General features: G+C 42.4%; 2 protein-coding genes across 5 annotated transcripts in view; one reads left to right on the forward strand and one right to left on the reverse strand.

The window, feature by feature from the left end:
• TFAP2E (transcription factor AP-2 epsilon) overlaps positions 1-283 on the forward strand; it is a 16235-nt gene extending 15952 nt beyond the window's left edge. The window contains exon 8 of the mRNA XM_044913959.1: positions 1-283. Coding sequence (XP_044769894.1) covers positions 1-283 — 283 coding nt within the window.
• A 7011-nt stretch (positions 284-7294) lies between these two features.
• Positions 7295-41482, reverse strand: PSMB2 (proteasome 20S subunit beta 2). 4 transcript variants are annotated; one of them, XM_021683690.1, is made up of 6 exons: positions 41246-41482; positions 35744-35866; positions 32934-33004; positions 12141-12303; positions 10599-10648; positions 7295-8349 (listed from the first exon to the last, which is right to left on the reverse strand). In XM_021683690.1, the coding sequence occupies exons 1-6, from the start codon at positions 41334-41336 to the stop codon at positions 8242-8244; spliced, it is 606 nt and encodes a 201-aa protein (XP_021539365.1). In that variant the 5' UTR covers positions 41337-41482; the 3' UTR covers positions 7295-8241. The 4 variants fall into 4 exon arrangements, with proteins under 4 accessions (XP_021539365.1, XP_044769896.1, XP_044769895.1 ...); XM_044913961.1 differs by having other exon boundaries at positions 41321-41446; XM_044913960.1 differs by having other exon boundaries at positions 32934-32977; positions 41246-41446.
• Between the last annotated feature and the right edge of the window lie 30607 nt (positions 41483-72089).

The raw sequence follows: 72089 nt of genomic DNA on the forward strand, positions 1-72089 counted from the left end.
GCAGATCTGCAAGGAGTTTGCCGACTTGATGGCTCAGGACCGCTCACCGTTGGGCAATAGCCGCCCAGCACTCATCCTGGAGCCCGGAGTACAGAGCTGCCTGACACACTTCAGCCTCATCACCCATGGCTTTGGTGGGCCTGCTATCTGTGCTGCCCTTACTGCCTTCCAGAACTACTTGCTGGAGTCACTCAAGGGCCTGGACAAGATGTTTCTAAGTGGTGCGGGCAGTGGGCATGGTGACACCAAGGCTTCGGAGAAGGATGCCAAGCACCGGAAATAACTCTCCCCTGCCTCATCCCAGAGGGGTTCCCAAGGCCTGAAATGAGGGCTTAGTTCCCGGGAGTGAGCCCGAAAGGATTAAAAGGTGGAGCTTGAGTCAGGCCAGAAAGAGAACATTCATCCAGAGACTCCTGAGCGAGAGGTTGGAGACGGGGTGATAGCTTCTCTGTGGCTGTTTGTCGAGAAGGGCCCAGAAGTCTGCCGTGTGTGTGCAATTTTCTGACCAATACCCTTGATTGCTGAGATATGCTTGGACAGGAAATTGGCATAAAGAAACCTGGTCTTGGGGCTGAGCCCCGTGCATCAGAGTGCCTGGGCAGCGGTGGATTCTTCTAGAGGTCAAGGCCTTGCTGTTTTTACTCATGGCTGAGGGGAAAATTGTTAACAAACCAGAGGTGTTGAGGAGTTGGCATCCCTCGTCCCAGGATCTCCTACCCCCAGAAAAGGGGTGCTGGCAGGAGGCCCCAGTGGGTTCTTTGGAACCATCCCACTCTTGGGAAGAAGTGGGCAGGAGGAGCCCTCAAGGAGCAAAGATAAAGCACACGTTGAAGAACTTGAATCCAGGCTGCACATCACAGTCCTATTGCTGTCTGCCCTATTTATTTATGTATGTTGTAATTAAATTTGAAAGTTTAAAAATGTTGAGTGCAACTTATTTATCCTGAGTTGAGGACTCTTGTTTCACTGTTTTCTGCTTACGCATCAAGATGTCCAGCTGGACCAGGATGGAGAGGGTGTTTTTGCTCGCAAAGGGCTGGGGGTGGGCTGGGGGCGGGGGTGAAGAAAGATTGTGTCGGGGATCCTGAGGTTGTCATGGAGATTTTTTTTATTTGCTATTGTTTCTCTTGACCCTACAGTCGATGTACCTCTTCGACTCTCCAATTGCTTTCTCATTCTCTTAATAAAACCTTTTTACTGGGTATGAAACTTCCCTGTCCTTCTTCAGCCTAGGCCTAGATTTGCCTCTCAAGTGGGCAAGGGGCCTCTTAGGGGGAATCATAGGAGGGGGCTGTGGGCACCACAGTGTTTTTTGGGGGAGCTGCAGATAGTGGGTCTATCTGCTTCGTCAGTGTGGCTGTCATTTCTGTGTGTGAGAGAGAGAAGTGAATCCCAGGTGTATGCGTCCTCGTGACTGGGCGGGCCTGTGTCCGTCTGGCTGTAGGTCTATGTGATATTACCATGACCATTGGTGGTGGGTCTGTATGTGTCCATATGGGTGCTGGTGACTATGTGAGTGTGTGGCCAATGCTAATCCAGCTGTCTTCTTGAGGATTTCATTCTTCAGGCAGCTTTTCTTTCCTTATCCATCAGTGTCTCCCTCTCTACACAATCGTCTACTACATCACTCCCCAAAGCACTCCTATTCTAGGGTCTGTCACCTTACAAAACATAAACCTTCCCCCATTTATTTCCCTAGCAGTTGAAGTTTGTGAAAGATCAATACCCCTCTACCTCCACTTCCTCACCCCCAATTCACTCTTCGACCCACTTCGTCTGGCTTCCATCCCCAACCAGTCTATTGAAATCCACTCAGCAAGTCAGCAATGTCAAATCCAAAGGCCTTTTTTCTGAATTTAGCAGCAGCTGACATGACTGACCACTTTCTTTTCTGCAACACTCTTCTCTGTGGCTCCCAACATCCAGTTTTCTCTGACCTCCCTGGTTCCAACCCTGGGTCCTTCTCTACTTGACCTCTAAGTGTTGACCTTCCTTGGGGGTGCCTCCCTGATCTCCAGGCTTGTGTGTGCATTAGCCTGTCTGTCTAATATCTCCACTGGACTAACAGGCATCTCAAATGTACGTCCAAAATGGAGTACATGACTCAGGTTCTCATATCTCGACGTCCTCCACACTTTCCCTCTGAGTACATGGCACCACCCTCCACCCAGCTGCTCAAGCCAGAAACTGGGGAGTCATATTTGATTCTTTCCCTATACCCAATCCATCAGCAGACCCATCCTCTTCTCTCTCCTCTACCATGACCCTGGTCCTCAGGACTACCGCAGTAACCTTCCAAATGCTCTTCCTATTTTGACCCATACACCTTCATACTAAACTCTGCCATGACCTAAGCTTTGCCCACCTCCAACTTCATCTTACACTATTCTCTTCACCATTCCCTTTGCTCTCATCACACTAGCTTCCTGCTTGTTCCTGCAATTACTACTTAGTCTTATGCCTCTGGGCCACTGCACTCACTGAGCTCTTAGCCAGGAATGCTCTTCGGCCGGTTCTTTGCAGGTGTGTTGTCCAAGATGTTGAGTGTTTTGCAGAAGTGAACGGAACATAAGGTCTATGCATCATCTCCAGGCTAAAGGTCCAAAGATGTGATTTCTTTTCCCAAGAAGTTTCACTGCCTCATCCCACCCATATGGAAGAAGGAATGGAGGGAAGGCAGTTAGTATGTATGCTCTGCTTTAACCAAAGCCCTGGGCCTGGCAAGAGACACTCAACCACTAAAGTTGTTTGAGACCATGGGAAGTTGAGGGGATTAAATAACACATATAGCACTTAAACAATGCCCAACACATAGTAACAAGTTAATAAAAGGCTGTAAATATCTCTAAAGTGGACAAGGAGGAAACCAGTTTATTATGAACTGTTCAGGCTGGACAACTTTCCCTGTTAACCATGTAGTCCTAACCAAGTCCTATTTTAGAGATAAGAAAATTCTAGCTCCGAGTAACTTGACCAAGGTCACAGAGCGACTAAGAGGGACTCGTGCAAATCTCTCCATTCCCACTGCTCCACATGCCCTCTGCAGAGGTGCTCCCAGGTCTGAGTCCAGCGAGGAAAAGCAGGTCCTGCAGCCCTTTGGGCTCCAAGGCTCTGGTCCTCCAGTCTATGGTCAAGATGGTAACAGTGCAGAGGCAGGAGTACAGTGTGGAGAACGTTAAGTGGTGTAAGAAGCTTCTAATGAGGTCTCAACATTTGATTCTTCCCAGTAAGGTTTGTTATTCCACAGCAAAAAAAAAAAAAAAAAATTGTGTTTTAGCCTCTGACAAACTAGATCTAGCCCTAAGGAAAAGTAGATGATGATTAAAGAAAAAGTATATACAGATGGATTACATGGCTTCTTTATAGCAAAGCAAGTAGCTGTGAATTAAATGAAAAGTGTTGAGGTGCCTGGGTGGCTCAGTCGTTGAGTGTCTGCCTTCGGCTCAGGTCATGATCCCAGGGTCCTGGGATCGAGCCCCGCATCGGGCTCCCTGCTCAGCGGGAAGCCTGCTTTTCCCTCTCCCACTCCCCCTGCTTGTGTTCCCTCTCTTGCTGTCTCTCTCTCTCTCTCTGTCAAATAAATAAATCTTTAAAAAAAAAGAATTAAAAAAATAATAATAAAAATAAATAAATAAATAAATGGAGAGTGTTTAGACTGGGTAAGCACCAGTTTTTGGAGTTTATATTCATTTAAAGAGAAGGCTTTCCTGTTTTATTTTAAAGGCTCATGGGGCTCCAGGGGGAGTAAGAGTAGCCTTTGAACACCTTCCCACTTTCAAACGTCATGAAGTTAGGTGAGTGAGGCTGAGTGGCCGGCCTTTCTCCTGTCAAACACATATTCCTAACCCACACATCGGAGCTAAGGGAGCAGCAGAGAGTTAGAATCCCAAGAATGTCCCTCCTTCTGCTTGTGCACGGCTGCAGCTTTGGGCAAAGGGCCATGGAGAGGAGACAGTGAAAGGACACTGGGCTTCAGGCCTTAGCCAGGATTCAGGCAGAGCAGGCTCAGCCACTGTTCTGGAGCTGGGAAGCCCAGCACTTCTCAAGCTATTCCACCGCTCTCCTCCATCGCTCAGAGGTTCCTTGTCAGCTTCCCCAACCTTGTCACTAGTCGGGGCTGAGCTTCCCTACCCTGAGGCAAACCAGCTGTTCTCTTCTGCAACCTATCCCCTCTCACCCTAGGTCTGGGAAGGAATAGACTGTTTTCTGTGTTATCAATCACTAAAAGCAGATGGGAACCAATTGGAAGACCATTCTGAGCAGTTTGGGCAGGAGTGTTAAAGAATCAGCAAATTCCAGTGTTTTTCAAACTTCAGGAAATCAATTTAAGAGGGACACAGTTGGCATTAAAATCTGGGGGTGCCTGGGTGGCTCAGTCGATTGGGTGCCTGACTCTTGGTTTCAGTTCAGGTGGTGATCTCATGGGTGTGAGATCAAGCCCCTGCATCACTGGGCTCTGCACTCAGTGGGGAGTCTGCTTGAAAAGATTTTCACCCTCTGCCCCTCCCCCTGCTCTTTCTCATAGATAAATAAATCTTTAAAATAAATAAATAAAATCTGGTAGAACACAGATTGGAAAACATCGGAGTGTACCACATATGACTCCATCACACACATATACATTATCTATAAGAAAAGCTTCAGGAAGCAATGTTTACCCTTCTTCTAGTAGGTACATACTGGTGTGTAGTCATAAATCCATGCTGAGTCCACTGAAATTCATTTGGATCAAGGGCTTTATGAGGTATAAAAGAGGGAAAGGAAATTGGGGAGCTAGCAAGGGAGATTATGAAATGCCTAGCATGTCAAACTAAAGAACTGGATTTTTTTCTATAAGTAGTAGAAAACCATCAGAAAGTTTTAAGTGAAAAGAGGTACAGATGATCAAACTTGTAGAGTTCAGAGAAAGAACTAGAGAGGAAAGAGATGAAAAGTAGAGAAGGTAGGACGCTGTTAAAATAGTCCAGGAAAGAATGATGGGGGATAAATCAGAATACTGGGGATGGAGATTTTTACTAAAAGAGATTTAGGAAGTAAAACTGTTAGAACTTGGTGACAACATGAAGGTAGGAGAAAAAGAAGGCACCAAAAATGGTGCCTAGCTGAGTACTATGTTGTATCCTGGCCTATATTCCAAAACAGAAAAAGGACATTAGTGGGAAAACTGGTAAAATCTGAATAAAACCTGGAGTTTAGTTAATACTAATATACCAGCCAATGATGGTTTCTTAGTTTTGACAAATGCACAGTGGCTATGTAAGATGTTAACCTAAGGGGAAACCATGTGAGAGGTATAAGGAAACTGTATTATCTTTGCAACTTTTCTGTAAAACCAAATTTATTTTATTTTATTTTTTTAAAGATTTTATTTATTTGACAGAGAAAGACACAGCGAGAGAGGGAGCACAAGCAGGGGGAGCGGGAGAGGGAGAAGCAGGCTTTCCGCTGAGCAGAGAGCCCGATTCAGGGCTCGATCCCAGGACCCTGGGATCATGACCTGAGCCGAAGGCAGACGCTTAACGACTGAGCCACCCAGGTGCCCCTATTTTATTTTTTATTTATTCATGAGAGACAGAGAGAGAGAGAGAGGCAGAGGGAGAAGCAGGCTCCCCGTGGAGCAGGGAGCCCGATGTGGGACTCGATCCCAGGACCCTGAGATCATGACCTGAGCGAAGGCAGACGCTTAACCAACTGAGCCACCCAGGCACCCATTAAATTAAGTTTATTAAAAATAAATGATGTCAGGGCATCTGTCTGGCTCAGTTGGTAGAGCATCTGATGCTTGATCTCAGGGTTATGAGTTCAAGCCCTGCATTGTGTATAGAGATTATTGGGGAGCTATACCCTTTTTTAAAAAAAAAAAAAAAGATGCCTAGGTTTCTGGCTTGGGTACTTGGGAGCTAGGTGACTGTTATCTAAGATGGAATGCTGTAGAGGAGTTCTGGAGGGGGCAGATGGTAAAGCTCAGCTTTAGACATATTTGATGTCCCTATGGCTGGAGGGTAAGCTACTTAGGAATAAGTTGATCTGGAGCTCAGGAAAGAGATCTGGGTTGGAGAAAAGAGACTGGTAATCAGCGTGGGCTGCTGGGCTTACCTAGACTGCCCTGGGGACACTTAACATTCAGAGGCAGAAAACCATCTCATTCCTGGTGAGGCATGGATACAAAATACCAAGTTTACCAATAATTATATACTTACTGAGCACATACCGCATGCCAGGCCCTGTTCGAAATGCTTTACATTACCTCATGGAATCCTCGTAACTATCCCCCATGGGATAGATGCAATTTTGACCATTTCACAGATGGAAAAACCAGGAAGCAGGACAGCCTATATTTTAATAGTGGTACTCAACTGGGGCAAGCATCAGAATCACCTGTGGAGCTTTAAAAATAGATACCCTAGAAAGAGACTCAGGAATCCAGCCAAAAGCCCAAACCATGCATATTCATAGTGGTACTAGAGGTTGAGCCAGCTGTGGTGATATGAATCATCTCTTCCCCCCATTTATCTAATGATTAATTTCCTTCTTATGGTGTAAAGCATCTACCATTGGTGTATCAAAAAGTGTATGACATTCTAATCTGATGTTAACACAATACTATTAGTACAAATGTTCTGATCTGTAGATAGCATCTTAGAGAGATGTTATTTTACTTCAGATAAACAAAAAACCAATCTGTATCTGGTATTAAGAGTAGCATAGAACTGGATGAAGTAGGCCTTATCTTAGTTTAAGACCAAATGGGGTTTGAAGTTTGGTTGCTGGACTAGCAGCAGCAGCATCAACTGGAAATGTTAGAAATGCAAGATCTCAGGCCACACCCCAAACACGTAGAAGTTATAGGGGTAGGACCCAGCAAGCTATGTGTCAATAAGCCCTCCAGGCTCAAGTTTGAGGACCACTCTCTAAAGAAACTTCCACCCAGTGGTTCTCTATCATGGTTGAAGATAAGAATTACTTGGGAGGCTTTAAAAATATTCCTATGTCTAGGCCCCAAACCTACTTAGTTAGAATCTGGGAGTGAGGGGCGCCTGGGTGGCTCAGCCAGTTAAGCATCTACCTTCGGCTTAGGTCATGATCCTGGGGTCCTGGGATTAAGCCCTGTGTCGGGCTCCCTGCTCAGCTGGGCGTCTGCTTCTCCCTCTTCCTCTGCCCCCCTGCCCCCCCCCCCGCTTGTGTTCTCTCTCAAATAAATGAATAAAATCTTTAAAAAAAAAAATAATAATAATCTGGGAGTACAGCCTGATCATGTACCCAAAAAAAGAAAACTCCAGTTAGGAACCATGTGAGAGGTATAAGGAAACTGTATTATTAGGAACCACTGTTTCAGTGGCACTAACCAAAAAACATCTACATTATTCATTCCCAAAAAGCTAGATTAGGAAGTAAAACAGGTATCTGGTTAACTGCCTATAGTACATCAATTTAACAGAATATTACACAACTGTCAACAAGAATAAGGTAGCTATATATGTGTGTGTATACACACACACACACACACACACACTGATATAGAATAATCTCCAGTATAGTGTTAAATGAAAAAAACAATATGCAGAACATTTAAAAATATTTTTAAGAGGGGATATGTGTGTGTGCGTGCATGCATGTGCACGCTTCATACAAGAACAACTTAGATCTTAAAGGATAGATAAGAAATTAGTAGCTGAAGTTCCCCTGGCTTCCCAGGGGTGATCAAATTACAGGGAAAGGAGAAGTATTTTTTACTGTGTAACTACTTTGTAATTTCTTTTACTTTGTAAATTTTTTTACTATGTAATATTTTATTTTGTATCACTTGCATTTTTTACTGTTCGTATCACCTATTCAAATTAATTAATTTTTAAAATGTTAAGTTTAGGGGCAAAAAGAACCACTGCTTTAGGGGAATGAGACATTAGCAAGCCAGATATATGAAAAGCCAGACAGGAAGGAAGCCGGGCAGTGAAACAATGTGGGGCTGTCAGCTGCTAAAGAGCAATTAGAGCATTAATGAAGGGAAAGGGGCAGAAGGAAAAACAGTCTTGGCAAAAAGTCCAAAGCAGATAATCCTCTCTCGACATTTCCGTCCTGAGGTGATATTAGGTAAACTGAGACTCAAACCAGAGAGCTCAATTTATCCAGATTCAGCTTTATTCTGAATTAACCATCTGTCAAGAATGCGTCAAAAGCGTAGAAAAAGATGAAGGAGCCCGTCAAAAAAGTTCCCTGGCAAGTGGGAGGGTCGGCATAAGGTTAGGAGCCCTGTTTAGGGAAGGAAATGTTGTCCAGGTCATGGATGCCATTTTTGTCAATGATTCGAACACTGAAGGTTGGCAGATTCAGGATGAAGCGTTTCTGGAGCTGCAGAGAGACATGAAGACAATCAGTCAAAAAATATTTTTTGAGCACTAACTATGGGCCAGGCTCTCTTTGAGGCACTGGGCATATAAGCAGATAAAAATCCCTGTTTTTTTGGAGCTTATATTCTCCTGAGGGCAGTCAGTACTCAGACTGCAGCTGGAGGCCGGAGGGCAGTGAGCAAGAACTGGGAGATGCAGCTTGCAGCTTGTCTCTGGTCAGTCAGCTGATGAAAGAATAAGACCAGTCTAGGCTCTATTCCCCACAGCCTGCTACTAATCAGTCTGGCAAACACAGACTTCTTTTTTAAAATGTCTCAAAGTAGAAGCCAACAAAGGAGTGATTGCCCTAGGAATAAGCTTTGGACCAAAGCAATGTACTCCTACTTCCCAAGAATTTGCTCCAGTCACCCCACGCCCCCTGACATTATATAAGGCCCAGGTGTGTGTAGCTAGTGGAATGGTGGGAAGGATGTTGGCAGAACTGCTCTTGGAACAACCCCTACTTCTGACTCCTGCAATCCAAGCCGACCTGTGATTAAAATAACATCTCTGCACTCTCTTAAGATTCTCTGCTTGAGAGGCTGTTCCAAAAGTGCTGTGGTCTGCGTGCATGGAAGCAGACAGCCCCCGCTAACCTGGCTAGAGATTACTGAGGAACACAGTTGGAGGAAATCTATGTTTCTGTGGCCACCCTTCCTGGACACCTCACTTAGTCTTCAGATGGAAGGCATAAAGCTCTCTACTTGCTCCCTCAGGGGCATATCCCAGAGATGTCTACCTGCCCAGGCCTAAGCCCGCCCTCCCATATTTCCCATCTCCTTTATAGCTGAGGACTGGGCATCAACAACCCATTCCATTTCCTGAGTCTCCTCTAGCTGATGACTCCTATGTCCAGAAACAAGCTCCCCAAAATCAAGAAAAGGTGACAATAAGGGAATGTGGGTTTGTAAAATGATCATCCTTAGGATCCATGGTGAGTAAAGTCTCAAAGCACTGGATATGCCAGTGGCTCCTCCCTAGCGGCCCCTTGTAACACTTAAGACTGCTGGACTAATATGGCCTCTTAGCTGAACGGTTAAGGAAAGCACATGAGTTTATTCTCAGCTTCTGCTTTGGAAAGAGGATTCGCAAACAAGAGAAAGAAGGGGGCACTGTGGACTGAAAATGACAGGACTGTATAAGAAGGCAAACTGACATTACGCCCAATGCTCCCACCCGCTCCCACCCTCCTACTCTCTCACTAGACCACAAATTCAAGTTCATCCCTAGGCCACAAAAACAGCAAAAGAATTACAAAGCCTAAGGGAGCTGCTTTCTCTTCCTCCTCATCCTCCATACGGGCCCCAAAGACTGTTACAGGAGTAGTACTGGAATGGGTGGGGTCCGTGCTCCTGGCCTCGTAAACTAAAGGCTACTCTCCTCTTCTGCATAAAGCTTCCTGGTTGCTTTCTATGGCCTCCTGAATTCTCAGGGAAGGCTTTCTCTGCAGGACTAATGCACTACGAGGGAGCAGACAGTATGGCAACTCCAGGCGGCACAGGAACAGAGCAGGTATCAAGTCTAGGGCAGGAGTAGTTCTGAAAGTACGGCCCAGTTACCAACTGCAGCAGAATCACCTGGCACTGCTAATTACATACTCAGGCTCTACACCAGGACAAATGAATCAGAATCTGGTGGAGGTGGGAGTGGGGTAGTCAAGAATCTGCTTAAAAACAAAAGCAAGGGGCGCCTGAGTGGCTCAGTTGTTAAGTGTCTGCCTTCAGCTCAGGTCATGATCCCGGGATCCTGGGATCGAGCCCCACATCGGGCTCCCTTCTCCGCGGGAGGCCTGCTTCTCCCTCTCCCACTCCCCCTGCTTGTGTTCCCTCTCTCACTGTCTCTCTCTGTCAAATAAATAAATAAAATCTTAAAAAAAAAAAAAAAAAGCAAAAAAAAATAAGCAAAAAAAAAAAAAAGCCCCACAGTTCCCTAGATTATACACACCAAAACCTGAGAACCACTAGTCTGGATGAACCCCCTCCCCGCCAAAATAACTAAATTGTAAAATTGACATTGATGAGGAGGAAACCCATGAGAAAAAAAATAAGCTTGTTACCCACCAAACTCTGTCCCTGGTAGCAACTTCACATCTGGTTAGTGGGTATTTATTACACCTTCTGGCAAAGATCAGAAAAAATGCAACCGAGGAATGGAACAATATTGGCAAACAGAGATAAACATTCCTTTCAGGATCCTGTGGGAGCTACTCACCTCCTCTAGACATTTCCTAAGAAGCTCCACTGCCCTCTCACGAGAGATAGCTGAAAGAGAACACAGAGGCCACGCACTCAACATTTTGCCATTAAGTCCAACTCTCTGCCACAAGTTTTACCTTTCAAACTTCTTTAGGTCAGTATGCCACACAAACGGAAATGGCAAAAAAAAGCCTAGCCTTCTAGTTTGCAACAAACTTATTCCATATGCAGTGGAAGGTGCCCCAGACCCAGTGCTCTGGCAGCCGCAAGCCACTGCAAATTGATTTGCTACAGAGAAGGGTAAGCATGACGGAATTCTCCCTCCCATGGCCAGGGCCTGCCTCTAGAGAAGTCCAGCGGCTTGCCTCTTTTTTTATAGCCCATCCCCCTCACCCCTACACACACCCCAGCCCCCCCCCTTTTAGACCAGGGCTTAAATCAGTTCCATCTGCCCTAGCCAGCTGCAAGTCAGGGAAAGGGAGGACAGGGCCTGAGTTTTAGCCTCACTTTCCCAGCTGGGTCTCCGTTTAACAATGGAAAGAGAATTCATGGGATAGGGCTGAGACTCTCATAAAATCGGAGCCAAAGGAACTGTCCACAAGCATGGCAAACTGGGATGACATATTAGGCAGTTAGGCTTCAGGGATGGTTAGTGGTGATTTTGGTGGGCAAGTCAGCTGTACTACTGACAGATGCCAAATCAAGAAACAGTCACTAGGAGGCCAGGCTAATTCTTTTCAGGATGTGGCCTAGAACGCTGGTATGGCTACGGTTGAGTGAGAGGGCAGCACCAAAAAGAGTGGAGAAGCCAGATTTTTTCCTGTACTGACAGGGAAGAATGGAATTTAAGGTGAGAAGTGGTTATGTGTGTTGCATCTACAGCCTGCAAAAGTGACAAATCCCAAGTGCCTATCGCTCACAGTGGCGAAAATCAAGGCTGAGATTGGAGTCAGAAGATAGAACTTAGCACAAAAGCATTACTGTGCTGGAAGCTCTGCCAAGCTAACGTCTGACAAGAAGAGAGCCAGCTTCTTCTTACAGGAGGGACAGCCATCAGGTGATAAGAACCAAGGGAGGGGCCCAGGCTTGGGGCCTTCAAAAGCTTTAACATTTAAGCAAAGAAATCCTCAGTTGTCATGCTGGGGACCTGTTCATCCTCACAAGCTCAAAACAAACACACAGACCACTTGGTTTACTTGTTCATTCCTTATAGCTGAGATGCTAATAAGCATCCAGGCAGGGAAAAATGAGTTAAAAAACTGAAAAATTAGTTTTACTCACTACTCCAATACCCTTTAAAACAAAACAAAACAAAAGCAAACCCAGCTCTGGACATATGCAGTACCTCCTTTTGTCTGGCAAAAAAGGGACTTTTATTAGCCTTACAATAACCCTACTGACCTGCAGGGGAGAGCAGCTTCCACAAGGTACCTGGATGTGCTTCCTAGGATCCATCCTCCATTCAAGCCCTGACCACCAAGGGGTAGGTGTACAAAACCAGGAAGCAGCTTAGGATGGGACTCTGCTACTACTCCCTACCTAGTGTGCTAGAACTTACTTGGTGTATAGTATCGGTCCAGGATACTGAGAGTCAGGAAGGCACCATAGCCATGGGCTGCAAAAGGGGCTTTGGCCAAGGCTGCCAGGTAGTCCATGTAGTAGAGCGCTGGACCCTCATGCTCATCATAACCAGCCAGGAGGAGGTTGACATGATACGGGGTCTGCAAAAGAAAGACACGGTCAAAGCAGTAACACCAACATCTCCTTCCATGACAAATGGGAACATTCCAATTCTTGATGAGTAAGAAAACAGCAGCAGCTAAGTAAATCATGATGAAAGTAAAACTGAAAGAAATCTAAAGGTCCGAGAGTATGGTAAGAGGTAAAGGGAGACTGGCTTCTTTTCTCTGAACAGAAGAGCATTGGGAGCACTTTAAGGTATTAAAAAAAACCCTGCTTTCTTCTTAAAGCCTATGGACAAGAACTTGTTACAAAAGCATTTCAAAGGCAAAGAGAGCATTGGTGTTCCTGTCTTTCCTAACTGCTGAAACCAACAAACACAGTTCTGAGAGTGTCAGGCCATAGACTAAAGAAAGCAGCAGCCCCAACCACATCTTCCAGAATGAACAGGTTCAGTCTGGGCACCTGGACCAAAATCTCAAGTGGTAGACCGTATGCCCCAGTATTAAAGAAAAACTCTTGGGGTGCAGAAGGATAGTAGGTCTCAAAAATTGAAGTCAAATCACTAAGCTTTTAATTTTTTTTAATTTTTAAGTAGGCTCCACGCCCAACATGGGGCTCAAACTCACAACCCCTAGATCAAGAGCTGCATGCTCTACCCAACTGAGCCAGCCAGGCACCCCTCAAATCATTAAACTTTTAGTGCAGACAGTAATAATGGAAGTCCATAAATACGCTAGAACTGTGGAAACATAGTAATACTAGAAGAACTGTAGTTTTAAGTGAAATGCTAATAACATTTTTCTCATATAACAAGGCTCTGCTAAGATAACTAAAAAGTAATTTATATCAATGAGACAAATACAAATTAACAGGTATCCCTTCTTTGTATCACCAGCAAATCTAAACATGTACATTTCTACAAAGAACCTTGACTACGTCCGCCTTGGTCTTCATCTCCAAACAGATACTTATTTTTTTTTTTCGACACCAGCTGGGCTGTTCACCATGTTAAACTGAGCCTGTCTAGGCCCCTAGGCATCCGGAGGGAGACTCCCATTTTACATGGCTTCCTTTTTCACTGCAAAATGTGTTTTTCATCTTACATTTGCCTCAGTGGGTAGTGAGCAGGCCTTGCTCAAGGTTATGTGCCCATATATTCAATTAAATGCATATTAAATGAAACTGAATATATTTACACGCCCTTTTATAGAGCATAGAGTAATGACAGCTAGTGGTCTTAAAAGTGATATCTCACATTTTTGAACAATGATTAACATGGGCACTTGGAAGCTTGAAGAAACTCATGTGAGAAGAACACATGAAAATATTATATACTTACTTGGAACTCCAAGCCAGTTGTCCTAGTAACATTTCAGTTCCTAAAGATACAGAGTAGCCCTAAACTGCAAACAAGTTTCTGCCTTGGGGATAAGATGGTGGATGGTCTGAGAGGAGGAAGAACTGACTAGCAGTAGTCAAGTCTTCTGAGAAAATAATTACCTGCCTGACACATTTCCTGGTGGGCAGTGTGCTACACTCTGCCAGGCTCCAGAACTCTTTGCCACGTTCTGCAACTACGTTCTTAGTAATTCTGACCTTAGGCAAGACACTTAACCCCTATAAGCTTCTGTTTCCTTATGTGTAAAACTGGGTTAATTAATCCTTCGCTTTCTATTTTCCAGGGAGTACGGTGAGAAAAAATAATAGAGGTGAGCATCCCAAACTCTGAAAGAAAAGATGCTACCTAAATTTCCTAGTGTATTAGCCATACCCCAGTCTCCTTTCAATAGCTTACTACTTTAAACAACAAAGACAAAACTGTTTAAATTAGCTAAAGATAAGAATATTTATCTAATAGAATTTTTTTCTAAGTGTGAAAACTGAACAGGTTCAGTCTGGGCACCTGGACCAAAATCTCAAGTGGCAGACCACCTGTAAAATCAGGCAGACATAGAATACCTTTGTGTTGTTATGGTTAAAAGTGGAATAGCAAAGAGGAAACAGAGAGAAGAATGAGGGGCAGAGGGAGACAGAGATGGCAGAGATGGGGATTTTACCTGGTTTTCCTTCCCAAGAGATTTCATAATGAAGTCTCTTACCTATCACAAAAAAAGTTCATCTTTTTGCTAAGAGGTTAACTGTACTATTCTTTGTTCATGGGCCAAAATACCCACTGTATCATCAACCAGAACAATTTTATCAAGTTGTAATGCTAAGTTAAGGATCCATTCAGCTACCCCGAGAAGTCGAGGCAACCCAGAACCCAGATATGTTCTGTCCAGTGAGGATCTTGCCTATATTATGACATTACACTATACTGTGTTTAAAACACATGATTTTAAAAGATCTTACATGAAACTGTATCAATGGAATTTCAAAAACAAACTGTATTGCTTAACTGGTCTATATAATATCATTTATTTATGCTGAAGCATCTGATACACGCACTCATCAAAGTTGGTATTCAGAAGCCACAACACGTGGTAGAGAAGATAACTCACAAATTATTGTGTGACTTCGAATTACCAACTTCTGCAAGTGTGAGATGCTCAAGCATAAATAAATGGTGTTATCTAGACTAATTAAATCAATACATCTGTGTAACAACTTGCAGTTTCTGAAATTCTTCTGACAATGCTCCATCAAAGATCTCTGGCTCACACTAGTTTTTTAAAATTTCAAATAAAGTCTTCTATACTGTCACTCCTGCTCCTCTCAGAATCATGGTGTTCAAAGTGATAAAGCCATAGTTATGGGTTTCTTGACTGTTACAGTCCCTCATATTCTTGATTCCTTATAACTTTCCTGGAATGAGACAAATTCCAAGCCCTTCAATTTTGTGCTATTCTGACCGCATATACATGTGTGACTGCTGGTGGTGTGTTTAGGGAAATATTTATGTGTAAACTACAACCCACCTATTCAAATATTTATGCCAATTATAAGTACCATGAAGGCAGGATTATGTATGGTTTGTTCAATGATATACAAGCATATAGTACATGCTCAATAAATATTTGCTGATGAGTGATAATCATATCAGAAAGCATTACACATTTTAATTTATATGTGGCTAATGCCTAGTATCACAAGATGAGGAAAACCACTAAACAAATGTCAGAAAGTGATAGGTCATACTTCCAAGAATTCACTCAAGTCTAAACAGACTGCCAGGGTTGCCTGGGTGGCTCAGTCATTAAGTGTCTCCCTTCGGCTCAGGTCATGATCCCAGGGAGCCCCGAGTTGGGCTCCTTGCTCAGCGGGGAGCCTGCTTCTCCCTCTCCCACTCCCCCTGCTTGTGTTCCCTCTCTCACTGTCTCTCTCTGTCAAAATATATAAATAAAATCTTAAATAAATAAATAAGTAAATAAATAAACAAACAAACAGACTGCCAGCATCTCTCTGAATGCCCACACATTGTTGCTTTTTGCTAGGCTCCTAGGCCTTCTCGTTCTACCTCCCTTCAGACATGGGTTGCTAACTAAAGAAAAATTGAGGATACAGGTCAGGCATTTGGAATAGAACGAAGGGGGAATAATAGCATAAATAAGTATCTTAGGAAAAAATAGCTGGGTTACACTATATAGTTAGACTTGAGTTCGAAATCTGGCTGTCTTACCAATGCGTAGCCTTAGAAAAGCTAGTCACTTAACTTCTCTGAATTTTAGTGTTCTCATTAAAAACAGGCTAAGACCTACACAAAAGAGCTAGAGTGAAGATTGAAAGAGATAATGCATATAAACAATGAGCATAGTGCCTAAGACATAGTAAAGACTCGATAAATGCTAAATTTATCACTAGAGAAACACAATCACCTATGAAGTTCACAGCGCCCAAGAAATACACTGGGCAGGTACTCAGGAGAAGCCCACCTACTCCTAGCACTGAAATATAATTCCTCATATATGGCTTCATAAAGGACCTGGAAGGATGTTAATAACAAGTGCCTAGCACACTGCCTGACACATGGGGAAAATGCAGTAAATGACAGTTTCCTCCTCTCCCCTTCCGACTCTTTTCAGGGGCCCCAAGGTGATTGTATTCACTGTCAAAGACATTCACAAGCATCTTAACTTAGAGCATATCCATTTCATAGCCAACCTACCCTAACCTATCTTGAGACTGATCACAGGCCTGGAGACCTAGAGATTTTCTGGAAGGCTGAAAAAATAAAAACAAAACCTACATGCAGACTTGCAGAGTAAGTACCATTTACTTATTTATTAAGTACTTTCATGCTGTTTCTGCCGCTAGAGATATGTCCACCTGAGTGCCAGGCCTCACTTTCTAGCTACTTTTTCATCAGTTCCATTCTATCCCATGATCAGCAGTCCCTGTGAGAATCTGCCAATTATTCCGGCGAAATAGGAACACTAATCAATCATGACAGATTTGCTAGGAAACATCTATCCTTCACAAAGTAATCCTTGTTTTGTGCATGATAGAATCTAGTCTTTGGTTGTCACCATCATTCTAATTATTTAGATAGCAAGTCTAGGTAATGAAACAAAGTTATGAGGTCCCCAAGGCAAGGAACTGTATCTTGTATGTCAAGGCATCCTTCACAACAAAGGCTAGGACTCAATATTATATACAATTTTGAACTAACCTAAACATCCAGATGACCAATAAATGAATCCAAACATTTAGATGAGACACTCTCTGCCCAACAGCCTTAAGGATCACCATTAATGGTTTGCAGTGCTAACACCAAAATGCTTAGTTTTAAAGTTGTATATCTAATTGATAGACAAAGAAAAAATTTAAATGAACCATCCTGGTAACTCAAAATGAATTTTAGCTTCTAAAACAAGGTACCACCAAAATTTTGCCTCTTTTTACAAGTGGGGGGTGGGCAATGCTAGACAAACGACAAATGTGCTACCTTTTCCTCCCATAAAAAAAAAATACACGATGGGGCGCCTGGGTGGTTCAGTCAGCTAAGTGTCCGACTTTTGATTTCAGCTCAGGTCATGATCCCAGGGTCCTGGGATCTAGCCCGGCATCGGGCTCCCTGCTTAGCTCTAAGTCTACTTGTTGTTTTCCCTCCATCCCTGCCCCTGCTTGTGCTCTCTCTCTCAAATAAATAAATAAAATCTAAAAAAAAAAAATACACGAGAGGCACCTGGATGGCTCAGTCAGTTAAGTGTCTGACTCGATTTCAGCTCAGGTCATGATCTCAGGGTTGTGAGATCGAGCCTAGCGACAGGCTCCACACTGGACGAGGAGCCTGCTTGAGATTTACTCTCTCCCCCCCATACACGACGTAAGGTTATTTTAAAGTGAAGGGCTTTAAGTCATTTTGAGATTTCTTCATCTATACAACAGGGACAATAACAGTAAATGTAAAGTGTCCAATGCAAATGCCTCTTAGGCAGTAATAATACAGATTAGTTATTATCACCATAATCACCACCATGACTGGCACTTTTAGGATCTGACTGCATTATTAACAGAACTGACTAGAGGGGCACCTGGGTGGCTCAGTTGGTTAAGCGACTTGCCTTTGGCTCAGGTCATGATCCCAGAGTCCTGGGATCGAGCCCCGTGTTGGGCTCCCTGCTCAGCAGGGAGCCTGCTTCTCCCTCTCCCACTCCCCCTGCTTGTGTTCCCTCTCTCGCTGTGTCTCTGTCAAATAAATAAAATCTTAAAAAAAAAAAGTTTAGAAATTGGGGCGCCTGGGTCCAGGATCCAGTCCCGCATGAGGCTCCCTGCTTAGCAGGGAGTCTGCTTCGCCCTCTGACCCTCCTCCCTCTCATGTGCGCTCTCTCTCTCTCATATAAATAAAATCTTAAACAAAAACACTTCTGACTAGATGATAATATCAAGATGTCCCACTAAGAACTAATCAAATCACCCCCTTTTTTGGTTGCAAAAGGGGATAAAATTTAAGCCAAGGAAATTATCCAGTAAGCACATCTCTTGTGTACTTCTCCCTGGGATTGAAATGGACTTCCTAATACCTGTGCCCTGTAGAACTGAGCTCGGTTCCACTTTGTGTATTTGGGCATTGGATGGTATACACATACAAACTTTCCTCAAGTTAGGTGGAACATTTCCCCTCTTCCAACTCCTGTACATACAACTCCTTGTATATTCCCTCTCTCATGAAAAAGAAACACTGTAGTGATTAAGAAGAGTGTGAAATTCCATAAATTTTACAGCTAAAGAGAACAGTTGTGATAAATACACTGAAACAACAAAATCAGCAACGACAGTCTGGGCGGTGACAAGCAGCGGTGTGACATCTGGCGGAAGCCAAAGTCACAGCAAGGGGGAGAGAGGTGGGCGTGAGGAAGCATCCCGCCGAGCGTGGACACAGAAAAAGAGAGGAATTGACAGTATTCCTTTGGAGCCAGGCCAGCCTTTGCCACCTCTAATTGAATAGGACGATGTCGCTAGGAGTGAGGTGCTTTGGAGGTGCGGTTTCTTTTACACTGTGCTGTACCTTGGAACACTAAGCAGTGTGTGAAGCATACTTCCATTCCTGGAGTAATCTGGAAGGAGATGCAGAACCACCAACAGGACAGAGGAGTTTGTCTAGTGATGACAGTGTTTTAGTAAACAGACTTCTAAATACACTGAACAGAGACTGGGCTTTGGAGGGACAGTGCGTGCTATTTCTTTCACCCCAGTTGACTGTCAAAGCTTCCTAAAATCTCATCTTTGGCACTGAGAGTATTTCACAAAAATGCACTTTACAGAATAAGAAGAAAGCTCAACTAGTTTGTCCAACATCCGTTTTACAAATGTGGGGACTCAAGTTCAAAGAAGGGACAGTGATGTGCCCTAAGCCACGCAGCTAATTAGTGTCAGGACCAGAATTTTAGGCTTCTGATTCCAAGTCTTGTGTGCTTTTCTAGGAAACCATGCTGCCTCCACAAAATGGAAATTAGTGTGAAAATATGATTCAGTATGTAAATGTCAGTTTCACACTCAAATATTTCAGGATATACTATTTTGCATACCAATACCTATTGTTTTCTGTTTCATGTATCACATCTTACATGACCAATAATATTTTAAGTTTTAAAAGGGCAGGTATAATGTCAGACCACATGACTCCCCCAAAGGGTATAAAACATGTAGTAAGTACTCAATAAATACCTGTGATGATAAGCAGATACCAATACCATAACTGCTTTGTCAATGCCCAATTTTACAAATTCATTAATAAACAAAATGGATCAGTTATCATTTCCTTATACTGATGCTCTGGACTCTGAATCAGGAGCTTGTTTCCAATAATCAACAGAATTCACTAGCTACCTGCTCTGCATGGGTTTGATGGCATAATTTTAAAATTTCAATGTCGGGGCACTTGGGTAGCTCAGTCAATTGAGTGTCTGACTCTTGATTTTGGCTCCAGTCATGATCTTAGGGTTCCTGCGTCAGGCTCCGTGCTCAGTGGGGAGTCTGCTTGAGATTTTCCCTCTCTCCCTCTGCCCCTCCCTGCCCCCTGCCGGCAAGCTTGTGCTCTCTCTAATAAATAAATAAATTTAAAATTTCAATGTCAATTTTGCCATTTTAATTAAAGGACTTTGTCCCTATACTAGAATTGCAATGTTTACTACATCAAACACTTTATTTAAAAAAATCTCAGAGATTTCAGGAACTTCCACCTGTCTTCACAACCTATATACCTTTTCTAGCTCTAAAAGATTGTGGCTCTATGGATGTAAGAACAGCTATCCTTAGCACCTAAACAATATAGGTCATGCGTATTCTGACTTTAATCCTCTCCAACACAGTCCTTTTTAAGGAAACCCAACAATCTCTTTTTCTTTTTTTTTTTTTTTTTTTTTTTTTTTTTAAAGATTTTATTTATTTATTCATGAGAGACAGAGAGAGAGAGAGAGGCAGAGGGAGAAGCAGGCTCCCAAGGAGCAGGGAGCCCGATGCGGGACTCGATCCCAGGACCCTGGGATCATGACCTGAGCCGAAGGCAGACACTTAACCATCTGAGCCACCCAGGCGCCCAACAATCTCTTTTTCTAATAACAATGGTAATTATGCCTTAAGTATAAATGTACACAATTTATAAAGGGCTTCAACCAAATCCTGCAAGAGCTGAGACCAGAAATAAAATGGGCAGATACCCCAAACAACTTCACTTTTGCATTTAAAATGTGACTATATTTTATTTTATTATTTTTGAAAGATTTTATTTTTTTTAAAGATTTTATTTATTTGACAGAGAGTCAGAGAGAGCACAAGTAGGCAGAGAGGCAGGCAAAGAGAGAGGGAGAAGCAGGCTCTCCGCTGAGCAGGGAGCCTGATGCGGGACTTGATCCCAGGACCCTGGGATCATGACCTGAGCTGAAGGCAGCCGCTTAACCAACTGAGCCACCCAGGCACCCCAAGATTTTACTTTTTAAAGTAATCTCTACACCCAATATGAGGCTCGAACTCACAACACCAAGATCAAGAGTTGCATGCTCTACTGACTAAGCCAGCAGGTGCCCCTTTATTTTACATTCAATAGATGTTACTTAGCATTTACTATGGGTGCTGGTGAATATGGGAACATGTATACCTAGTGAATTAGGTGATTTCAGCAGGAAGCAGAGGAACTGGGATGATACTGTCACTGGCTTCCTAAAGAATATGAACTTCACCATGTAAACCAAAGAGGAGCCGGTGAAAACCACTCCTATTCCCCTGCTGAGCCAAGCCTTTCTCATGTCATAGGACACTGCAGAAGCAGTAGGGATGGCAGGGGAGAAATGGAATATGAGATATATTTAGAAGGTAGAATTAATAGGAATTAATAACTAGTAGAATAGAAGATGAGAGAGAAAGAGGAGTAAGGCTCTCAATAAGGGGAAAGATGGTAGAGCAAACATAAAAAAACTCAATTTGGATCCCATGAGTTTAAGCTGAGCTGTCAGAGGCAGCTGGAAAGAGAAAAGAGTGTACAACCCAAGTTAGGAGCCTGAATGAAGAGCCAGCCAGTTAGGAGGTTTTATTTCCACAAACACTCATTCCTGTGTTCACATGCGGAAGAAAGATAGTGAACAATTACAACAGGACGCTGGCAGAGCTATTCCTTGCCATGAGACCACAAAGAAGTTGAGGGTGACGTATGTGTGTATGTGTTTGGGGTGGGGGGGTAGGGGGGCGGAAGTAGTAGAGAGAAACTTTCCCTGGAAAATGCTGAACTGAGTCTTTTTTTTTTTTTTTTTTAAGATTTTATTTATTTATTTGACAGACAGAGATAGTGAAAGAGGGAACACAAGCAGGGGGAATGGGAAAGGGAGAAGCAGGCTTCCCGCCGAGCAGGGAGCCCGATGCGGGGCTCGATCCTAGGACCCCGGGATCATGACCCGAGCCGAAGGCAGACGCTTAACGACTGAGCCACCCAGGTGCCCCTGAAATGAGTCTTAACTGGCAATTAAAAGTTAGCCATTCGGACACAGGAAAGTACATTCAGGCATGAATGACTGGTAAAGTGGCAGAGTCAGCAAAAGCAGAGACAAGAAAGAACATACAGCAGGCTGGGGAGTGCGAGTGACTGGGCATGAAGTGGAGAAAGCCAGTGTGACAAGAGTTAGGCAGCTCAATAGTGGAAGGCGACAGATGAAGCAAAGGCTGATCTTGAAGACCGTGCACTGCTAATTTTAAGAGAGACGTTCTGGGGAACTGAGAAGAAACTGGACTTTCTTTTATGATCACAAGCTGGGACCAGCTCTGTTATCCACAGTTTCCACTTACAGGGGGGAAAAAAAGGAGGTATAAAGTTGGAAGTTGGAGTTTCCTCCTAATCCTCTGACTGAAAAAAACTAGGAGTTTAAACTGGTCAGAATACTATACTGAGCCTCACAACAAGGAAACTGACTGCCTGATTTGCCTTTTCTCCTGTTTCAGATACATTTATCTTTGTAGCACTAAAAAACAAAGCAGCCCATATTTATAGATTCTCACAATGACTTGAGAAATACAGAAGCAAGTAAACCACTGATTTTTAGAGGCCCAAGACAAAATAAAGGCATTACCTTGAAAATGAGACTGTCTAACCAAGATTTTCCTTTTTCTTTTCTCCGCCATAGGTCCTTCTCTGAAAGTCTATTTGGTGTACCTGTTTGATGCCGGCAGATGTGAAATCATCTAAGGACTGTCCTCACTTTCCTTTATAATGATTTGCTCATGTCAAATGTTTTGCTCAACACACTGGCAACAATTCTTACAATGGCTGAGTTCTTGAACTTAAGTTCAGCAATGTTACTGCAATTACAGCCAACATTTTAAACTTTAAAAGCAAACACCTTTTAAATTACTATTTGAATAAACTATGATTTTTAAATGCTGTAAGTCAGAAGATAGAGATGTATTTTTGTGAAAAAAGCAATGAAGACCTGAGATCAAATGCGGCTTTATCACTTTACATTTGTTACTTGAGATGAGTCATTTGGCCCTGGAGCTGCAAGTGCCCCATCTGAATATGGGGATGGTACTGCCTGCCTGACAGCTGTGAGGAATCGAGAGTGCTAGTCTGTGTTAAAGTTTCTGAAAGAAGGCCTCGTAAGTAGTAGGTGCCCAATAAGTGTCAAATTGAATCTGAATTTTAGGAGCAAAAAAATTAAATATTGTTCATATATCAATTTTTAGCAAAACTAGATTTTAAAGTTCTCCTTCAATAATTCCAAAATTTCTGTAAATTTTACTTCTCTAAAGCCATCACTAACCCCAAGTTTGAACAGTTCTCCTATTAAAGTTGTAATCTTATCGTAATTAGAAGTTTAGAAATTTAATGAGTTGAAATGCAACATGGCACAGATGCCTTATTATACCAACTAGTTAACACGGTATTTGTTTTCTACATTAATTTTACTTGCTAATCAAAAATACTGCTTTCTCCCAAATAACATCAAAATAAAATTGCTGATTATGCAATGGTAAAACCAACAACACCATGTCTGCAACAAGGCCACTTGAATTTTTTCATGAGCTGGCAGTTTCCAGGGAAAATTTAAGATTCCATATACCTTTAAGTCAGTTCTCAAAAATTTAAGTGCAGAAGCCATGCTTTATACACTACAAGGCAAATATTAGGTTGTACATGCTAAGCATGCCCATGAATATCTATGGATATTGAACATCAGAGCTGATTCACCTTCCTGAGTTAATAAATAAGTCTGCTGGGAAAGACTATTTAGGACTATATATATGATTGTGTATGTTTCTGGATGTCCACAGCAACCAGATATAGAATACTAAGGAAATTCTGGGGAAAAGAGTGCTTAGGAGCCCTTCTATTAGAACATAGTGCTCCCCATTAGCAGCCTAAGTTCAACAGAAGTTACTTTTGCCTCTTCAATTGACATGGAAGCTCCTCATTGGTCTCCGTGCTTCCCTTTTCTTTCCCCAAACAGTTCATCAAAGAGGAGCCAATGGTCTAACCAAATACCACCTGATCATACTAACCCCCTCCTAGTCAACAAGCTTTCAGAGCTCCACTGCTTTAGCATAAAGCTTTTTCATCAAAGTCTTCATAACATGGACTACCTCTCTAATTTCAATCTCTTCCATTCCCCTAAAAATCTCAGCCATATTTAACAAACTATTTAGAGTGTGGATTTTGCATATGTAGAACACACAGTAAAAACCATATAGAGATATGTATTTATATTTGTTTTTCAATCAGTAGAGCCCTAATTTATATACAGTACCCAAATGGTTAAAACAGCTAAAAAATTAGGAGTAGGAGGCTCAGAGAACTATTTGTCCCCACTCCAAACATCATTAGAAAACCCCTGTGCCTGACTTAACAGACTCTCACATATCTCTTTGGTCTGTGCTTCTGGTTTTCCTTTTTGCTTCACCTTTGCCTTAATGACAGCTGGTTCTTTTTAGGCTCAGGTTAGGTTCTATTCCCAGAGCACCTATCTCTCTGTATGGCCATTGTGGCACTTGTCACTCTGCAGTGCAATTTCTCCATCTAAAGGCACTCACTGAGCTCTGCACCTGTTTCCCCAGCCCTAAGGACAATGTCGGCTGTAGATTTACTGAATGAATGACTATCAGCCCCTGTGGAACTTCTCAGCTATAAAACAAGGCACACATTAGGAGGCATCAGAAAGGCAATGCAGAGTTTTGGCAGGTTACTTGAGTTTATAAAGATTCAGAGATCATTATTTCCTCTCCCTGCCTTTTTTCTTTCCAAACTAATCCTATTTGCTCTATGGTCTACACTCAGAAGCAATGGCAAATCTGAACTTATTTTCTTCAACTTTTCCAAAAAATGTTTTATGCTTTCTTGCCCTGTTACCCTTCTTTTTATTTGCTTAAACCTTTTTTGAAGTAACACATACATATAAAGTTGCATAAAATATACACACACAGCTTAATGAATAAAATGAGTATACATGTAACTACCTCCTACGTTAAGAAATAGAACAGCGAACTCCTTCCCCCTTCAAAAACTCCCACTGTCTGGGGCACCTGGGTAGCTCAGTCAGTTAAGTGTCTGCCTTTGGTTCAGGTCGTGATTTCAGGGTCCTGGGATCAAGCCCCACATGGGGCTCCCTGCTCAGTGGGGAGTCTGCTTCCCCCTCTGCCCCTATCCCCACTCATGCCTGCTCTCTCTCTCAAATAAACAAAATCTTAAAAAAAAAAAACCCCAAACTTCCCACTGTCCTTCGCTTTAAGTAACTGTTTTTGGGGAGAGTATAGGAAAACCCCACAGAATTTTTGGGATCAGCCCCTGAATTCATATGCCTGCATGATCCCGGGCCAGGGCAAAACAAGACATCAAGTTGAATCACATATTGTATACCTGAAACTAATATAACACTGTATGTTAACTATACTGGAATTAAAATTAAAAAAATAAAAATAAAGGCATTAGGGACTGTGGGTGGTTGGGGAGACACGGGAAGAGGCATCAAGATGTCAGAGTATATGTGTATTTGTATCTGTGAGTATGTGGGAGGGAATGCCCACACAGGCCAGGTTTAAAGCAATCCTAAAAGGTAGAGTAAACCTGTACTTCTAAAGGTAAACATTTTCAAAATAAAAGCATGTTTTTACTAAGCAGACACAGTACTCTGCTGCTCCTAGCTTAAACCAAGCCTTAATAGGAAATCGCATGATTTTCAGTACACAAGTTTCAAAACAGTATGAATTTAGACCAGTTACCTTCAACCCCATTGTGGGTAGGAAAGATGCTTTAAGTGAAAAGTTGGCATTATGGGGTTGCACAATCCCAGCTACCCAATAAACTCATTCCATCCAACCAGAACAGGGGTTCTCTCTGCTCACAGCAGGCATCCAACAGGGTAGCACATATATGCTCTCTGAGTGAGAAAGCAACACCTTCTCACATACAACCCCCTGGAGAGAGATGGGGAGGGGAGGGAGGAGGACTTTACACCTGCAAACTCCTAACTCGATCAGCACCAGGGCTGGGAAAAACAGCACATATTTAAAAAAAAAAAAAAAAAAAAAATTTCCTTTATCTGGATTCCTGATAAAGCCAGTAACTTTCAAAGAAGGATCTTCTTAAGCCATTTTTTCTTAGAAGATGAGTAAGTATAATGATTCAACAACCAAGTCTTTGTCTTCCTAATGGACTTGTCAAGCCCTAACGACTGTATAAGCAAACTGCTTTAAAGGGCAGCTGTCAGAATTCTTACTCCTCTTGGGAGGAAAACACTATACGCACAAAGTGTTGTCATATTAATTAAGGCACCTCAACTTGAAGGCGTATCTGTCACTGGGCCGTTGGATAATCAAAATGACCACTAAAAATAGAACAGTGCTATCTCCAATGGGGCAGCCATGAGCCACCCCCAATCCTAAGAGACTCCTGTGAGATGTGACCTGGGATGCACACGTGTACCACTGAATATCCATCGACATGTAGCCATATGTTTTCAGTTTTTACTGAACGTCCTATTCAGGCTAGGAAACAAAACAATTAACAGACATTAACTCTTGGCCCATCTAGTTAGCTGACTAGCTAACTGAGGTCTGGTGCGAAAGAACTGCTCTCCAGGTCTAAAAGAACTGCTGCTTGCACCGAAACTCCGTGAGTTTCATGATGAACATCCTGATTTTTTTTTTTCCCCAATTCCCCATCTCCAGAAGTAAGGCAGCTCTGTCTGTCAAGATGCCCAGGCTGTGCGGCAGCGGCGTCAAAGGCCGCCGTTTGCTCCAAGGCACCGCCGTCTGTGGCAGCAAAACATTCTGTCTCCGGAAAATAAACACATCTGCCTCTGCCAGTGTCCTCCCACTGTGCCGCCCATCTGGAGCAGGTGAGCTGGAAGGCAAGCCTGGGCACGGGTGAGATGGAGGTGAGCAGGGGGGACAAGGCCTCAAGGGAGATGGCACATGGAGGAAAAAGGGAGTGCTGTGTCATGTCACATCCTGCTAACCACATTCGCCAAAAAGCATGTGAAATTACCCTTTGTTAGTGATATCTTAATCACATGTAACAAATGGTTGGTCGTGTTTAGAGGACAAGACCTGCAAAGTCAAGGTTTCACCAGGGCCATCTGCTCACCACATCACATGACCTCACTGGTAACAACGAACAGATGATGTCTTTGTGCCAGCTACCAAAGGCAAGAGGACGATAACTCTAGCGGTCAGATTAGAGGTTCAAAGCAACCAGGATTCTTCTAGGACAAGACCACACTATCCATGCCTACTGTAAGCCAGATGAAACACACTCAACGTCAGGTCAGAGTGTTGGGGTCAGTCATGGTCACTTCCAAAAATTACTAATACCTGAAATTCTTTCCAACACGTTCTATACCTTTCCCTGAAAAAAATAAATTCAAGTCTGGTTATGGTCTTGATATCAGATCTTTAAATTATACTATTTGGGGGCTAGAAGAAACATAAAAATTATCCAATCAAATTCTCTCTTCCTCCCAGGGTTTTTTCAACTACCTCACAAGAGAGCTGGTGCTAAACCTCCTGAAGCAGGGCTCTTTGAATTACACCACAGGTTTCCAAACTTTGGTGGGAAGGGGACCATGAAGCTCCATTTTTCAAATAAAATCTTAAACGGAATCCCAATATATAAAATAGATAAAAGTTGTGCTGATCTATATGAAGCAGAGCTAAAGTTTCACCACACTGGTCTTCCCTGGTGACTTTCCTAAAGGCAGCTTCATGGAAGAGAGTTTGAAAACCACCACACCAGGCTGGCTGATATTTTTCCAACTCATTATTTCCATTTTTTAGGTGCTAAGCAATAACAAGTATAGCCCTATAAAAAAATAAATTACCAAAGGCTCACCAAGTACTTGGCAGAAAAGGTTCTCTGAGAATACTTTGGCCAGTGAGTAGCAGTAGTAAAGCCCTGAAGATTACATACCATGGAGGGCAGCATTCTACTGCTTTGCCATTGCCACATTCCCCAAGGATATCAGATTTGGCTGGTTCATACCTCAGTCTCCACATATGCAAAATAGAGATCTGGGTGGATAGTAACAGTTAATTTTAGGGTATTTACATACTATACCAAATATGCCACTTAATTCATTTCAAGCAAGAAATAGCCCGATTATTATCACTTTCTCTTCTATAGCCCATTAATCAAATCATAAGGATAATTTAAATAAGCATCATGCAAACTATGCCTATAAGCCATTACAAAATTTTCAAAATAATCCTATTAAAAATCCAAATAGCATGTTCTTAATGATGAAGTCATTATCAAATACTATTTTCAGGGAGGTATCATTCACTTATTCAAAATATATTTTATTAAACCAATGGTTAATTCTCAGTTCTTGTAATTTGCCACATTTGATCACTCCTTCCTTCATAACAGATGAAGAAAGTGAGGCTCAGCAAACATAAGTGACTTAGTGAAGATCACAGAAACTAGTACATATGAGAGAACAGATTAGAACTCTGATATATGTGACCCCAAAACCCATGCTTGAAGAAGCCTCATAAATAATCAAAAGTGGGGAGTCAAACCCATAGCAAAAAGCCTAATAAGCCCTTTTCCTGCTCCTTGGGGTATAGTGAGGGGGAGATCAACTTAAATGTACACATGCATTTAAATAAAACTAGAATGAAGCCTCTTGATTTTTCCCCCATTCTGTGTGTTTTTTTCCATCTCTTCCTGCTGATTTCATCTTTAATTTCATAGTACATGGTGAAGTAACTGACTGGGTGGCTAAGTCAGTTAAGCATCTGACTTTGGCTCAGGTCATGATCCTGGGGTCCTGGGATTGAGCCCTGCAATGCTCCCTGCTCAGTGGGGAGTCTGCACTCCCTTTCCCTCTGCTGCTCCCTCCACTTGTGCTCTCTCTCTCAAATAAATAAATAAAATCTTTAAAGAAAATGTTAATAAAATTCCCTTCCAATATATAAATGAACAATAACATTTTCAGTGGTATCTGAGTACCAACTGGATGATATTTATTCAGCAAATATATATATATTTTTTAAGATTTTATTTATATATTTGAGATAGAGAGCAAAAGCAGTGGAAGTTGCAGAGAGAGAGGGAGAAGCAGGCTCCCCGCTGAGCAAGGAGCAGGATGCAGGGCTCAATCCCAGGACCCTGAGATCAGGACCTGAGACAAAGGCAGACGCTTAACTGAATCAGCCATCCAGGCGCCCCTATTCAGCAAATATTTACTCAACGCCTACAATGGGCACATATTTATACCTTATCTATATAATCCTACCTAGAGATCTTTTTTTTCTTTAAGATTTTATGACTTGAGAGAGAGAACGCATGTGCATGTGTGCACTGGAGCTGAGGGAGGGGCAAAGGGAGAGGAGAGAGAGAACCCCAAGTAGACTCCATGCTGAGCATGGAGCTGGAAGTGGGGCTGGACCTCACGACCCCAACATCACAACCTGAGCCAAAATCAAGAGTCAGACACTCAACCACTAAGCCACCCAGGTGCCCCCTGATATGGAGATCTTGACACTTTAAGGGAACTAGAAATTTTATACTTCCCCAAATGCACAAACATACTTGTACATTAGTCCAGTAACTAATTAAGGAGACAATATGAAAGAGCATGGTATTTGAATTTAGAATCTTACCTCAGACTTTTACAGGCTATACCCGTGTCTTTGGTATACTTGGACACATAACAGAAATACTTAACCTCTTTATTATTAACCAGTCTAAGTAGGCTTGTAAGTAAAATGGGGATAACATTCATCTTATGGTGTCATGTAACTATCTAGAATAGCACCGTTCAAGAGAACCTCCTACGATGATGAAAATGTTCTATATCTGCAATGTCCAATATGGTAGCCATTCGCCACATGTGCCTACTGAGCACTTGAAAAGTGGCTAATGTGACTGAGGAACCAAATTTTTTTATAGAAATAAAAGTTTATTTTTCATTCAAACTCCAAGAGACTCTCACCTAGGAACCAAATTTTAAATTCTATTTAATTTTAATTATTTAAAATTTTAAACGCCATTTATGACTAGTGGCTACCACACTGGACTGCAGTGATCTAGAACAAAGCCTTGCACATAACAAATGATCAATGTAGCTTTACTCCCATCTTCCTTATCCATAGCAATACTTTTTTATATCCTCTATACCAGCAAGTAAGTTCAACTAAAATAGCACAATAAAGAATCTCCCATAAAAAAACTAACTTATAGGGGCGCCTGGGTGGCTCAGTCGGTTGAGCACCTGCCTTCAGCTCAGGTCATGATCCCGGGCTCCTTGCTCGGTGGGGAGCCTGCTTCTATCTCTACCCCACTTGTGCTCTCTCTCCCTCAAATAAATAAATAAAATCTTTAAAAAAACAAAACAAACTAACTTATAGCTATTAAGTTGCTTCTTCAATCAAGCAGCAATGGCAGCACAGAAACAAGTGATTTATTAGTCATATGTGCCACACACTGTGCTAACAGCTTTGCATGATTGCTTCATTTAATTTATAATAACTTTGTAAAGTAAGTGCCATTATCTCATAAGTAGACAAATTAAGCTTAGAATCTGTCCAAAGACAAAGAGCCAGTAAGTCAGTGAGCAAAGATTTAAACTCAAGCAGTCTAGGGGGCGCCTGGGCGTCTCAGTTGGTTAAGCATCCTCCTCTTGGTTAAGCATCCAACTCTGACTCTGACTCTTGACTTCGGCTCAAGTCATGATCTCGGGGGGGTCATGAGATTGAGCCCCGCATCCACTCCATGCTCACCACGGAATGTGCTTGTCCCTCTCCCTCTCCCCACCGGCCATCCCCTTGCTCTTTCTCTCTCTCTCTCAAATAAATAAATAAAATTCTTTAAAAAACAAAACCTCAGGCAGTCTAATTCCAGAGAGGGTGCTTAACCACAATGCTAAATGTGCTTGCATCTTAAAAGAACCAGTTTACAAAAAATTCATTATATACTCTGCAATAAATAAATGTCCTCCCAACCAAATACCACCCCCAAACACAAACACACACACACACACACACCAAATTAGGAATCAGACAATTTGAGCCATAGACACAAAGTTATACATGGTAACTGGCTGACCTGAAATAAGTCTCATGTGCCAACTGGTGTGACTGTATAAATGTACCAAATCTAGTGACTTCACACTTATTAGAAAGACTGAAAAAATATCATCACCTTTCTCCCCAGAATAAAATGACTAATACATAAACTCATATTTTAGGGCTAACAATCTAAGTTGATAGAAGTGTGGGGGAGCAGAGGTTGGGCTCAGAACCATAGGCAGACGTAGTCAATATTTACTAAAGCCCTATGTCACTGTCTACAAGGGATATTTATTAAAGACATCAAACATTTCTGCTAGGAGATTAACCAGATCCACTACATTTACATGAGCACACTGCCACTCTTATCTCAATTCTAAAAGCAGCTTAATTCATTTAATGTCTGCTGTATTTATGACAAAGTCTTTATTGTGCCCAAAGCTGGAATTTTTTTTTTTTTAAGATTTTATTTATTTATTTGACAGAGAGAGACATAGCGAGAGAGGGAACACAAGCAGGGGGAGTGAGAGAGGGAGAAGCAGGCTTCCCGCCGAGCAGGGAGCCCGATGCGGGGCTCGATCCCAGGACCCTGGGATCATGGAGGCAGACGCTCAACGACTGAGCCACCCAGGCACCCCCCCAAAGCTGGAATTCTTATTCCAGTTCTGCCTGACAAGTCAAAGGAATATTTTACACAGCAAGCCACAGCATACTCTTTACCAAATACCACAGGAATTTCTGAGTGGCAGGAAAGGCCATATCTGACCCATTTTCCTCTCTCACAGAGCCGTGAACAAGAAAAGGCCACTGACCTTTTACCCAGATCAGAACAAGGTAGGGAAATCTTTCTCCTCCTTCCCACCAAAATATCTCTAGCTTCTCTTCAAACCTCATGATCCTTACATCGCACAAGGCCCTGGGCTAAAGGTAGCACTGAAAAAGAGAGGTTCTATTTATTGAGACATTCTGAAGTAGCTTTAAAAAAAAACACAACACCTGTACTTGTTTAGATTTCTATCATAATTCAGCTTAAGCAACTGCAGACGAAACTAAAACCATAATAAAAATATGAATAGCACTGATGTTCTAGAAACACTACTGAGAAACCAAGGAGCTGATGTAAAAGGTAGAACAGTCAATAATTATGGCACCATTAGTGTAGCTTTGTCTGAGCTGCTCTGTGACCTGGAGCTAGTCCCTTTGCCACTTTATGCCATTCATTCTGTATCAGTGATAGAGAACTAACTACTATATATCTCAGTGGAAGAGTAGATTAAATTATTAATAAGCAAAATGCTTTGGGCAAAAGTCGTATGAATGTTAAATATTATGATTTACAAGCATTCATTCTCCTAGCACTCCTGTGGGGTGAGGAAGTTATCTCGATTTCATAGATGACTAAACAGGCACAGGGGGTAAGGTCACATGATAAGCCTCCATTTACTTAGTCCCTGTGGGAAGGGAATAATACACAACTTTAGCAATCATATGAACTTTCTTGGCACATCCTACACAATCTTTAATACATTCAATCCTTAACTTAATGTTGCCATCTTTTAACATGCTGTCAATGGAACAAAAACAGCTCTAAGATAGCAACAAGGCCTAAGTAAGCGAAGATGAATAAATCTCTGTGCTTTAGCAAGAATAATCATAGAAAGACACATAATCTTAAGATGAAATTTGCAGGCGCCTGGGTGGCTCAGTTGGTTAAGCGTCTGCCTATGGTTCAGGTCATGATCCGGGGGTCGTGGGATCAAGTCCTACATCGAGCTCCCTGATCAGAGGGGAGTCTGGTTCTCCCTCTACCTACCTGCGTGTGATCTCTCTCTCACACTCCTCTCTCAAATAAATAAATAAAATCTTAAAGAAAAAAAAAAAGATGAAATTTTCAAAGTTTCGCCTCCACTACCACGTAAGAACCTTCAGCCATAGGAATTAAGGAACATGGTTTGCGATGAAAACACTTTGAAAAATTTTTAAAGGCTTTCATAGGCCTTCCTATTGGTGTGCCCCATCCAAATTCTCTGGGAGTGTATAGTTGCCCTTCAGGCTTTAATCAGCAACTCTGCAGAAAAAGAAAACAAGTCCAAAGAGACGGAAGAATGAACAAGTACCAAGGAGAAGGGCTTAGGAAGTCCAAAAAAGGGCACAAATGCTACCCATGGATAGTAAGAATATAGAAGCAGCACGGAAGATATTTCTACTCTCACGTAAGGCTGCCTGCTATATTGCTTACCCGACTCCGAAGACAATCAGCCAGGTTTCGGCGTGTGAAATTAGCTGCTGCTGTGGGAGACAATTCATAACCTGGAACAAGAGATAAACAGTCATACTTAAAGTGAAGCAAAAGGAGTAACAGTACCCAAAATCATTCCACTACTCCTGTTTTTACATCCTTCCACTCTCTGTACGCCCAGAGTACATAAAGTACACAGAATGAGGAGTACAGTTGTATTCCTTGTCCCTTTCCCCATGCAACAGTTGTGAAATAGCGGGTCAGCACCGACAGTAATTCCTGGCCACAACACAGAACCAAGCCTTGCTTAAGCTGTTCATTCATCAGCAACCTGTGGGTTCCTCTATAGAAAGAAGGGGTACAAATACATAGGTACTGGGGAAAAAAGAAAGAGGTCTCGAGATACTGATTTTTAAAGCTTATTTAAAAAGAATATTGGGAAAAGAGAGGCTAGAAGTTAGGATGGCCTCAGGGTCATACTCTACAAGGTTTTCTTTTAAAAAATAAATAACTTTATTAAATATGATTTTCAAAAGTACAAGCAACAGAAAAAAAATGTTTCCATCACTATCTACATTTTAAAAACAGGTATCTCAAGAAAGGTTGTAATGCCAACAAAACTACAGCCCAGAGGAATGCCATCAGGTGTGTGTTTAATAATGCACTCACTCTGGAAACCCCCTCCCCCACCCCCAGTAAAATGGGACTAGAGCCAAAAGCCACGAATGACCTGCAACTGAGCAGACCCATGCAGAAAATACAACTTTGGAAAGAGAGAGAGCAGGTGGTTAAGTTATTATCAAACACCAGTGTTACAGCAGGTAAGATTTAGATTAAAATTCTAACAAGTATTTATTGAACAGCAGCTATGTTTCAGAGTCTGTGCCAGGTGCTTTCACAATTTATTGAACTTCATCCTCACAACCAATCTATTAAATTATAATGCAAGCAACTGTGAACAAGCAGGAATACTTTTCAATTCTTCACCTAATCCCCTAAACACCACTAAGGATTTGACAGTTATCTTAAAGGCAGAAAGGTCTAATGCCTATTTACATATAGATTTTTCCCCCTTTCCCTTATTTTAGCTCAGTTCTTGACCTTTAATATGCATAAGAATTACTGTGTAGGGTTACATACACAAAACTACACTTGACACGTAACTTAAAAGATTTTAAAGGCCATTTTTATCATACACGATTTTTGTTCTGTGCACGGACTTTAAACCCTAACACCCACACAACAAGCAACCCTCTCAACTCTTGTTTACTCTCCCTCCCTCTCCCAGGACAGGACAGTGAAGTATTGCTGTAGTTACTGTACTTGAGAAACATTATTAGCATCCCTCACCTGCCATGTAGGCACGAAGTAGAGAACCACTAAAAAATAATTCTTGAGATATTCTCAACTTGCTTAAACCTGAGTGCCACGCGCTTTAGGTTCTTTTTTCATCTTTGAATTCTCTGTGGTACTAGCCAGAGTGCTTAAGGTAGAGGAGGCCCTCAAAAGTATTCATGGAACTGGGGCGCCTGGGTGGCTCAGTCATTAAGCGTCTGCCTTCAGCCCAGGTCATGATCCCAGGGAGCCCCGAGTTGGGCTCCTTGCTCAGCAGGGAGCCTGTTTCTCCCTCTCCCACTCCCCCTGCTTGTGTTCCCTCTCTCACTGTATCTCCCTCTATCAAACAAATAAATAAAAATCTTTAAAAAAAAAAAAAGTATTCATGGAACTGAATGCATGATGCTAAATTTGCTGCCTAAAATCTATATAAATGGGTCATATCTAGCCATTTTATACAATTATATTCAATTTAAGTTCTTTCACAGTTCCACATTATATCAGTGCTGTGTATAAGTGTATTGAACTGTGGAAGTAAATAACTGAAGTAAGGTCCTTTCTGCTAGGGTGTCACTATAAACTTTCCTGGGTCATAAAGCTAGTGGTTAGTATTATCTGATAGTGAGGCTTCCTCTAATGAGGAAATCCTAGTGAGGAATCCTCTAATGAGGATTAGAGTGCATTAGCCCCAGAGGGAACTCACAAAAATCCTAATTATCTTCCTAGACAACAATCTACCAGTAAGGCAAGGCAGAACTCTTCTATGACAGTAAATCTCCCACAGTTACACAGAGCATTAAGCTTATAAACATTTTACATACTATTCATTAATATTATTATTATCCCATTTTAGAAGTGAGGAAAATAGGGCGCCTGGGTGGCTCAGTTGGTTAAGCAACTGCCTTCGGCTCAGGTCATGATCCCGGAGTCCTGGGATTGAGTCCCGCATCGGGCTCCCGGCTCAGCGGGGAGCCTGCTTCTCCCTCTGACCCTCTCCCCTCTCATGCTGTTTCTCTGTCTCTCTCTCTTTCTCTCAAATAAATAAATAAATAAAATCTTAAAAAAAAAAAAAAAAAGAACTGAGGAAAATAAAGACCAAAGAGGCTAAGTGACTTGTCACATTAAAAAAATAGTAAAACCAAGTTTAACTGAGGTCTTTTAACCCTGAGGTTCAGATATACTTTAGCTCAAATAACATCCTCTGAAATACCTAACACTTAAAAAGTCTGATACTACCATGTTCATCTCCAAGGTAGCCCTCAAGTATCAGTGTTACAATGGTTCTCTTTTCAGCTCTGGGATTTCCGCAGAAGATCTTTAGGATCAGGAGGGTCTAGATAAAGTTTTAAAAGTAGGAAGATTCAAATAAAAATATGACCACACTGGTCTGCTCATGTGTAGAATTGCCAGTAGATTCTTTTTAAGTTCAAATTTAAAGACAAATCAACCACAATTACATTCCAAGTATTACCCACCATTTCTCATCTTATAAAGTTGCACATTTTTCTGAATATATTCTGCAAACTGTACAGTGTCTCCAGCCTCTCCAACACATAGGAGTAAGATTTTTTCACTCATCTTAAACATCTTGTCATGATCTGCTCAAAGAAAAAAAGTGTTAAAAATTACATCAGAAATTTACTGCTATTATATAGATAGCCACAAACAGGTTTATCAATCACTATATTGAATACTTTTACTAATCACTGTTTTTAGAAGACTTTAATGGGCAACTATATTAATTATTCTCTTTCACTCTCCATGTTAAACCCATTGATGTATTTTATTAAGGTCAATCTCAGTTGGAGAATATAGTTGAGTGCTGACAATTGAAAACACAGTTAAATACATTTGAAGGCACTAGAAATGCAAAAACTGAATCTTCAAAGAAACTGAAGGAATCAAGCCAATGGCCATTATCTTTAGGTTCATGATTTCAAAGCCCTGAAATATCTCTACAAATACAAATGTTAGTTATTTTATTTATACACACACAAAAGCATATATGAAGGACCAATGCTACAATGAAAATTAAGGAGTCATCTCGAGAAAGAACAAAAAAAAATCAATTGAGACTATAAATCACCTCAAAAAGTAATCAACACCATCTCCAAAGCAAAGAGAAAATTAAAATGACTGCCAGAGCAAAAATTCTAACGAATATTTTAACACTATTTAAAAATACCTCAAAAATCCCAATAGTCTAATCTTATCTAGTTGAACCAGACTCATTCAGATTACATAGATAAATAAATATTCAGATAGCAATTAGTGCCTAAGGAAGAAAACTCCATATTCAGTCTGTAGCTTCAGAAAAAGCCTAAATCTCCCTATCTCACTCTCACTTTCACTTTTCATTTTTCAAATACTGCTGAATAATCTTCCCTGGGAGACATGTTTCCTGTCTGAAAGCTTCTGAAATGCCAAAATCCCTTAATAGGATTTAAAGAACAAAATGCTACAGTTAAATATTCTACAAATGTTTGAGAGTTGTAGAACCACAATACAGCTTCTTAGACTTGGGGAAAAAAACACACAAATTGTACCTGCAGATATTATCAAACTGCCTTGAAACTCCTGAACAAACACACTTTTATTTGTTATAGGCTACAGATTTAAAGACTGTTAGTTTGCAAACTTGGTCATAAAAGAAAAAATTCTGGGCGTCTGCGTGGCTCAGTTAAGCGGCTGCCTCTGGCTCAGGTCATGATCCCAGGGTCCTGGGACTGAGTCCTGCATCAGGCTCCCTGCTCAGCAGGGAGTCTGCTTCTCCCTCTGCCCCCTGCCCCGCCACTATTTGCTCTGTCAGAAAATCTTTTTTTTTTTTTTAAGATTTTATTTATTTATTTGACAGAGAGAGAGCACGAGCAGGGGGGAAGGGCAGAGGGAGAGGGAGAATCAGAACCACCCCCCCCCCCCAGAGCAGGGAGCCTGACACGGGGCTCGATCCCAGGACTCTGGGATCATGACCTGAGCCGAAGGCAGACGCTTAACTGACTGAGTCACCCAGACGCCCCCCAAATAAATAAAATCTTAAAAAAAAGGAAAAAGGAAAAAATTCACTTATGCATATGTTATTATCTATGCACAGAAAAAAAGACCAGAAGAGTATCAGATGCCACTGGGCAATTTTTATTTCTTTCTTTTTGCTTATTAGCATTTCCTAAAATGCCTATTCTAAACTTTTATCATTTTTATAAGAACACATTACTTAATAAGTTTGTATTATTTCCATAATGAGGAAAAAAAGCTGGGATTTTTGGTTTTTAAAATATTTTATTTATCTATTTGCGGGGAGAAGCACAGAGGGAGAGTGAGAGGGAGAAGCAGACTCCCTGCTGAGCGGAGGGCCCAACTCGGGGCTCGATCCCAGGACCCTGAGATCACAACCTGAGCTGAAGGCAGATGCTTAACCGACTGAGCCACCCAGGTGCCCCCCCAAAAAGCTGTTTTTATTTTGGAAAGAAAAAAGCTTGTTTACAAAGAATGTCACATTTAGAAGAAATGCCAAAATTCTAGGCAGTAAACTGTTCAATTTTGAAATGAACTTAATACAGGGCCAAGTGTTTTTTAAACATTTATTGTGTGTCCAATGAGTAGTAAAGGGAGATGTTATAGATGCTAACGGCTCTCTGACGGAACAGCCTGCATAACACTAGGGAATTTCTTTCTTTCTTTTCTTTTTTTGTTTTTTTTAAGATTTTATTTATTTATTTGACAGAGAGAGAGACAGCGAGAGAGGGAACACAAGCAGGGGAGTGGGAGAGGGAGAAGCAGGCTTCCCGCTGAGCCGGGAGCCCAACTCGGGGCTTGATCCCAGGACCGTGGGATCATGACCTGAGCCGAAGGCAGACGCTTAAGGACTGAGCCACCCAGGCGCCCCAGCACTAGGGAATTTCTTATCCTTGACAAAGAACTTAGAAGATCCACATAGATGAAGCAAACGGACAAAATGAACATCAGTACAATACTATGAAAGGCCAACTGTAATAGAACCCAAAAGACCTTGGTTATTTTTATTTTTTTAAAGTAGGCTCTGCAACCAAGGTGAGGCTTGAACTCACAACCCCGAGATCAAGAGTTGCATGCTCCACTGACTGAAGCCAGCCAGGTGCCCCAATAGACCTTTGTTATAATCTGGGCTCAGCACTCTGAACTTGGGCCCTAATTTTCAAGTGTGTAAAATGGTTATACTATCACTTACCCCTATCTAACTCATACATAGGAAAAACTATATATGAACAATATCATTATACTCAGTATTAGTCAATGTAGTTCAGATTACACATGTTATATGAATTCAGGAAAAAAAGCATTCTGTGTGGGTTTAAGTGCTTTGAGTAATTTTTTTTTAAAGACTTTATTTTTATTCAGTTGAGAGAGAGCAAGAGAGAAAGAGCACAAACTGGGGGAGGGGCAGAGGGAGGAAGAAGCAGACTCCCTGCTGTGCAAGGAGCCTGACATGGGACTCGATCCCAGGACCCTAGGATCATGACCTGAGCTGAAGGCAGACGCTTAACCGACTGAGCCACCCAGGCGCCCTGCTCTGAGTAATTTAAAAGCAATTCTATACAGACCAGGAGACAAGAGACATGAAATGCTGCATACAATCAAACCAAAGACTTGGGGCACTTTCATAAGCAAACTTCTCTATATCAAAATATCTTACAAAGTGACAAACCAAAAAAACTGATTGGAATTATCATTCTTACTTTATACTTGGAGAAATAAATTCCAAAAGGTTACTCATTTTCAACATTCTTGCTTATCCTACTAAGTTCCTTCATGAAATGAAAGGTAGGTAAAAGTCCTCATAGAATTCCAAAGCTCCTATCATAAAACATTTTATACCAGAAAAGACTATACAGAAAATTAAAGTTGAGTGCAATTATTTCCAACCATTTTTCAAGAACTAACTCAAATTCATCTTCTTTCCATACCACAGTGATCTTTCTTTTCTCTGAATACCCTTAGGCTTTACTCCTGAAATCATTAATTTAAAAACTAATACTGACAGTGATACTTTTTTTATCATACAAAATTATCTCGTAGTACTTATTTCCTTGTTTTCTCAATGTCTTACACCCCTGTGTGGATTATACAGAGTACCTGTAAAGGTATTAACTTGGTTATTGTTCTACCCAGACTTCATGCTAAAATCACCTGTATATCAAAGGTCTTAGTATTCAAAATAATGGACAGATTTACCCTCAAAACAAACTGACTCCTTTGGAAAGCATGATTTACAAATAAAACTTCTAGGGGCACCTGGGTGGCTCAGTCAGTTAAGTGGCTGCCTTCGGCTCAGGTCATGATCCCAGGGTCCTGGGATTAAGCCCCACACTGGGCTCCCCGCTCAGCGGGGAGCCTGCTTCTCCCTCTCCCTCTGCTCCCCCCTACTCCTGCTCTCTCACTCGCTCTATCTCAAATAAATAAATAAAATCTTTAAAAAAAAAAGAACTCAAGCAAAGTCCCTCAGAGTTCTTTCCAACTCCCTAAGTGATGTCAGCCTGACAATCAGATGCCTAACGCTTATAAAAGCAGTGATGGACACATATTTCAGAAAATTATTAAATTTTTAAAAAATTAATAATTTTTCTTTCCTTAAACCAAAGATGAACTATAACCTGCCTTCAAAGCTTTCCCTAATCTCTACAACCAGAAAGGATCTCTTCTTCCTCTGAATTACCCAAAAATAATCTCTTCTTCCTCTGCATTACCTGAGAAGCTTTTTTTTATATGTGGCATAATTTTCTAACTTGTACTATAATTATTTGTACCCACATCTGAGTCTACATTAAACTGTAACTTCTCTTAAGATACAAGCCACATCTTCTTCTTGCATCCCTTCAGAACCTAGCACTGTAATGGGCAACACAGGTGCTCAAAACCTATCTGTCCAATAAACGTGAAGCCATCTGAGCCAAAGCATAATACTTTTTCAACAGTAGCATGTTTATGATCAATCATGAAAACACAGTCTTAGATTCCACAGATCAACAAGCAAAATCTTTAAAAAAATAATATTAAGTACGGACTATGGGGAGACAGTATAGTATAGCAGTTATGGGCAAAAGATCGGAGTCAAACTGCATGGGTTTGAACCTGGGTTCTGTCTCTTGTAGTCTTAGGCAAGTTTCCTAACTCTAGGCCCCAGAACTAACATCTGTAAAATGGCAATATGATAGTGCCTATCTTCAAAGGTTAAATGAAATAATGTAAATCGCTTAAAACAGCACCTGTTACATAAGTCCTTAGTATTATTACTACTGCCTATTTGTCACTGCACTAAGCATTTGCACCAAACTTTTTCACTCCATCCTCCCAATAAGCTTGTGAGGTTGGTATTAGTAACCTGACTTAACAGATGAGCAAATCTGGCCACTGTGAAATAACTTGTGCAGTCACAAAGCAAGTAAGTCCTAAGGCTCCAATTAGCAAACTCCACTAACTACTTAAATACAAGGAAAACTTGGCAACCAGTGTCCCGGAAAACTGGAAAAGGAGGATCAGAGCTGAGAAAGGGGAAGGTACAGGCAGCGGAAGGGAAAGGCCCAGTTTCTAGTCCCACAGTCTCAGTGTCCCCAGGACCCCATCCTACACCGCCAGCAAACTTACCTCATTAGTAGCGACAACAACAGGAAAACTTAAAGATTCGGGGATCTAGGGAGCTTGGTGCCCGGCAGGCGCTTAAACACTTAAAAACTGAATTTCCACAGGCAACTCGCGCCTAGGAAGCATTTAGCGAAGGCCAGAGTAGAGCCCTGACCTCGGAGCCCTAGGAGGAGCGCATGCCAAGGCCCTAAGCTAGTCTGCCCGTCTCCTCGTTCCGAAAAATAAGCAAGTGCAGAGCAGGACACGCGGGATTCCACCTCCCGGACCTCCCCGGTTCCCACCCAACCCCCCGCCCCCATCCCGAACTCCGTCCGACTGCCCTTACACCCAAGCCCGGCCGGGCCTCCCCTGCTTCCTCTCACCGTCCTTCATCTGGACAATACTGCTAGCGGCCACCTGGTCGGAGGCGACAAGGACATAATCGGGGCCCTGGATGCCGATGAGGTACTCCATAGTGGCGGGAGGCCGAGAGGACAGAGTGTGGGACTCGCCGGCCTCACGACCTCACCGGTGAGACAGCACCGCCGAGCGAAGATTTCGCGCGACACGGGCCGCGCGACCGTCCGGGCCACCGGCGCTTTCGGATGACGCACAGTTGTCGCGAGAGGTTGGAAAGTGGGCGAGGCTTTGGGCGTCTTGAGCCTTACGCCCGCCTTTTGGCCTGTCGGGTCTCTTGCAAGTCTGGTCTACAAGGTATATTCCTTAGGTGACGCCCAGTTTCTTTACTTATAAATTGAGTTTAAAACCCGCGTGGGGGTAAAATCACACGCTACATATGAAATGCCGAGCACGTGTTGGTGCCAAAAAGGCGTGCACGTTCCTAAATGGCGGTTTCCCTTTGCTCGGTAAAGTATCTCCAGAAACTCCCTTGAAAGCCAGATTACAGAAAAATAGACTTGACGGTAGAACCTATTTACATGTTTCACAAAAATAAAATATGGTTGAGTTAAAGATCTAAGCATGAAGACTAATTATAAAAGATCTTCATAGATGTCCCAATTTCAAATTATATTCAATTGTTACTTCTGGTAAGAGCGACTTGAAGGGAGGACTCTCACTTTTTATTTTATACACATCTGTATTGTTTGAATGTTTTGCAGTGCTCATGTATTACCCATTTCTTTTAAACAGGAACAAGCTTGGCCATCTCTATATCTTGCAGCCATTCTCGAAAAATCCGAAATATTCCATGATTCGTTTCTGACATTCACAATTTGGTCTTCATGCCAGCCTTACTTACATGCTAGCTTCCTGAGAAATGGCAAAACAGCTGCAATTCTATTTCCAACGCAACTGTGCAATTCATTTGCTTCTGCAGAAATCTGTAGTCCTCACTCCCTTCAGAATGTTTCTAACAGCTCTCTGCCTGTGAAGGAGTATAGAGCCTGAGGAGTTAGGGGCAGCCCATCTATCATAGGATGGATGCCAGCGGCAAGTGAGGTCATTAAGTCAACCATACCACTAAGAACACAGATGCATCCATCATCCTAGAAAGATTCTTTTCTTAAACTCCACTGTGGAAGAAGTCTCTTGAGTCTCTCTGCCACCTCCCTCTCTCTTTGTGTGTGTTTGTATATTTTTTAATTGCAAAAAGCACACAGTTGTACTATACACACAAATCATACACAAGAAATACAGTTAAATATCTCTCCTCCTCCCACCAGCGTTAACTACCCACCTGATATCACTATCCTTCCAGAGCTTTTTTTTCCTTGTACATACCAATATTCATTCATTCACAAAAGCTGCAGCATTCTGAATTGGAAAATCCAATTTTAAAAATGGACCCTCTTCCCCTCCTCCCCCCAAAAAAGACCCAAGGATCTTTAAGCTGTATCTTCCCTCTTCCTCCCAGGAAATCCCCTCTAGTTAAGTCACACTAGAGATTCTCTAACTTCTTGTTAGTGTAAAAGAATGTAGATTTTCAAGACCTAGCTTGTGCTATCTCACCAAGAATCAGGGAGAATCCTTTCTCTACTTGAAGTCTTAAAATAGGGGCACCTGGGTGGCTCAGTCAAGCGTCTGCCTTCAGCTCAGGTCATGGTCCTGGGGTCCTGGGATCAAGCCCCGCATCAGGCTCCCTGCTCAGTGGGAAGCCTGCTTCTCCTCCCACTCCCCCTGCTTGTGTTCCCTCTCTCGCTGTGTCTCTCTCTGTCAAATAAATAAATAAAAATCTTAAAAAAAAAAATAAAGTCTTAGAATAGGGATGCCTGGGTGGCTCAGTCAGTTAAGCCTCTGCCTTCGGCTCAGGTCATGATCCCAGGGTCCTGGGATGGAGCCCCAAGTCAGGCTCCCTGCTCAGCGGGGAACCCTGCTCAGCGAGGAGCCTGCTTGTCCGTCTCCGTCTGCAGCTCCCCCTGCTTGTACTCTCTCACTCTCTCAAATAAATAATAAATAAGAATCTTCAAAAAAAATAAAGTCTTAGAATAGCTGAGTCTTAGAATTAGAAAAAGTGTCTCTGGAAGTTCCAGAAAAAGCATGATGTGGCCAACTCATTTGTAAAGGGCCAGACAGTAAATATTTTTGAATTTGTAGGTGAAATTGTATCTGTCACAACTATCAATGATGCCATTGTAGTGCGAAAGCAGCCATAGCCAATACATGAATGAGCAAACATGGTTATAATCCAATAAAACTTTATTTAGCAAAAAAAAAAAGATGAGGGGGAGGGGGAGAAGTGGATTGGCCCATGGGCTATAGTTTACAGACCCCTGATGTAGTGAGTAGCTTATAAATCTTTAAAAAGTAAAACTAAATTAAAATCTTTTTTAAAAAGATTTTATTTATTTATTTGACAGAAAGAGAGAGAGCACAAGCAGCAGAAGCAGCAAAAATTTTATTTATTTGACAGAGAGAGATCACAAGCAGGGGGAGTGGCAGGCAGAGGGAGAAGCAGGCTTCCCGCTGAGCAAGGAGCCCAATGCGGGGCTCGATCCCAGGACCCTGGGATCATGACCTGAGCCGAAGGCTGTTGCTTAACCAACTGAGCCACCCAGGTGTCCCAAATAAATTAAGTTGAAAGAAAGGAAGGAAGGAAGGAAAGGAAAGAAAGAAAGAAAGAGAAAGAAAGAAAGAAAGAAAGAAAAGAAAAGAAAAGAAAGAAAGAGAAAGAAAGAAAGAAAGAAAGAAAGAAAGAAAGAAAGAAAGAAAGAGGGGCGCCTGGGTGGCTCACTCGTTGGGCGTCTGCCTTCAGCTTGGGTCGTGATCCCAGGGTCCTGGGATGGAGCCCCGCGTCGGGCTCCCTGCTCCGCGGGAAGCCTGCTTCTCCCTCTCCCACTCCCCCTGCTTGTGTTCCCTCTCTCACTGTGTTTCTCCCTGTCAAATAAATAAAATATTTAAAAAGAAAGAGAAAGAAAGAAAAAAGAAAGGAAGGAAGGAAGGAAAGAAAAAGGAAGGAAGGAAGAAAGAATCATCTGTTGGGACACCTGGGTGGCTCAGTTAGTTAAGCGTCTGACTCTTGATTTCAGCTCAGGTCATGATCTCAGGGTCGTGAGATTGAGCGGTCTCATCAGTCTCAGTGCTGGACGTGGAGTCTGCTTGGGATTTTCTCTCTCCCTCTGCCCCTACCCCCCCCCTCTAAAAAATATAGAATAAAGATAAATAATTCACTATTTAAAGGAAAAATATAACAATATATTATGGGGTTTGTGGCATATTTGGAGGTAAAATGTAGGGGGAAAAAACAAAAAAAGAAGAAGAAAAAAGCACAAAAGCCAGGAGAGAAGAAATTGGAATGTATTGCCCTAAGGTTCTTATATTATACACAAGGTAGTATATTGCTTGAAGTTAGACAATGATAAGTAAAAGATATATGCAATAAACCCCAAACAAACACTAAAATAACACAGCGTTACAGTTAATAAGTCAACAAAAGACATAAAATGGAATAAAATACTCAATCAAAAAAGGAGACAGAATAAGAAAAAAGGAACAAAAACGTGACGTATGGGTGGCTCAGTCGTTAAGCATCTGCCTTCAGCTCAGGTCATGATCCCACTGGTCTTGGGATCGAGCCCTGTATCGGGTTCCCTGCTCAGCAGGAGGCCTGCTTCTCCCTCTCCCACTCTCCCTGCTTGTGTTCCTTCTCTCGCTGTCTCTCTCTCTGTCAAATAAATAAATAAATAAATCTTTAAAAAAAAGAGAAAAGGGGGGCGCCTGGGTGGCTCAGTTGGTTAAGCGACTGCCTTCGGCTCAGGTCATGATCCTGGAGTCCCGGGATCGAGTCCCGCATCGGGCTCCCTACTCGGCAGGGAGTCTGCTTCTCCCTCTGACCCTCTGACCCTCATCCCTCTCATGCTCTCTGTCTCTCATTCTCTCTCTCTCAAATAAATAAATAAAATCTTTAAAAAAAAAAAAAAGAGAAAAGGAACAAAAAGCATATGGGATAAACAGAAAACAAATAGCAAGATGGTAGATTTAAATCTAATGATATAATTATCACGTAAATATTATGATCCAAAAACTCCAAATGAAAGCCAGAATTGTCAGATTAAAGTAAGACCCAACTATATGCTGTCTACAAATACCCACTTAAAATTTTTTTAAAGATTTTATTTTCAGGTAATCTCTACACCCAGTGTGCGGCTTAAACTTACAACCCAAAGATTAAGAGTCACATGCTCTACCAACTGAGCCAGCCAGGCACCCCACCCACTTTAAATTTAAAGACACACAAAGACTTGTACATGAATGCTCATAACAGGTTTATTTGTAATAGCCCAAAACTAGAAAAGCTGGAGGGAGTCATGTTCATTAACAGATCAATGAGTAACATGTTGTCTATCCATACAGTAGAATACTACTCAGGAAAAAAAATGAACTGTTGATGCACACAACAACATAGAAAAACTTCAAAAGATTTATGCTGAGTGGGGAAAAAAAAACAGACAAAAAGAGTACACACTATGATTTCATTTATATAAAATTCTAGAAACACTAATTGATAGTGACAGAAAAGCTGTATGTGGTTGCCTGGAGATGGAGAGGCTAGGGAGGGATAGGATGAAGGTGTGCAATGGGCATGAGAAAATTTTAGAGGGTTATGGATATGGTAATTATCTTGATTGTGGTTATGCAAGCATACAGCAGAGATATTGAGGGTTCAGTTCTAGACCACTGCAATAAAGCGAAAATCACAATAAAGCAAGTCAAATGAATTGTTTGGTTTCCTAGTGCATATAAAAGTTATGTTTACACTATACTATAGTCTATTAAGTGTGCAATAGTATTATCTCTAAAAATCGATGTACACACTTTTTAAAAAAGATTTTATTTATTTGTCAGAGAGAGAGAGCACAAGCAGGGGGAGCTGCCTGCAGAGGGAGAAGCAGGCTCCCCGCTGAGCAAGGAGCCTGACGCGGGGCTCGATTCCAGGACCCCAGGATCATGACCTGAGCTGAAAACAGATGCTTAACTACCTGAGCCACCCAGGCATCCCGATGTACATGCTTTAATTTAAAAATACTTTGTTGCTGGAGTGCCTGGATGGCTCAGTTGGTTAAGCATCCCAGTCTTGGTTTCAGCTCAAGTCATGATACTGGGGCTGTGAGATCGAGCCCCACATCTGGCTCAGCACTCAGCATGGACTCTCCTTGTCCTTCTCACTCTGCTCCTCCCACCTCCCGCCTCTCTCTCTCTCTCTCTCAAATAAAAAAATAAAATAATAAAATCTTTAAAAAAAATACTTTGTTGCTAAGGGGCGCCTGGGTGGTGCAGTCTGTTAAGCCATGGACTCTTGGCTTTAGCTCAGGTCCTGATCTCAGGGTCCTGAGATTGAGCCCTACAACAGGCTCTGCACTTGGCAGGGAGTCTACTTAAGATTCTCTCTCTGCCTCTCCCCCCACTCTTTCTCTCTCTCTCTCTCTCTCTCTAAAATAAATTTTTAAAAAATACTCTACTGCTAAAAAACCTATCATCTAAGCTTTCAGTGAATTGTAATCATTGATCACAGACCACCATAACCAATACAATAATAATGAAATGTTCGAAATATTAGGAGAATTACCAAAATGTGACAGAGAGACATGAAGTGAGCAAATGTTGTTAGAAAATGCCGCTGAAAGGAGCGCCTGGGTGGCTCAGTCAGTTAAGCGTCTGCCTTTAGCTCAGGTCATGATCCTGGTGTGCTGGGATCAAGCCCTGAGTGGAGCCCCACTTAGGGCTCCCAGCTCAGGGGGGGGGGTCTTCTTCTCCCTCTCTCTCTGTCCCTCCCCTCACTTGTGCTCTCTCTCTATCAAATAAATAAATAAAATATTAAAAAAGAAAAGAAAATGGCACCGATAGACTTGCCTGACACAGGGTTGCCACCAACAACCCTTCAGTTTGTAAAAAAATGAAATTATCTGCAAAGCACCATCAAGCGAAGTACAATAAAATGTGGTAAAACTAGAGTTTCACAGGTGTATACATATGTCAAAACTCATTAGATAGTATGCGCCTTTTATTTTATTTTTTATTTTTTTAAAAGATTATATTTTTAAGTAATCTCTACACCCAATATGGGGCTTGAACCCACAACACCAAGATCAAGAGTCGCACACTCCACCGACCAAGCCAGCTAGGCACCCCTGTTTGTTCATTTTAATATATGTTATTTATATCTTAAGAAAGCTATTCTAAAATATTATTATGTGTGGCAGAAATTGAATCAAATATTTCACTGATGTTGTGGTGGTCATCTCATCATAACTCTATTTAATTCACCAATCTGGCTCTTGCAAAGACTGGAGGAACTACCACAGATGACAGTGGATCACTGCATACTTAACCAAGTAATAGCTTTCATTGCTTCTGCTGTGTTGGATTTGGTAACTTTCCTAGAGCAGAATAATACAACTTTGGGTGCATGGTTTGCAGCTATGGATTCTTTCCATATCATTCAAGAAGGAGACTCAAAAGCAATTTGCATTTACAAGAAATAACATTCATAGTATTGTCTTTGGGTTATATTCCTTCTCCTACACTAGCTCAGTCTCTTACAGTATTGAGCTCATAGTCTCTTATAGATTCCAATTTCTTGACTAGAAGCCAAATCAACTCAAATGACAAAAATGTGATCATCTCTATGCTTGTCAAACTGCTAAAAATAAAAGAGTTAATATATGCACTGATAGGTAATATGACTAATGCCTTGGTGCTACCCAAAGACATCTCTGTCATGAAAGAAGAGAGAGAGCCACAGTGAAAGAGGTATTATAGAAGCAAAAGGGAAATCTTCAGCAGATCTTCATGCTAACAAACTGCTGTGTCTAAAGGCAATAACCACTCTTAGAAAAGAAAAACACATTCATGGAGAGGTTCAAAGATTACATCATAACATACACAAAAATCTGGCCCTCAACTTCATATTTTATATCAATTAGCACCACAGGGAAATGGACGAATTTACATCTAAGCTAAAAGAATACACAACCTAGTTATCTGAGGTAGACTCAAAAAGTTATTTGAATGTATTTTCTTGGTCAGGCCTGAGAAATCTTGGGTTACATTTCCAGAGTGCTTTCCAGACTCTTTTTATATTTCCAGTTATTCTTATTTTTCTCACAGTTGCTTGATAGCTGTTGTTTAGGGTCTTAAATGCATCTACACAGCCACTGCCCCAATTCAATATATTTAGTATACGACTCAAAGACAAAACAGGATAAAATCATGTTGGTTAACACTTAAACTAAAAATTGGTCCCTCCCAAATGAAGCTTCATCTTCAAGGAAAATCAACCATCATGGTAAATAGCTAGATAAATCTTGTTGGTCTCTCCTGTAGTTTTGACTGAGTGAAGACTAAAAGGGAAAACAGAATTTTGAAGTTCTCATATTCTTATGAAAAGATTGACTGTTTTCTGCAACCATTGTATCAAGAAAGAATATGTTTTAAACTTGTCTAATCAATAATTAGGAGTTCTATACCCTTGGTAACAAATAATCATCAGAATGGGTTTAAACCCTTTTTCAAAAAGTAGGCTCCACGCCCAGCATGGAGCCCAGGGCTTGAACTCACGACCCGGAGATGAAGACCTGAGCTGAGATCAAGAGTTAGACACTTAACTGAGCCACCCAGGTGCCCCTTTAAACCCTTTTAACCAATCAACATTGATTGATATAATACATCAGTGAACATGCTTTTGCAATCCAACAACTCCTTGTTTCTAATAATCAGCCAAGATTGGATTTAATCTAATGAACATACTTCCGAATGCTAACCAATGAACAGTCCACCCAAATAACCACACTTCTGAAGACTATGCCAACCCATTCATACTTCTGAAAAAACTACCAATCTCTGAATTTTATGCTTTCCCAAAACTCAAGATCAGCAATCTGCTCCTCTTAGAGAAACCATTCCTGGTCAGTCTATACTTAAGTAAGCAATAACTAAGCTTTGTATTTTTTGTTTTAGATATTGAATGGTGGTCTCATCTATTGACATATGGAAGTGTTGAGTGGGCCAAGAACAAGAAAGGACTCTGGAAGAGCATCAGGCTACAATATATGCATCCCTGCCACTTGGGCCATTTGACCCAGCTGATTGCATGTTACTGAGGTGTCTTTGGTTAAGGAATATGCCATATGGATCTTCTGGTAATCCACAATGGAAGAGCTGTAACTCAGATCTCTAGAAATCTAGAACAGGGGCATACCATCTTGGTGGAAAATTAGTGTCTGACCATAGGGTATCAGATGACCATATTGCTTGAACTTCCCATTATGAGCTGGGTTCTGTCAAACCCAACAGGTTATAAGGTCATATGGGCTCAGCAGTAATATATCATAAAATAGAAGTGGTACAAAATTGGGGTGTCTGGGTGGTTCAGCAGGTTAAGCGTCTGCCTTCGGCTCAGGTCATGATCCTGAAGTTCCAGGATCGAGCCCCACATGGGACTCCCTGCTCAGCAGGGGAGCCTGCTTCTCCCTCTCCCCTTCTCCCTCTGCTCCTCCCCCCATTCGTGCTTTCTCTCTCTCTCAAATAAACAAAAAAGAAATGGTACATTTAGAATCAAGTCTGAGCAAGTCCAGAGAGTATAAGTAAACTGCACAATCTGTCAGAGGTAATTAATCCTAATCATTACGAGGAGCTAGGACTGCTGCTACATAACAAAGGCATAGAGGAATGTTTCTGGCACTCAGGTGATCCACTGGGGCATCTTTAGTGTCTGGTGACCAGGAGGCCTTACTCCTTAGAAATAAGAGTGGAGCACCTAGGTGGCTCAGTTGGTTAAGCGCCTGACTGTTGATTTCAGCTCAGGTTATGATCTCAGGGTCCTTAGACTGAGCCCCATGTCAGGCTCTGTGTTTGGCGTAGAGTCTGCTTGAGGGTTCTCTTTCCCTCTCTGCCCCTCTCCTGCCCACTAGTGTGCATATGCACACGTATTCTCTCTCTCTCTCTTAAAAAAAAATAATAAAATAAAACATGTTAAAAAAGAAATAAGAGTGTAAATATATACCAAATCATCACATTGTACACCTTAAACTTACATGATGTTATATGTCAATTATATCTCAATAAAACTGGGGAGAAAAGAAATGACAGTATGGGTCAACTCACCAGGTAAGCCAAAGGGGAAGGAAATCTAAAATGGGTGGTAGCAGAAGGAGATGATGAGCATCAGTTACAGCTAATGAACCAAATGCAACAACAGAGGCCAAAGTTCATTCCCCTAACCCTTCTCTTGCAAGTTTTATCAAAAATTGTGTCCAGTCAGGATCCTGGAGCAGCCATGCCTAAATGGAGTGAATTTAATGTGAGAAGAAATCGGAAATGACTGGTACAAGGGGTGGACTGCAGAGAATCTATTGGTGTGCACACACCCCAACTATATTGATTGATAACAACTCACACCTGCTGTGTTAGTCATCTTGGGATACCACAGACTGGGTGGCTTAAACAACAGAAATTTATTTTCTCACAGTTCTAGGGGCTAGAAAGTCCAAGATCAAGGAACCAGCAAGATTCAGTTCCTGGTAAAAGCTTTCTTCCAGGCTTCCAGATGGCTGACTTCTCACTATGTCCTCACATGGCCTTTCCTCAGTGCATGCACACTGAGAGATAGAAGAGAGAGCGCTTTTCTTTTCTTCCTTTTTTAAAACTGAGATATAACTGACATTTAGCATTGCATAGTTTTAGGTGTACAACATAATGGTTTGATACATGCATATACTGTGAAATTATTGCCATGATAAGTTTATTTAACACCCATCACCACATATAAGTTACAAATTTTTTTCTTGTAATGAGAACTTTTAAGATCTACTCTTTAGCAACTTTCAAATATACAATATGGTATTATTTACCATAGCTACCATGCTGTACATTACATCCCCAGGACTTTATCTTGTATCTCTTCCTATTCATATAAGCCACTCATCCAATCATGAGGTCCAAACCCTCATGACCTAATCCAACCCTAATTACCTTTCCAATACCCCATCTCAAAATGGCATCATATTTGGGGGGTTATGGCTTCAACATATGAATTTTGGGGGACATAAATATTCAGCCCCTAAAAGCTACCCTCTCTTAGGGAGAACTGTCAATTCCCTCAAGTGGGAGGCTGCATTCCACCTGAGCAATAACTAATTGACACGGGGATATGAAAGACTGGCTCTTTTGCTTCAACAGGGAACTGATTCTGAGGTCCAATTTATGTTCCAGAGCTTTCTTGCAGAATCAGCTGAGACCACATCCTTGCCAGCTTTTCACTCCCTGTCTCATACTGCTTCTCTCAGGCTTCCTCCAGAAATGACTCCCCAAATAAATCACTTGAACAAGAATCACTGTCTCAGACTGCTTCTTGGCAATCCAATCCAAACCAGAGTACATTGGTCAGAATTTTTATGTAACCTTAGGGAGAAGTAGAGTCCCCCAAAACACTTATGAAATAGACTTTCCTGTTAACTAGAGTGAGTGAGGGCTTAAGTAATATTTATCCTTTTTTTAAAGTTTTTTATTTATTAGAGAGAGAGAGAGAGAGTGAGCACAAGCGGAGGAGGGGCAAGGAAGAGGGAGAAGCAGACTCCCCACTGAGCAGGGAGCCTGACGCAGGGCTCCATCCCAGCACCCCGGGATCATGACCTGACCTGAAGGCAACCACTCAACTGACCAAGCCACCCAGGTGCCGCTTAAGTAATATTTATCTAATGTAGAAAAATATGCCACATCTTACATGTGAATGTTGTAAAATTCACACCCATTATGGGTGAATATCTTGTTGTCATATGGTTTACACCACACTTTTTCCAGTAAGTGGATTTATTTTGAAAAAGGTGTTTCTTCCATTGCCAGATGCAAGTCAGCACTTTTTTTTAAAAAGCATTCTTTACCTCACTTTTTGTTAAATTCTAGTATAGTTAACATATAGGGTTATATTAGTTTCAGATGTACAATATAGTGATTCAACAATTCCACACATCACCCAGTGCTCATCATGACAAGTGCATTCCTCAATCCCTATCTTCTATTTCCTCCTTCACCCCAACCAACTCCCCTCTGGTAACCATCAGTTTGTTCTCTATAGTTAAGAGTCTGTTTCTTGGTTTGTCTCTCTCTCTCTCTTTTTTTTTTCCTTTGCTCATTTGTTTTGTTTCTTAAATTCCACATATGAGTGAAATCATAGGGTATTTGTCTTTCTCTGACTGACTTATTTTGCTTAGCATTACACTTTTAGAATAGTTCACAACTTGTCAGGAAGCAGTCTCATGCTAAGCAAGAACCATGGTTCTGGCAGAACCGTGGTTAATTGAATGACCATTCCCTGACTTGAGCTTCTGGGTCCCCTGTTTCATTTACTCCTGCCACTTATAGCCATTCACTTAGTACATTCTGACTAAGTGATGACAGCTTCACCTTTGGTCCTACCTTTGCCTCATAGACTAGTCATGATGGTCAACCACTGACATTCATCAGTTGTCCTTGGCTTCCTCTCTCAATACTACCTTTGCCTCCTTGATTGCATCTGACATATGTTAGCTGCCCCTCTGGAACAGGCCCTGATATTCCCAAGGTTTTGGTCTTCTTAGACCCTCTTCATATAAAACACCCTCTTCTATATTCAAGTCAGGAGTCCCATTCTACTCAGCCTTGTTTGTACCTCTGAGGCTGTCTATCCCTGGCTGGGTAAATACTTTAAGTTCACTTTTTTATCATCCATATTCTGTTGGTGATTAGACACCTGAAGTCATAAACAGCATTTCTAAATCCTCTTTATAGGTACTTTTGTGTTTGTAGTACCAGCCTCCTCCTTTTCTAAAAGGACCTTTCTATATCACATCTTTACTCTTCCTGGTGTCTACTTTTACTTTAGCCTGGATGTTCATCTTTCCTCATCACATTTCTATCTAGCACTTTCTGCATTGTGTCAGGAAGATTTCTTTCAGACATACATTTCTTAAATGTCTATAAAACAGTCTCTATGCTTACCAATGATGTTTGTCATGTTCCAGGAAACTGAATTCCTCCAACTTGGATAGGCAGCACAACATGTGTTTAACAGCTTATATTTTGGGGGCACCTGGGTGGCTCAGTTGGTTAAATGTCTGACTCTTGGTCTCAGCTTAGGTCTTGATCTCAGGGTCATGAGTTTAAGCCCTACATTGGGCTTCACACTGGGTGTGGAGCCTACTTAAAAGAAAGAAAAGAAAAAAGAAAAGCTCATATTTTGAAATAAAACAAGCCTGAGTTTGAATCCTGGCTCTACTACTCACAAGTTAGGAGACCTTGACCAAGATGCTCAACTTTTTTTAGTCTGTTTCATTTTCTATAACACGGGCAAAGAACATAATAGTACTTACCTCATAAAGTTGTTGTGAGGATGAAATGAGATCAAACAAAGTGCTTAGCCCAGAGCCTCGTATGCAGTATGCATGTCATAAATGATATTATTTATTCACCATCTTCAAAGGCAGCTGTTCAAGCCCAGAGTAGTTCAGCAGTTTTGCAAAGGGCCAAGCAATACCCAATAAGAACCGTCCATCAGAGCCATCACCACTATGGGAGGTGGATGTACCAGGGCTGCACCAGAAATTCATTACAGAAGAGGTTGGGCCAGAGGGGAGTCAGGCCAGATGGAACACAAGTACCAAACCAAAGAGTAGAAGGGGGGAAGGCAGCCCATCAAAGCCTCAACTAGAGAGGCAGGGCAGGGGAGAAGGCCAGGGATAGATGAGGGTGTGTTTGGGGCAACCAGAGAAGGTTAAAATACAAATGGATAAACTGTGCAGATTTGGAATAAATACCCTGAAAGGCAATATCCTTCCTGGCCCAAGGTACCGTGAGCTGATAGAAGCAGAGCCTTGAAGAAAAGAGCCAGGACATTTCAGAACCTTCTCAAATTTCAAGTTTTCTCTCCTGCTTCCCCACTTCTGACCTGGGAGCAAAGAAGTTTGGCTTTCAGTTAGAAGACTTTGGAATGAAGCCAGTCCTGAGGACGAGGCTAAATTGAAAATCAGGGACCTAGAGATTGAACAAACTCTGTGACTGGATCTTGTGCTCCAGGCCTTAGTTTCTTCACCCAGAAAAGAAAACTTCTCCCTGGAAAATGGCCCAGTTTCCCCCTATAATCCCTGGGGTGTGATTGGTCTAAACCACAAACAACCAGAGCTGGCTGATGTTTTCAGCATCAGGCCCCAGCATCCCAGAGGTTGTCAGACAAATGACACCTTCCTGCCCCTCTCATTACCCCCAGGGACTAGGATGGTCACATCTGCTGGTGGCCCCAAACACAACTCTTCCTGTAGGTCTCACAGAAGCTGACGTAGCCCCCGTAAAATTAAAGTGGTCCATGATCAGAGACCTGCTGCTGCCTTGTACTGTCTGAATCTGATGGCACCATGCACTTCACTGGTAAACAATTGTTATTTACCACCTATAATTGTTTCAAACTCTTGCCCAGAGGGAGGGGAATGGATCTAATGGTGTTTAGAGAATCCAAATGGCTCAAGAAGTCTGAAATAATCAATAGAGTGATTCTGGGATCCTTTAAGAAAAGTCATAGAGGACTTCTGAAGATTCTGCACAAACGTTATTTGTGCCCTCGAATTTCTGGTCCCCAAGGAGATTTTGCAGAACCAGGAAGGCCAGTGAGCCCCTCTCCAGGACTTGGAACTATAAAGGAATTAGGACCATGTTAAGCCTGTCTTACCTGTCCCTTGCCCACATTCTCAACCCAAACCAATCTCCGTGTGCAGCCCACCTCTAATTATCCCATCACCCACTCATGATGCGATGAAAGTTGATGAGCCTTCTTGCCTAGGGCCCTTTAATCTGGTGGTTTCTGCTCCGTAGCACCCGTCCTCTATATCCCTACTTCCTAGTAGATGTAGAGCTTGGGACCATGGAGACAGGAGAAAGATGCAAAGGTGCCCTGACGCCAGCCACCTAGACCTGATGTTTGGATTGCTGAGACTCTGGGCTGAAAGCCTATTCTGAGCCCAGTCCACCTTGCTGCTTATCCTCTAAGAGCCTTTGCTTCCCTGATGCTTCTCTTGCCATGAGGAAGTATGGCAGGCCAGTTTGCTGCTGTCACCCGCCACACTGTAACATAACACCAACACTAAAGGCAGAAATAATCAGAGTGACAACGATGGCTTGGTATACATGCAGAAGGTACTTGTCATCTCCCCAGGAGCCTCCTGGCCTGGGGCTCAATTGTGGCAATGTACCCGGCCCCTGGCCCACACTGTCGCAGTTGCACACCAGATTTATCTGAATTGTTGATATTATCATTACTGTCATCACCATTCCTGATAACTATTCATTTATTCCTGCAAAACACAGTTACTGAGGACAAACTGCATGCCAGGTACTGTGCAAGACGCTAAAGGAGTTACCAAGACTAACATCTTCGAGAAGTCCACGGGGAGCAAGAGAGATCAAAAAGAATTCCAATATAGGATTATACAGACTGTCATACATGGATATATTTCCAGTGTCTAGAAGAATATTAGACCTTAGTGAATGCTCAATAAATATGTTTCAATGAATACTGAATGAATGAGTGAATGGATCAATGAATGAACATTTAAAGAGCTACAGGATCTAAGAGTGGGGAAAAGAGTAGCTTTGTTGGAGAGAAGTCAAGGAAGAATTCAGAGGAGGTGACATTTGAGCTGAACCCTGAAAGCTGAAAAGGCAGCATGGTGTACTGGTTAAGAGCATGGAGTCTGGATCCAGAATGCCTGGGTTTGAACACCAACTCCATGTGGTTTGGGTCATGTTACATAACTTTTCTGTGTCTCAGTTTCCCCATCTATAAAATGGGTTCATTTAAAAAAAATTTATTATGTTATTTTAATCACCATACATTATATCATTAGTTTTTGATGTAGTGTTCCATGGTTCATTGTTTGCATATAACACCCAGTGCTCCATGCAGTACGTGCCCATTATTTAATACCCATCACCAGGCTAACCCATCCTCCCACGCCCCTCCCCTCTAGAACCCTCAGTTTGTTTCTCAGAGTCTGTAGTCTCTCATGGTTCGTCTCCCCCTCCGATTTCTGCCCCCTTCATTTTTCCCCTCCTGCTATCTTTTTTTTTTTTAACATATAATGTATTATTTGTTTCAGAGGTAAAGGTCTGTGATTCAACAGTCTTACACAATTCACAGCGCTCGCCATAGCACATACCCTCCCCAATGTCCATCACCCAGCCACCCCATCCCTCCCACTCCCCACCACTCCAGCAACCCTCAGTTTGTTTCCTGAGATTAAGAATTCCTCATATCAGTGAGATCATATGATACATGTCTTTCTCTGATTGACTTATTTCGCTTAGCATAATACCCTCCAGTTCCATCCACATCGTGGCAAATGGCAAGATTTCATTCCTTTTGATGGCTGCATAATAAAATGGGTTCTTCTTTTAAAAAGATTTTATTAATTTATTTGACAGAGAGAGACACAGCGAGAGAGGGAATGCAAGCAGGGGGAGTGGGAGAGGGAGAAGCAGGCTTTCCGCGGAGCAGGGAGCCCAATGTGGGGCTCAATCCAAGGACCCTGGGATCATGACCTGAGCTGAAGGCAGATGCTTAACAACTGAGCCACCCAGGCACCCCAAAATGGGTTCATTTTTAAAAAGATCTTGTTTATCCATTTGAGAGAGAGAGAGAATGAGCAGGGGGAGGGGCAGAGGGCGAGAGAGGGAGAGAAGCAGGCTCCCCGATGAGCAAGGAGCCCAATGCCCACTCAATTCCAGGACCCTGGGATCACGACCTGAGCCGAAGGCAGACGCTTAGCTGACTGAGTCACCTAGGTGCCCCTATAAAATGGGTTCAAAATAGTACTTCCTTTATGGGGTTGTTTTAAAGATTATATGAGTTAATACTTGTAAAATGCTTAGAACATAAGCATAAGTAGCACATAGCACTACACAAGTGTCTGATAAATAAATACAACTGGCTAGGAATTCATCAGGCTGACAGGATGGAAATTTAAGGGTGTGAAGAAGAACATTCTAGACAATGTAATGGTATTGAGGTTTCCAACAGAACGTCATCCTTAAGAAATGGGTGGTAAGACCGTGGGGGTAGGGGTTTGTCAGGGGATCTTGAATATCAGGGTAAGGGGTGTGGTGAGCCATGACTTTTTAATTTTATTTATTTGTTTATTTATTTATTTATTTATTTATTTATTTATTTATTTATTTATTTAGAGAGGGACAGAGAGGAAGGGAGAGAGAGAATCTTAAGCAGGGTCCACGCCCAGTGCGGAGCCCAATGCAGAGCTCGATCTCACAACCCTGAGATCATGACCTGAGCCAAAATCAAGAGTCGGACACTTAGCTGACTGAGCCACCCAGGCACCCCAAGTCATTACTTTTTTAAATAACCTTTTTGTTTTGGAATAATTTAAAATTTACAGAAAAGTTGCCAAGTAGTGGTAAGAGTTTCAGGATATCCTTTACTCGGTTTCCCCTAATGGTTTCCCCAAGGGAGCCATTGCTGATAAAGCAAGAGTATAACATAGTCAGGCACATGTTTTAGAAAGTTGCTGTAGCAGTTGTGAGGAGGGGGAATTGGAGGGAGAGAGATTTGCGGTCAGCAGACCAATGAGGGTGCTGTTAGCACCATCCAGTAGACAATCATGCAGTCAGGACAGAGGGTGATAAGGAGAGCGCAGATGTGAGAAAACTTCTGGCTATGAATGTTCTAGAAGAGGAAAAACCAATAGCACAGTCAGGAGGTGCGGGCCCTGGGCTGGGCATCCCTCTGTTTGAGGCGTTTGCCAAGTAGCTTTCTGCGTGAGTGGATTAGCATCTCTCACCAGGAATCTCCGTGGAGAGCTCCGCAGGCTGGCAGGGGTGGGGGAGTTCAGATGTGTGTGCAAAGGCCAGGGTGGAACAGATAGTGGCCAAGGCTCCTTCCCAGTGCCCTGGGCCCCAGTTCCGTGCACTGTGCTAGCTCAAGAGGTGGCTGATGGGGCTATTTATTCTTGGTGACTGGTTAGATCTGCTCAGCTTCCTGACTCTCATTTGGGGAAATGGGCCCAGATGACACCAGAGCAATTGGTGCAGGGTCATCCCTAACCTAGGATGTTATTCATTTGTATGGAGGGTCAGTGTGATATAATGGTTAAGTGAGTGGATCATGGCAGCAAGCAGACTAGGTTCAAATCCCACCTCTACCACTTACCAATTGTATAACCTTGAGCAGATTACTTAACTTCTCTGTGCCTCAATTTTCTAATCTGTAAGACAGAGATAATAATAGTATCTGCCTCATAAGGATGATGTAAGAATTAAATGAGATAATTAATATATGACAAGAGTGAATAACAGCTCCTAGGATATAGTAGGTCTTATATGTTTAATTTGCTTGATTAATATGTTTAAGTGTTTCAATTAATAATTAATAATACTGCTATTATTTCCATTTTTATATAGGAGCAGATACTGATTCGGAAGCACTTTGAAAAAGCCACTGCATGACCAAACAGCTTCTGTGTTTGGTTGCCCCACTAGAATGTTCCATAAGAATGTCAATATTTGGGGTGCCTTGGTGGCTCAGTCTTTAAGCGTCTGCCTTTGCCTCAGGTCATGATCCCAGGGTCCTAGGATCGAGCCCTGCATTGGGCTCCCTGCTTGGCGGGAAGCCTGCTTCTCCCTCTCCCACTCTCTCTGCTTATGTTCCCTCTCTCACTGTGTCTCTTTCTGTCAAATAAATAAATAAAATCTCTTTTTAAAAAAAGAATGTCAAGGGCGCCTGGGTGGCTCAGTTGGTTAAGCGACTGCCTTCGGCTCAGGTCATGATCCTGGAGTCCCGGGATCGAGTCCCGCATCGGGCTCCCTGCTCAGCGGGGAGTCTGCTTCTCCCTCATCCTCCCCCATCTCATGCTCTCTCTCTCTGTCTCATTCTCTCTCTCAAATAAATAAATAAAATCTTAAAAAAAAAAAAAGAATGTCAATATTTACACTAGGTGGTTAAAAAAAGTTGAAACAGCAGTTTAACACGAGGTCTGTTCTAGGTAGAAGGCTATTTGGCAGCAAGAAACAGAAATGCACCCAAGCCAGATTAATAAAGGGTTGTTTATATTGGAAGGACAGGGGAAACTCACTGAACCTCTCTCTCGCAAGTATAGTCGATATGCTACGAAACTAGAAAATCCTTAGACAGCAACTCCCCACGCTGTTCTCTCATAGGGCCTCATGATTTCTTGCCTCTATGTTGTTCTTCATGTCTGCTTCATTCTTCTCTCAGGGAACTGGCTTCCTCTGTTTCCACATGCACTATAATGGCTCTCTCCCAAGACATGTGAAGTTAGAAAGAATGTGATTGGCCCAGGGAGTAGGCAAATGTTCCTTTCCTATTCCCATCTAATCTCTATGACCAGTGGATAGGATTGAGGGATACAGAGGAATCCTCCTTCTGGAAGAGGATATGCATGGGAAGAATGAGAAGGACATCTCTAGAACCTGGTCCTCTTTCCTGAAATTAAATAAAACAGATGATTACAGACAAAATATTTGTCAACATTAGTGGGATTTAACATTTGAATGTAGAAGATAAACGCAGAAATTTACCTAGAGCCCTAGAAACACCCTTTTCCCTGGTGGCTTGGCTGAATCCAGCTACTGTCTGCCTTCCACTGTTTCTAAACTCAGAACCCAGAGCCACCAACCCCCCCCCCGCCCCACCGCCCGCCCCACCAGAAGGTTTGATCATGTTGGGAGAATAAGGGCTCCAAGAACTGTTTCTGACTATTTAACATAATCTGAGAGAGGAGAAAACCTCTCCTAGGCCTACATTAACAGAATTCCCTCCCAGAATTGTCAGTCCCCAAGGACAGGACTTGAAGTGAAGGTGGATGGCCAGGTTTGAGAAAGAGCCTACTCTTCTAGAAGCAGCAGTTCATGCTTTATATTAGCTACATTTTATAGTGTTTCCCAACTTTACATTCACTAGATGTTCACAGGGATCCTGCAGAGCTGAAATTTCTGTCTCCATTACACAGCAGAGAAATTTGAGGTTGGAAGAGGTGAAGAGACTTCTCTAAGGTCACACAGAGTTGATCTGAGACTGGAACCTAGGCCTGTTGGACTTCCAGCCCAGAATTCCACTGTATTGCTCTGCCTGGCAATGGTTTGGGGATAGAGATTGTAATCTGGGGAGAATATACAGAAGATTAAATCTTTCAGGAGGCCAGAGGTGCAGAGTTAACCAGCTTCTCAGCCCCTCAAGGACAAATGGCCTGATGAGGCTGGTTGAGGACTGTAGAGAATGAGGAATCGATCTGCCGTCCCATGTGAAAATGGATTGTAGCCCCAGATTGTGTGTGTCAATGGAGCTGATTAGCACTTGCGTGAGTTTCTAGCCATCGATTGGCAGGTGAGAATCATTCGGGGAGCAGCAGGGAGCCAGTCCTCTCCCACCTCCATCCCCACCAGCTTCCTCCCTCCTCAGAGGTTTCCTCCCCCTCCCTGCCACCTGAAGTCTCCAATCCTTCTTCAACTCCCAGGCCTAATGGGTGCTCAGAGGAGGGCACAGCTGGTACTCACCTCATTTAGCCATGCTAGGTATTGCTGGCAGAAGGACAGGCTGCCTTTTCAAAAGGTACTGCCTGCTTAGAGGGATCAGTGTGAGTGAGTGGGTACAGGGTTTAGCTTGGAGCTTATAACATGCTATGGAAAAAGCAAGGGTTGTACCACATATTGACAATGTCACCTTGGGCAAGTCATTTGCCCCTCTGTGCCCCAGTTCTCTATGTGTATGTGTGATGGTTAATTTTACATGTCAACTCAACTGGGCTAAGAGATGCCCAGATAGCTGGTAAAACGTTATTTCTTAGTGTGTCTCTAAAGGTGCTTCTGGAAGAGATTAGGATTTGAATCAGTAGACTGAGTGAAGAAGATCCACCCTCACCAATGTAGGCAGGCACCATCGAATCTGTCAGTGGGCCCAAATACAATAAAAACCCTGAGGAAGGGCCAGTTATCTTTTTCTCTTTTTGAGCTGAGATATCCATCTTTCATGCCTGCAGACATCAGAGCTCCTGGTTCTCAGGACTTCGAACTTGGACTGAATTATACCACCTGCTTTTTTGGTTCTCCAGCTTGTAGATGACATATCGTGGGACTTCTCAGCCTCCATAACCATGTGAGCCAATTCCTATAATAAATCTCCATATATATACATATATATATGCATATACATATATATGTCTAAATATATCCTATTGGTTCTGTTTCTCTGGAGAACCCTGAATAATACAGTAAGGGATTAAAAATAACTTTTCTCACTGGATTGTTTGGATTAAATAAGGAAGTGTATATAAAAGTACTCTGCAGTCCCTGGCACATAGTAGTTAGTTGGAATTGATTCTCCATTCTCCTCAAGAGACACCCACTCTGGGAAGATTTCTGTAGTTAATCCCAGTTCTATTTCTCTTTTCATCAGTTGAGTGTCATGTGCAAGTGACAGCAAGAACCTCAGTGTTTGCTATGGCATGGAGAAGTTCTGTCTCCAAGGAAGCTCAGCCCATAGTTTTGGGTTGCCTTTGAGGGAGTGAATTGTCAAATTCCAGCAAGGGGACCAGATAGGCTAAGATTCATCAGACCCCTCAAGGTTCATTTGGACTTAAAGGTTCTAGCCCAAGCTTGTTACATGGTATCTAGGGGTGCCCTGAGCATTCTTGTGCCTGTCAGGCTATGGCCTCTCCCACTACCCTCAATTGTATCTAGTTCATATGGCAGGCCTCCTTCACTAGTTTTCTTTCCTGTCTAAGGCTGGAGTTCTGTCCACTTGGTAGTAGCCTTGATTTCCTGCCTTGAACTTGCCCCAGGGGTGTGGACTTATATACTGGTGGCTGGTCATCTTTTACAAGAGCTTGGCCTCCCCCTTGTCTTAGTTGGCCACTGTGAGACCATTGAAGATCTCTGAGGCTACAGCTGGAGGGGAGCATCTTATTGAATCCCCAAATTTGGAGAGTATGACTTAAGAGTTATAAACTCATATTCACCCTCAAGCTATGGTGGTAAATGATAGGATTGTGGTCAGAACCATGGATAGAAGCAACAGGGTTTGGGGTGCCTGGTGTTGAGGATGAGTTCAGTAGCCTTGACTCCGTGCTGATGCAGTGAAAAGGGGCACAGAGTCAGCACCATGGACAGATGCCACCAGCTGTTGTTACACTGGAAGTGCAGTCTTTAAGATCCTGCACTAGTCAGGATTCTTCTGATTATAAGAAATGGAGACCTATTTTAAATTAGCCTAAGCTAGTCTTTGGCTGAGCTGGATGAGTGAGGTGGGGCCTATGGTGGCACTGAATGCCCAAACTTGTTGCAATGAGCAGTGGGAAATTATAGGCACATCTCCCTTTACCTTAAAGTATGATGTGTGGGCGCCTGGGTGGCTCAGTCATTAAGCGTCTGCCTTCGGCTCAGGTCATGATCCCAGGGTCCTGGGATTGAGCCCCACATCAGGCTCCCTGCTCAGCGGAGAGCCTGCTTCTCCCTCTCCCACTCCCCCTGCTTGTGTTTCCTCTCTCGCTGTGTCTCTCTCTGTCAAATAAATAAATAAAATCTTTTTTAAAAAAAAGTATGATGTGATTTCTTTAACAGCTGTGGAGCTATTCAAGTTGTCTATTTCTTCTTGAGTAATTTGAGGAAATTGTATTTTTATCCAATTTATTGGTGTAAAGTTGTTCATAGTATCCCCTTATTAACCTTTTAATTTTTGTAGAATCTGTAGCAATAAACCTTTTATGGCTCCTGTGATATGGTGATTTGTATCTACTCTTCATTTTTCTTGATTAGTCTGACTAGAGATTTATAAATTTCATTGACTTTTCTTTTTTAAAAAAAAAGGATTTTATTTATTTGAGAGAGAGAGAACGAGCACGAGGGGGGGAGGGGCAGAGGGAGAAGCAGACTCTCCCCTGAGCAGGGAGCCTGACACAGGGCCCCGACCCCAGGACGCTGAGATCATAACCTAGAACATGACCTGAGCTGAAGGCAGACACTCAACCAACTGAGCCACCAATCAATGAGGTGCCCCTCATTGATTTTTCATTATTCCTTCTACTACCTCCACTGTGCCAATTTGAGACATTATCATTTTATTGTAGAAGCCTCCTCAGAGGCCTTTATGCCCTGGTCCTCCACCCCAGTACACTCTGCCTACTGCTGCCAAATGAGGCTTCCTTGAAAGTCTTTTTCATCTGGGGCTCTCACTGGATCTACAATGCTTTTGAATAATTTCCAGACCCCTTCTCTTGACACTCAAGGCCATCCATCAATATCTGACAAACATTCACATCTCCAGTCATTGCATGAATCCTCCTCTTTTCTAGCCAAATGGGCAAGTTTGTCATTCCCATTAAGTCTAGGTGATTTCTCAGCAATGTGCTTCTACAACTCTTCAGCTGTGACTGCTAAAGAAAAAACACCAGATTTGGAGTCTGAAGGCCAAGTCTGGAAATGAGAATTATCCCATTTATGGGCTACATGGCCCATTTTCTTCATCTGAAATATAGGGTAATAATGCTTACCTTGTGGAGTTATTCTTAATTCATACAGCAAGTGCTTGTTGAAGGACTATGCCCTGAGGTCTACCTGCACACCTATGTGCATGTATGTACATGTGTGTACTTGCATGAGAAGGAATGCCCTCATGAAGGGATATGCTCTGAAGACAAATACAAAGAATAATAATAGATAGCATTTTTTGAGTGCTCACTATACAGTTAACCCTTGAACAACAGGGCGTTAGGGATGCTGACCTCCTGCACAATCGAAAACACACATGTAACTTTTGACTCCCCCAAAAACTTAACTACTAAAAGCCTACTGTTGACCAGAAGACTTACCAATAGCATGAACAGCCAATTAACATCTGTTTTGTATGTTCTATGTATTATACACTGTATTCTTACAAAAAAGTAACCTGAAGAAAAGAAACTATCAAGAAAAACATAAAGAAGAGAAAATACAATTACAATACAGTATTATATAAAAAAATCCATATATGTGAACCTGTACAGTCCAAACTTGTGTTGTTCAGTAGTCAAATGTATTTGTGTACTGAGTGACTACTGTACTAGGCTCCAGGACTGGAGCAGTAAGCAGACAGACAAAACTCTCTGCCCTCTCGGCATTTACATTTAATCCTTATATTCTAATTCTACATTTAATCTTCTGGAAATCTGAATTGTAGGCTATATTCTTTTCCTTTTTAATTAAAAATTTTAAATTATGGTAAAATGCACATAACACAAAATTTACCATTTTAACCCTTATAAAGGTGCAGTTCAGTGGTATTAAGTACATTTACATTCACATGACCACCAACCATCTTTAGAACTCTTTTCATCTTGCAACACTGAAACTCCATACCCACTAAACATTCCCCCTATCCCCCAGCCCCTGACAACCACCATTTTACTTTCTGTCTCTGAATTTGAATAATCTAGGTACTTCATATAAATGGAAACATACAGTCTTTTTTGTAACTGGCTTATTTTTTTTTAAGTAGGCTCCATACCCAGTGTGGAGCCCAATGTGGGGCTTGAACTCATGACCTTGAGGTCAAAACCTGAGCTGAGATCAAGAGTCAGACACTTAGCCAACTAAGCCACCCAGGTGCCCATAACTGGTTTATTTCACGTAGCATAATGTCCTCAAGTTTCATCCATGTGGTAGCATATGTCAGAATTTTCTTTCTTATTAAGGCAGAATAATATTCCAATGTACTTTTTTTTTTTTAGAGAGAGAGAGAGAGTGTATGGGGGACAGGGAGGGGCAGAGGGAGAGGGAGAGAGAGAATCTCAAGCAGGTTCCACGCCCAGCACAGAGCCCCACATGGGGCTCAATCTCATGACCCTGAGACTATGACCTGATCCAAAACCAAGAGTCAGATGCTTAGCTGACTGAGCCACCCAGGTGCCCCCACATTTTTTAAAAGCAAATCAATACTTGTACATGGTTTTTAAAAGTCAGCTAGTACTGCAAATATTATCACAAAAAAAAACAGTTCATACCCCACCCCCTAGTCTCACTCCCCAAGGCAATCACTTAAAATCATTTGAGTTGTGTCTACCAGTATTTACCTCTCAATATCTAAATAATATGCTTTTATGCTAGTTTTTAATCTATTAGGAAAGATAATTTAATCTTACAGCACTCCACCTCTACACCTCTCCCTCTTGCATCCTTCTAATAGAATTATATCACAATTTTTAGTTACATCAATGTTCGGGGTTTGCCTTACTGATTTTGCACATATGGTTCACTGCTGGCACTAATATTACGTTACCTTTCCTGTACAGTTGGTTTTTTTTAATCTTCCCTTGTGTTGACAGCCTTGTTTTATTTCCTTTCTCCCATTTTCTTAGTTTTATACTTGCTTATCATGAATTCCTCCCAAACTCTTCAACAGAATGCAAAAACCTTCTAAATGCTAATTTCCATGTAGTAAAACACATCAAATAATCTATTAATTCCACTTTTATTTTTTCTTAAAGTATCCCTCCTAGAGTCTTCCATCTACCTGCTCAAAGTGTACTGACTCTCTGGGCCTCAGTTGGTCAGGGAATCTCCTTTATAATTTTTCTGGGCTAAATCTTCTTTCCCGGATCCCACATCTTTTTCTTTCTTGGTTAGCCCTTCATTTTGATGGACATCCATTAGTAGCTTCCCGAGAAAGAATACATGAGAAGTAAAATTTTTAAGACCTTGAATTTCAGAAAATTCTTTATTCTACTCTCACAGGTGACTTAGGGCTTGGCTGGTATAGGAATTCTTTGGAATTTTGAAGGCATTGTTCCAACATGGCTATTGAGAAGTCCATTGCCATGCCTGCTCCCATTGTTATCCTTTGTGTGTATACTGTCCTTTCCATATGGAAACTCTTAAGGTTTTATCTGTGTCCTTGCCCATCTAAAAGTTCATGCTAATGAGACTTGATAGGGGCCTATTTTAATTTATTATATTTTTCACATCTTTGATAAGCCTTTTCACTCTGAAAATTCATGTCTTTTGTTTCTTTTTTAAAGGATTTTATTTATTTATTTGAGAGAGAGCCCGAGCTGGGTGGGGAGGGGCAGAAGATGAGAGAGAAACAGACACCCCACTGAGCAGGGAGTCCAACTCGGGGCTTGATCCCAGGACCCCAGGATCATGACCTGAGCCGAAGGCAGACACTGAACTGACTGAGCCACCCAGTCGCCCCCAAAATTCATGTCTTTTAGCTCTGAGAAATTTCTTCTATTATTTCTGTGAATCTCTTTTCTCCATCTTTCAATATCTAAAGATCTTTTCTCTGCTCAGTTTCTCCAGTGAAGAACCCACCAGTCTCCACCTGAGCAGTTATGCACCCGACCACAAGCATTCTAGAAGCCATGTCTCGTGAGCCCTAGAGTCTCACTCTTCAGACTCTCACTTAACGCTCCTCTTTTCATTAGGACATTTCTTCTCTGACTTCCACAGTGCTGAGCGTTCCTAGGCTGGAGCCTTTCTGGTTCTCTTTTTAAACAGAATAAAACCTCCAGTCCCTGCCAGGTTATGGAGGGTGTAGTCGGGTATCTGTGTGTAATAAGGAAGGGGTCTGTTTCTTATGTTCCCTTGTTCCCATTCCCTTGTTCTTAGCTCCATATCTCACTCCTGCCTTCTGCTGTAACTGTTGCCTCCAATATCTGTTCTTTTCCTGGCCCTGGGTCTCCAACTGGATGACTCTTCTTTGGCATCTTTTGTTGTAACACCTGGTATGCAGCTATCCCAGCTCTGCCAACACTTCCATCCACTTGCTAATCTTCCAAAAATGTGTTGACATCTGTGGTCCACCATTGCCTCTTTTATATTCCTTTACTTTTATTTTAGTGAGGGAGCAGATATAAATGCATGTATTCCATCTGCCACACTTAACCAGAAATCCAAAGACTACACTCTTAATTACCATTCTATATTGCCTCTCAAATGAGACAGTACCTTTGGGATCCCACAGCCCAGTGAGGATGAAATGAGGTTACACATGTGAACATACTTTGTAAGCTCTAAAGAGCCCTGTGAATGAGAGAGTCTATGTTAAATTCCCCTACCCAAGTTCCCTCCTTCCTTCTCGCTGCTCTCTGATTCCTCTGCATCTCCAAGTTACAGCTCAAGCTTATCTCCTCCTTGGGGCCTTCCCTGATCAACCCAGCTAACAGGATGGCCCGGAGCCCTGGGCCCTGAGCCACCACAGGATTCTCTGTGCACCTCCTTTGGCCCTAAGCAATGCTACTTTATTCCACTGTGGGCACAGAGCTACCGGCCAAGATGCATAGTAAAATGTATAACGGTGTATAACAAAAAAGATTTCCTCCTTCCTACAGTCGAGAGACACTAGCATGGCTAAACAAGGATGAGGTTTGGGGGCAAGGGAAGGAGTGTTCTCTTTCTTTGGTAGTGAGTTTAGGAGTTAAAGTAGCTTTTGTGTCCCTGCAGTGTGAGCTATGGCCACGGCCCTCCAGGTCTGCCTTCTCCTTCTTGCATCCCTTCCTCTCTCCAGATATCTCCTCCGGGCACAGGGGACAGTGGCAGTGGCTGTACCAGCAAGTCTGGGCTTCTGGTCCAGAGGCTATGTCCTTTCACTCCTTCCCTCTTCCCAGACCTTTGATGTGGGTTCGGAGAGCTTCAGTTCATATCCATAGAAAGTTTAGGCCAGGGTGGCGGTGGAAAAGGGATGGGTCTCTGGCCAGAAGTAGTTGATCTCAACCTCAAAAAGATCCTGATTAGCAGCATTGCTCACAATGGCTAAAATGTGATCAGTAAAAAATGGTGTATACATGAATAGTATTCAGCCTTGAAAGAAAGGAAATTCTGACCCGCTACCACCTGGATGAGTCTTTTTTTTTTTTTTTAAAGATTTTATTTATTTATTTGACAGAGAGAGACAGCGAGAGAGGAACACAAGCAGGGGGAGTGGGAGAGAGAGAAGCAGGCTCTCCACCGAGCAGGGAGCCCGATGCGGGGCTCGATCCCAGGACCCTGGGATCATGACCTGAGCCGAAGGCAGACGCTTAACGACTGAGCCACCCAGGCGCCCCTGGATGAGTCTTGAAGACATGATGCTAAGGGAAGTCAGCCAGCCGCAGAAAGACAGACACTGTCTGATTCCACTTACATGAAGGGCCCAGATTAGTCACATTCAGAGACAGAGAGTGGAATGGTGGTTGGCAGGAGCTGTGGGGGCAGAGGGGAATAAGGAGTTATTGTTTAATGAACACAGAGTTTCCGTTTTGCAAGATGAAAAAGTTACGGGGATGGGCTGTAGGAATGGTTGCACAACAACGTGAATGTGTCAACACTACCAAACTGTGCACTTAAAATGGTTAAAACGGCAAATTTTATGTTATGTACGTTTTATCACAATTGAAAAAGTGGAAAAAGAAGAGATCCTGATTGTTTTCCAAGAGACGGAGTCCATCAGAGTCTTTACAGAACATGCCATTGCAGTAAAATGTGCCATCTCCGGTCTCCTGACTGGTGTTGATTAGGATGAAGGAGACTGAGCTTTGCCTGAGGACTGCAGCTGCAGGGTCCGCACTCTTGTCCTGGAGTGTGGAAACACACAGGTGCGCGTGCGCACACACACACACACACACACACACACGTGCTGGCTCTCCCATTCCCAGACTGTGCAACACAACTCTGGGTGCAGCAACAGCACTACCTACCCCATGTGTGTGCACCAGGGGAGAAATCCGGTCTCTCTCCATTCTCCCCGCTCCTTTCCAGACTCTTCATCTTGGAGACCCTCGAAGCAGGGACTGATTCAGCTAGAAATAGCCAGCAGGAGCAGCTGCAGGTGGGAGAATGGCCAAGAAGACAAAAGACAGTGAGGAGGTCAGGTCACTCTGGTCTGCCTCCACCCTGCAACAGACTGTCCCCGGGCTTAGGATCCCAGTTCCCCACTTCTTTTCCGTCTAGAGCTTGTCATTGAAAATGGGAGCCACTGGCCACGTGTGACTGTTGAGCACTTGAAATGTGGCTAGTCTGAATTGACATGATGCAGAATACATATCAGAATGTAAAGACTTAGAAAAAAATTAAGAATGTAAAATATCTCATGGGGGGAAAATGATTTTATATGAATTATATGCTGAAATGATAACCTTTTAAATATACTACTGGGTTAAATAAAATAAATTATTAACATTAATTCCATCTGTTTCTTTCTACTTTATTTAATGACATTACTGGCTTGCATCGTATGTGTGTTGGACAGCACTAGTCTTCAACCCATCCTGATCCCAGACTGCTTGGCCGGACCCTGATCCACTGCTTGGATCTTGTCATTCCTTTCCTCGTCACCATGGGAGTCCCTTGCTGAATGGAGTAACAAATGGATTAATGCCAAACCCACCTGATGTGGACATCACCTCCTGCCTGGACTCCTTCCCACTGTTCTTTCTGGCCAGAGTACGCCCTCTCCTCCTCTGCAGTACCCATTCTGCTTGAAGTCCAAACACATACTGGGTCTCTGGACTAAACACAGGCCCAGGACTCTCCAGGAAGCCCCTGCCAGGCTGGGCCCACACCATCTGCTAAGGGAAAGCCAAGCGGCCACAACAAACACCATGTCTTTCTCTTATTTTTTCCTCCTTCCTTCTTATCCGCCCTCTCCTCTCCCCACCGGTTCTTCTCTTTTTTAAAAGTCTAATTCTGAGCAGCCGGCTCTGTTCAGCCTGACTGGTTTGTTATGGCTTATAATCTGCGCCAGGATTAATTAGCTAATTACTGACAAACGTCCGCTGGCAAGATTCTGTTCCAGCTTGTCAGCTTGAAGTGTTTAATTATTTTAATCATTTACTTTCATCTTCAAAATTTATGCTGCCAAGAGAGTTGCAGGGCATCTTTTAATTATGATTTGGGGTTTCTGCTGGGCTGCATTCTGTTCCTGGGAATAGGGGGTATTATTTTTTACTAGTCTTCCACCAAGACCTGAACCCCCTTCTACTCCCAGGACCCAGCATCATTCTCCACGGATTGGAGGTGAGGAGAGAGCCCAGATCCACTCTGGACACCACCTCTTCTGTGTCTTCAGAACATGATATGCATGGGAACATGATATGAATGTACATTTTGTGAGTACCTACTATATGCTGGACATCATGCTACATATTATCGATATTATTTCACATTTGTGAGTTATTCGTAAACACAGAGTATGGAAACAGCTTGAGAATTGAACAGAGTGGCCTAGGGTGATCAGTGGTGAGAAGAAACATAAGGAATGAGTTTATATTATTCGTCTATGGCATAATTTACCAATAGTCAAGTGAGGTTGTCTAAAATATAAAGCTCTGTGGTATCACATATGTGTACACCACCCCCTCAGATCGATGTACCCTAGAGACTCCTTTATGCCCCTCTCCCAATCAATACCTCCCAAAGGTAACCACTGCTGACTTCTATCACCATAGATTTGTTTCTCTCGTCTTCACTGTCACATAAATGGAATTATGTGGCATGTCCTATTTTATGTGTGACTTCTTTCACTCAACATTTTGTCTGTGAGAAGAAACGTTCTTTAATATAAATCATAGTCCCTGGCCAAGGCTTTGGCTTAGGTCCAGCTGAGAGATTCAACCCAAGCCTTTAGAGAGATTTGGCCATGGTTTTCTTTCTTATTAGCATCATCCTAAAAGTGAGTTTGATGTAATTTTTCTCCTTCATTTCCTCGTCTTCTCTACTTCCCCATCTTTCCACTCCTCCTGCCCCTCTCTCATCTCTTCCCTGTGGCCATAGACACATTTATTAACATGTCCTATTAGGAAATTATTTCTGAGCTTCAGTACATGCCATTCCAGATGCAAAGGTTAGGTGTTTCCTAATGACACATGGTGTCCAGAGGGGGATTGTGAAGGGCAAAAGATCGTGTCCCTGTTATAGATTGGATTCTATTCTCCAAGAAAGATATGTTGGAGTCCCAGCCACCAGTACCTCATACTGTGACCTTATCTGGAGGTAGGGTTTTTACAGGAGTAATCCAGTTAGAAGGAGGTCGTTAGGGTAGGTCCTACTCTGATGGGACTAGTGTCCTCATGAAAGGAGGAAATTCGAACACAGACACACACATCAACATCTCTCCACGTGAAGATGAAGACAGAGATGGGGGTGATACTTGGACAAGTCAAGAAATGCCGAAGATGGCCAGCAACCCACCAGAAGTTGGGAGAAAGATCTGAAACAGACTCTCCCTCACAGCCCTCAGTAGGAATCGACCCTGTAGACAGCTTCATCTGGCAATTCTAGCCTCCAGGACTATGCGACAACAAATTCCGTTATTGAAGCCACTTAGTTTGTTGTTCCTTGCTCTGGCAGCTCTTGCAAACTAATCTACCCCCAAAGGGAGCTCTGGCAGGTCTTTCTGAATCTGTGTCATGGAACCCACAGAAACCTCTGAAGGATCTTCTTTTTATCTTTTTTTTTTTTAAGATTTTATTTATTTATTTTGTGAGAGAGAGAGAGAGAAAGGGATGGGGGCAGAAGGAGAGGGAAGAATAGTGTCAAGCAGACTCCTCACTGAGCATGGAGCCCGACATGGGGCTCAATCTCACGACCCTGAGATCACAACCTGAGCCGAAACCAAGAGTTGGACTCTTATTCAACTGTGCCACCCAGGCGCCCCAACTGCAGGATCCTCTATGCTGGAGCCACCAAGAGTTAACCCAGCCCCAGGCTGGGAGTGACTGAGGCGACAGCTCAGAGCTGAGAGACTAAGGAGAAGAGAAAGATCAATTTAAT

The sequence above is a fragment of the Neomonachus schauinslandi genome, chromosome 4 (genome assembly GCF_002201575.2).
Source record: "Neomonachus schauinslandi chromosome 4, ASM220157v2, whole genome shotgun sequence".
In the NCBI taxonomy this organism is placed as follows: domain Eukaryota; kingdom Metazoa; phylum Chordata; class Mammalia; order Carnivora; family Phocidae; genus Neomonachus; species Neomonachus schauinslandi.

What these genes read in the sequence shown, in the direction of transcription:
- PSMB2 (XM_021683690.1), bottom strand. Translation starts at nt 41,336, where the DNA reads ATGGAGTACCTCATCGGCATCCAGGGCCCCGATTATGTCCTTGTCGCC. An exon ending in ACTTTATAAGATGAGAAATG is followed by an intron (nt 33,005 to 35,743) that starts GTGGGTAATACT and finishes CTCTTGTTCCAG; the next exon opens with GTTATGAATTGTCTCCCACA. An exon ending in GGACCGATACTATACACCAA is followed by an intron (nt 10,649 to 12,140) that starts GTAAGTTCTAGC and finishes GTTCTCTTTCAG; the next exon opens with CTATCTCTCGTGAGAGGGCA.